Raw genomic sequence first — 72,089 nt, forward strand, 5'->3', positions numbered from 1 at the left:
AGACCCAGTCACGTTGAAACACTTTGAAACCTCTAGCCCGGGTGCCCTTCCTATAACTAATTAGTGTCGATTTGATGAGGTAATGAATAGTTTAAGCATTGAATTGTCAAGCTTAAAATGTGAAATTGACTTTCCAACCTACTTATTTTCCCCATTCATGATGATTCTGCAGAACGGTTTTTCTTTTATTACATAGATGTTTCGATTCTTACATAGTTTACTGGTCAGAAACTGATGTTAGAGAATTAAATAACATCATATGTATGTTTGAAAGCCAGCCTGAAGGAAGCGGACTCCATGTGAAAGTAGAATTGTTAACATAATATTGAGAGTGCAACAATATTGTCTAAGGGTCATTGTATTTTTGTGAGAAGATGAGGAGTGATCCTCTTCCCAGGAGAGCATCGAATGATAATTGCCGACGGGAGATGAGTAGAGAAGCATGTTGAAAAGTCATGAAATGTGAAGTCTATAACAGTGCGTGTTCCTAGGGTAAGTTTCTTCATTCACTTTTACCCACTGCCAATCCACTCTCTTTCCCACCCAGACCCAGATCTTTTTGCATTATGGAGTTTCTTGAACTACTCTTTTTTTTTATTTCTTTTTATTGAACAATCCAAAAGTGGTCATTGCATTCAAATAGCAGTACGAATATCTGTGCTACATTGTCGTCGTCAGGCAAGAGTACAATACATTATGATCTTGAACAATCCTGGGGTTAATACCTTTCTAATCACATACATGTATCATGGTGTTGGTGGTTCGTCAAGGGAGGGGACAAATGGGGGTTCACACACATTCCGTCAATATTCATTCCATTTGGTCCAGAGGGCTATCCATTTTTGGGGACCGCCTCGAGCTACATACACTGTTTTCTCGTGTATCATGCACCAATCCATGTCATCTTTCAAGGCGCTGAAAGTTGGTGGCATTACCGCTCCCCAGAGGCGAGCGATGTTTCGCTTGGCAGCCATCTGTCCCAGTGTTACCCAAGTTTTCCCCTTCCCATTTAAGTCTGTGGGCTCCCATATATTCAGGAGACATCTTTTTATCTCAAGTCGAAGTTCCACCCCCATACCGCTCATACATCAATGGACGTCTGTCCAGTAATGTTGGATTAGTGGACATTCCCAGATTATGTGTAAGAAAGTCCCCTCAAGGCCACAGTGTCTCCTACACATCCCATCTGTGCTCCTACCCATAAACACCAATCTGCGCCCATAAAGGTACTCCCGATGTAGGATCTTTAACTGGATCAGCCGTAGCTTCGGGAGATGGCTACTTGATTTTAAATAATCTATTGATTTTCAGTCCACAACTATTGAGCAAAACAATACAAAGACAAAGAAAAGAAAATGGACCATGGCAGGTGGAAATGGTAAATTGATGAGGAAGTTGCAGTAAGGTAGTGTCTCCAACTTAGTTGTCCTCAGTTTGCTGTATGGATGGAAAATCGTTATTGCAAGCATGAACAAGGCCAGTCATATAAAATCGGTATAGATAAGCCATTTAAAAAAGGTATTCTGAAATGAAAATTGGAAGAGGATGGATATGTAGATGAGGTTCGAAAATGGGATGGTCAGATATCTTGCTCCTATTTTGATATATCCATCACTAAGATTAGATTAGAGATCTACACATACAAGATGCATGGGTACAGGCCAGAGGGGAGCAGCATTCAGGTGGGTTTGGTGTTATTAAAGTAAGCATCTAAAGACTTCCAATTAAGTCTGTGATGGGTTTCTTTCCATGGAGAATGCTTAAGAGCAATGCTGACTGCACCCCTGATATGTAACTCCTAGTTTAGCAAGGCTGTAAATGATGTTTTGTGCGTCTTTCCAGTTGAAGGTGATTGTTTTAAATGCAGTTATTAGTAAGAAATTGAGTAAAACATGATCTTAAGGATTTTGAATATCTGGATCAAGGAAGCCATTGGTGAGATATGCAATTTCCCTCTATGGGTGTATGTTAACAAGTTTGGAAATGGACAGGTGGGTGGGAACAGGGTCAAGAACAATGGGTGTTGACGCACAATGGTTTATACAGTTGTATTGTTGTTCTTTTTGGTTTCTCCAGATGTATAGCAACCATATCCGGTGAGAATGCTGGAACTGTTATTGTCCTTCATATTAGAAATGTATATATTCATATCTCCAGAGTATGACTGTTTATATGCTATCAAAACTCAATAAAATCTGTTTTGGAAAAAAAAAGTTTGGAAATGACGGAGAAGACATTGACCCAAAATGTTCCTACCAATTTGCAGTAGAGGCGTAGGCGAGCAACGTCTCAGAGTTCTTTCTTACAGTTCTAGCATGTGAGGCTATCTAAGATGTTCATATTACGTGGGCAAGATGGATACTAATAGGCTTTGTGGTATAGCCAGAAATGAGTTTGGGATAATACTTGTAAGATTTTATGTGATGTTACTGACTTCCATATGTTTTTCTACTCGGTGTCAGTTGTGGGGTGAGAACAATGAGAGTTCTTGTCTTCCATTATTTTTCTGTTTATTCTCGATATTTTAGGTTGCAATTCTTTATAGAATTTGGAGACATGATGGCCAATTTTGTGTAGATTACTGATAAGTAATGGAAGGGACGGGTTCTTGGTGTTTAATTTTGATTTGGTGATGGATGTTTTTAAGTTTAAGGAAGTTATAGAATTAAGTGATATTGTGTTTGCAGGTTGGAAAAGATATTGGAGAGTCAGTAGAGCCTAGTTGTTTATGAAAATAGATGCCTTTGGATACTCAGGTGTCCCAACATAGTGTTTGACCTTCATCTGTGATTTTCGAGTTTTGCTACAGAAAGTCTAGATTAGAAAAAGTAATCTCAAAATGTACTTTTTTTGTCAACAGTTAGTAGGGCGATCCTGGTGTTTTTGCACAGATATTTAAAAGTAGTGAAATGTGTACTGTTGACAGTGAGGAGCCTTACAACATTTAGCTTGTTTAAGATGCCTTTTTCAACTTGTAGCCTTGTGCCTCAGAGGAGGAACTCAACATCATTATGAAATCCGAGAATTAAGATAGCCAGCGACTTTTGTCCTCAAGCCTAGAACCTGAGTTAGGCTCATTCTCTGGCTTAGAGCTCTGTCTATTTTATTTTTGGGAGATGGACTATTCTTTCCCCTTTTATATAGACTGGTTCCCTTTATGCTTCCTGACATGTTTTAATGATTTGCCCAATCATCTCCAATTGAGCATTTCCCCCCTGAATTTGAATAAACACTACATTTTCATTCCTTTTGGGCCCCTACCAATGACAGTATTTCTTTACCCCACTGTGAGAAAGATGGTTGGTGGTTGAAGGCATGAAACCTTACTTCAGCAGCAAACACAATCCTTGACACGGTGTGACACAAGCAAACCCCAAATTAAGCTGTGCTCAACCCTCTGGTAGTGTGGCACAGAGAGGTCAGGCTTAACTTAGATGCAATGCGTAAAGTATGCCGCTCGGAGTCGCTTGGCAGAGGATACTGAGGACTGCTGTCTCCCAGCACGGGAACTGAAAACCTTCACCGAACGGAGTAGCTGGGGCTAAACTGACATCGGGCGTGTTGATACAGAGTGGGACTGCGAGTCCCAGGAGCCTGCGGCGTTCTTGGAGCCACACCTGGGGCTCTTCCCGCTGACCACGCCTCCCGCCCCCTGGGTGCTACATCACGACTCGCGGCCCCCGCTTCGCGGGAGCCGCTCGGAGTCGCTTGGCAGAGGATACTGAGGACTGCTGTCTCCCAGCACGGGAACTGAAAACCTTCACCGAACGGAGTAGCTGGGGCTAAACTGACATCGGGGGTGTTGATACATAGTGGCACTGGGAGACCCAGGAGCCTGCGGAGTTCTTGGAGCCGCACCTGGGGCTCTTCCCGCTGACCACACCTCCCGCCCCCTGGGTGTCACGCCCCCTTTCCATTAATAACAGAGGGGCATTGGAAGCGCATCGCGGGACGCGCGCGGGGCAAAGCGCGGGGCGAAGACCGGGCAAAGAGCGGGCCGTTTGAGGCCGTTCGACGACTGCAGAGACCGGACCGGGCCCCCCGCTTTACGCCCATTCTCTTTGCCCACGTACTGGCACCAGGATTTACCCAAGTTGTGTTATAGCCGCTCCATAATGAGCAATATGGAGACCAGGAGCAAAACAACTTTGGCCGCGGTTGAACCCGTCGCGGCTGGATCCGCCCAAGGTAAAATTGACAATTATTTTCTTAAGGCAGGATCTCTCTTGATTGATGACATCACAGTCCTAGAAAGACGCATCTCCCAGGAAATTGAGTGGGTCAGGAGATCATTCATGGGCATATTAGCGTTAGCTAAGACCCCTGAGGGAAGGTTGCATGCAAAAGGATCACTGGCCGGGGCTAGTGGGGGTGACCAGCCACTCGCCAACTTGGACCTCTCTGAGGAAACCTTAAGTGACCTGGAAGACATGAGCCTACTGAACCTCCCACTGACCCAAACAGCACAACCCTCAAACTCAATCACGGAGGAAGCCCCCCACAACCCCTAAACTTACCCAGGGAGGAAGCCCCGGTGGCATTGCATATCCTCGACACAGCAGATTCACTAAGCAGAGCTAGGGGAGCAAGGGAAGGGGCTATACAAAAAAGGAAGATGGGGGGACCATGCAACAAAGAGAGGAAGGCCAAAACACCGAGACTAGGCACCACACAAGATAAGGGCAGCCCCGATAACACTAGAGTGGAGACCTCTATATTAGACAAAACAGAGCCTCCTCCATCTGTTAACGCTTCCACTGAACCTCCACCTCTCATAACGGATGACACCTTGGAGGCAGTTGGAGAGGATATCACACTCGCAGATATAGGTAACCTGTTCAGGTCCCTGCTTAGCCCCATAGAAGCTCGCCTGATCAGGATAGAAGCAAGGCTGACCAACCTTGAGAAATCCACCACCCAGTTTGTGGATAGTTGGAAAGCCGAGAAGAACGGCCCCACAGTAAGCATAGATCCAAAGACTAAGAAGGGTTCGGAGCCTCAGAACCTGATCAAGAAAAAGGGGACAGAAACCTCCAAATTCCTGAACCCAAATTCCAAGCAAAAATCCACTACCCAGCAGGCGGCTAGTGCAAAAACTAGTAACCCTCCCCCATGCCCAGAGGCATTAGTAACATCCACCGATGCAGTACACTCACAGTCAATAGCCACTCCACCTCCTAACCTTTCACAAACTAATTCCCAACACCCAAATATCACATTACAGAAGACACAAAAAACTGTAACAGTGAATCTTCTGTAGTAATCAGGGTTCCCAAGGCCTACATGCTCCGAAGATAACCCACTTACACTCAAGAACTGTTGGCACGGAAACTGTAAAAGGCAAAGAACAAGTTTATTAAGACCCCATGGGGTGGTGGTACACTCATACAGCACCCTTCGGTAATGCAAGAGGTATCACACCGAACATCGGTGTGACCCCGATTTATAATTATATACAGTTTTGGGGCAATAAAAGATAGGCGGCACAAGTTAGAACACATTCATGTACATATATGGTCATGTTTTGGAACACAGCCAGCTCATTGGAGGGGGCACAACTCCGCTGGTCAGTTTGGTGCACATTCCTGAGGAGTAACTGGTCAGTTGGGACTGCGCATGTGCAAGCTTGACCAGTACTAAAAATAGCCTGTTGCTGGGCAGACTGAAGTGGTCAGTGGTACGGACAATGGACTAAAGGGCACGCCAGCCACGAGGCCGCTTATGGCCTAAGATGGCCGCCGCAACATTCAAAATGGCGTTTTCATATATAGCCAAGTTAAGGAGGAAAACGTGTAGTTTCAGCTAATCGCTAACGCGGTCATGCCAATTACGACAGACGACCCTTTTAGCGTTTAGCTGAATCTACCTCATAGTGAACATAATCAGGATGTTCGTCCTCGATGTCTATTAACATTATTTGTGTTACTTCTTTATGAAGCATCATTTTGTCATGGGCAAGTGCTCGTCTTGATGGTATGCAAGCTGATAGGCACATGGAACATAAGGCAGGGCCACATTGGATACATAGGCAAACAAAAAACAGTGCCCCCACAATTATACATAGAATCGTTAACAGTTTCCAGCCCCAAGTAGTAAGCATTGACCAGAACCATCCTGAAAGTGTCCAAGTTCCATTGTCCGGATGTATCTCAGCTGCGATTTTATGGAGCTTTGATATGGCATCATAAACAGATGGAGAATTGTCCGGTATGTACACACAGCAGCTACTTCCGATAATTCTGCATGCCCCCCCACGGTCAGCCAAAACTACATCCAGCACCATCCTATTTTGGAGCGTAACTATTCTAGAAATCTGTAGTTCCTCAGTGATGTTTCCTAGAGCAATGACAGTGTCATTCGCTACGGCCTCGACAACACGTGTCAATCGTCTTATTTTCCGGCTGTTCAAAGCGGCCCCCACGAAGGAAAATAATCCCAAATTAAAGTCCACATACTGTTGCAAGGCAGTATCAGTCTGGTCTATGTCATCCAAAACAACAGTTCGTTTGACCCTATTCAGGACAAAATCGTGGTACAGGATATAGTCATTGTGATACATTGGTGGGGCAATAAATACAGGAGGTAGCACAAACGATACATAACACGTGCCCAACAATCCCAATGGAAGCTGATGATAACCCTTCGTTCCACAGATAAAATACGTGTTTCGAGATGCTACAAATGAGATGCCATTCGGACTATCAAAAGTAAGTGTGGTGTTGCATTCACTCTTCCCTACCGCAATCGAACCTTTATTTCTAATACACAAATCGGCTTTAGTAGCAATGACATTAATGACATGTGAGCTAGATACATTGATATTTCTTTGATTGCTGTACACACGCGGGGCAGATACGTTGTCGGGCCTGTACTCTTCCCATTCGAATCGAGTACCCTCAGCCCGCGGAAACCTATCCTTGTCATGGGAGCATACTTTATTCAAATGGAAAAGCACCCCCCCTTTTGTTGGCCATCTCAAAGTAAAGAGGAGGGTGTACCAGGCATTGCAGGATCCATTATGAGAGAACGGGAGTGGAATGAGTGGGGTGCCCACTCTCTTCTGGTGCCCCGGTAACATCCCACACACCCAGCAATTAGAAGTATTGGTCATATTATGCGTGTGATGAAGAATCTGAATAAAACTGTTGTTCAGATAAGTTTGCCGATGTCGTTCTTCATGGTAGGGTAAGGTAAAATGAAAATGTTCAGATGGAGCCGGGGTAGTCGGCAGCAAATGTTCACGTGCAGGTACCACGAGTTCAACTACCCAGGCTATTACAGCTATCACCACAATAGTCAAGACAAAGAGAATGGCACCTAATATTCGTTTATCTCGTAATGCTGTTGATGCCATAGTTCAGAAGAGTTCTTGCAAAGTCTCAAATAGTTCAAATTGTTCACAAAGTCCCAAATACACATGTGTGTATACCTAAAAAAAAAAGAAAAATACGGTGCTGAACTCCGAGGTAGCCGTTGTTTTCTTCTCCGGGCCAAGACGGGTGTCGCTACACTGGCAGAACTGATCCCCCCCCTTGGAATTCCCGGTTTCCGTTTCACAAACCTGGAGCGGTAACCAACCAGTCATATACAAAAAACCAAAAAATCTTCTTATCGGGGACGCAAGTTGTAGTGCTCTCATCCGGCAACAGTGTGGTCCGGGAAGGCTCCCTCGACTTCAGCCGACGTCACAGCTGGGCTCTTTTCTTTCTCCAGAATATCTTTGTAGTCGGTCAACACAGCGGGAGTCACCAGATCCGGAGAGACACGGCGGCAGTGTGTCGAGTGCACCCACCGCTTTCTGTTGGTCACTCGTACAGCAGTCCGGGTCGCAAGGAGGACCTGTTCGGGGCCCTTCCACCTTGGCTCCAAACTGCTCGCTCTCTCAAACGATCGGATCATCACATGATCGCCAGGGCGAAGATCATGGCCCTCTCCAGTAGAGTTGTCAGGGAGTGCTTCTCGAACCTGTTGATGAATAGAAAGCAAATCATTTGTTAATCGTGCCAAATAGTCGTTCATCATAACACAAGGGACATCATGTATTAATCGCGGCTTGGGCACCCCCCAGATATTCATGGGGCGCCCAAACACCACCTCATATGGTGTAAGGCTAGTTCGTGAATGGGGTACTGACCTAAGAGAGAGCAGTGCTAGCGGCAAAGCATCTGGCCACTTCAACGACGTGGATGCCACAATTTTGGCCAGTTTAAGTTTCAACGTAGCATTGTACCGCTCAACCAGACCTGCCGACTGAGGGTGGAACACAGCGTGGAACTTCTGCTGAATCCCTAACCCCTTCAGTACATACTCCACAATCTTCCCAACAAAATGAGGCCCATTATCGCTCCACAGAAATTTGCAAACTCCAAAGCGAGGAAAGAATTCCTTAAGCAACACCTTAGCCGTTGTCAGAGCTGTATTGTCTTTCGTGGGGAAGGCCTCAACCCATTTGCTAAAGGCACATACCACCACTAGGACGTACTTCAGGTTGTTGCAGCGCTCGAGTTGGATATAATCCATTTGGAGTACCTCAAATGGTGCAGAAGGTGGAACGAACCCTCCTTTCGGAGTATGGGTCCCCTTTCCAGGATTGTGTTGTAAACAAATCAGGCAGGTCTGTACTACTCTCTTAGCTGTATTCGCAATCTTGGGATGCTCCCAGACTCGTGTTAACAGTCGAGTGATTGCAAGAGCTCCGACATGCGCCAGTCCATGGGTCATCTGAACCATCGCCTGCAAGTAAGCCGCAGGCAATTTCCATTTCTCCATGTCTTTGCTTCTCCAACAACCCTCATCATCTAGTACCCCATCTGCTGCCCATGCCGCAAGTTCTGATTCAGTAGCCGATTTTTGAATATCCAATATTTCTGCTCTAGCATCACTCCATCGCTCAGCCTGCGATTGTGTCACATACATAGGGGAGCTAGTCCGGGACATAGCCGTTTGTCTCGCTATGCTGTCTGCGAAGGCATTTCCTTAGCCCACTTTATCCGTGATCTTTTTGTGGGCACTGTATTTTACTATTGCTACTTTCTTTGGACCAAGCAACGCGTTTAGGAGATCACGCACTAGCTCTCCGTGCATAATGTGTTCTCCGTGAGATGTCAGAAACCCACGCTCTCTCCAGAGTAGCCCGAAGTCATGTGCTACTCCGAAGGCGTACTGGCTGTCTGTGTATATGTTCACACATAGGCCAGCACTCAATTCGCAGGCTCTTGTTAAGGCTATCAGCTCTGCTGCCTGAGCCGATTTCTGCGGTATCCTAGCTGTTTCTACCACTGTCTTAAGTGTCGTGATCGCATAGGCTGCGGAAGTCGTACCATCTGGCAGCCTTAAACACGATCCATCAACCCACAGTTCCCCATCCACATCTGGAAGTGGCACATCCTGTAAGTCGACACGACCCTTTGTCTGTTCCTCGGTGAGGAAAACACAATCGTAATGTTTTTCTTCCTGACCCTCCTCGACCGGATAGGGCAATAAAGTGGCGGGGTTCAGGGTAGCGCATCTTTTCAGTGTAATATGTGGTGCCAAAAGTGTCAGCTCATATCCCGTTAGCCGCGCACTCGTAAGATATTGGGTCTTTGTTTGGTTTAGCAGAGCATCTACTGCGTGAGGAACTAACACCAACAGTTTATGTGATAACACTATTCCCTCACTCTGCCGTATGGCTACTGCTGTTGCTGCTACCGCTCGAAAACACCCAGGCAACCCTCGTGCTACAGGATCAAGAATGGCAGAGAAGTATGCACATGGTCTCTGCTTGTCCCCATGTACTTGTACTAACACTGACAACGCGCACCCATCATTCTCGTGCACGTACAATGTGAAAAGTTTCGTGTAGTCTGGTGTGCCTAACACGGGTGCAGAACAAAGGGCCTGTCTCAACCGTTCAAAAGCCTTCTGACATTCATCTGTCCACTCAAGGGGCATTGGCGTAGCTTTGGACAGTAACGCTAGCAAAGGCTTTATGATGTGTGAAAACCCCATGATCCACTGTCTACAAAAGGACGTCAATCCTATGAAGGCACGTACATCTCTCTGCGTGCGGGGGACAGGTGTGTCTAAAATTGCTTGAATTCGATCAGATGTTAATGCATGCCCCTCCTTAGACAACAGATGACCGAGGTAGGTCACCTGGGGTCTACAGTATTGGAGCTTCTTCTTCGAAACCTTACGATTGTTCTGTGCCAAAAAGGAAAGCAACGCAATTGTACTGTCTTCACATTGTGCATAAGAGTCTGCAGCAAGCAGAAGGTCATCCACGTACTGGATGAGAACAACGCCAGTCTGCAACTCAAAGGAATCTAGCTGTCTTTTCAAAGCCTGGCTGTAGATGCTAGGGCTTTCAGTATAACCTTGGGGAACACAACAAAATCTATACGATTTATTATTTAACGTGAAGCCAAACAAATATCTGCTATCAGGATGGACAGGGATGGAAAAGAACGCGTTTTTCAAATCAATAACACTAAATGTTGTGGCCGTTGGTGGCACCAATGTAAGCAAGGTCGTAATATCGGACACCACCGGGTATTGGGGGATGACAATTTTGTTGATCTCTCGCAAGTCAATAATAAAGCGATAGACTTTGTCGTCAGTATCTCTCTTAAGGATCGGAAGAATAGGACTGTTGCAAACATTATAAGGGACCTCCTCCACTACACCTGCAGAGATCAAATCCTGAACAATATGTGTCAATGCAATTTCACCTTCTCTCGAAATCTTATACTGCGGCACTCGTGGTAGAGGGGCCCCCTCCTTAACAGTAATGTGTATTGGTGGAATACGCATCTCTCCCACATCCGTATCTGAGGTCGCCCATAACGTGTGCGGTAGAGAGGCCAAAGCTGGAATGTCTAAGATAGTGTTAAACCTATCTGGGTCAGGATAATTGTCATTCAGGATAACCCGCACTCCCTCAGGAGCGCACCGTATCGTTGCTCTAAAATATTTAAGCAAATCAATGCCCAGGATATTATCTGGTGTATGGGGCGATAACAAAAATTGACCAAAACTGAAAAATTTGTCAAGACATAGTGCAAGGGGCTTTGACAATGGGCTAGGGGAGGGTGTGCCATCAAACCCTACACATGTGATCATTTCGCCAGACAGGGGAGCCCTCGGAACCAAGTTTTTCGACAACGCGCTACGAGTAGCTCCTGTGTCGACTAGAAATTGATCAGTAGAACCCAGAATACCCGCTGTTACATATGGACCCTGCTGATCTACCGGCACTTCAATTGATTCCTTACCCCATCCTACGCAATCCTATGCATGCACATAATCCTGGTGCTCCACATTCTCACCCTCCGATATCTGATATTGATTTCGTCTATCAAACGTGTTTCGTTCATCCTGGCCACGGCCCCTTTCCTCAACCCTTCCACGATCACTTCCGCCACCTCTCGCTCCCGTATAACCTCCTCTCGACCTACCACCTCCTCGACCACGTTGGCTACGCTGCTCACGAAGTACCGGACAATCATCAGCCCAATGCCCAAACTCCTTACAGTAGGCACATTGATCCTCCGCTATATCCGTACGACCATACGACGTATTCCCTCCACCTCGTCTACCTCTATCATTCCCTCTACCCTGTGTTCCCCGAACCTGCGCCAACATCACCTTCGTTTTCAATTCTTTCGCCTTTTTATCAACACTTTCTTTAGCCTCCAATTCCTGCCGCTCATAATACTGAGCCATAGTTAACAAAGACGCAGGGGTCGCCGTGGCCCAGGAACTTTCACTCGATTTCAATCATTTTGCAATCTCCGGTAGGAGATTAGCCACATACTTATCTACGAACAAATGCCGGCCCGTATCGTCTGTTAAAGATTGACCACTGTAATCATGGAATGCCTCCTCGAAGCGTGTAAAGAAATCTGAAACTGTTTCATCGGGCTTTTGTTTGCACGAAGTTAACATAGTCCAATCAATCTTTTTAGAAGGAACAAGCGTTTTTAATTTAATCAAGATAGCCGCCGGAAGGTCTAAAATCAACTGACAAGGCTTACATGCCGGTTCCCTATCTAAATCGGCAGCATTTATTTCTTTCCATGTCCCCCCCAGTATTGTTTCATCATTATTTTTACGAATTTGCCTCCACATATCAGGTGGAAGAATTAGCCCAAAAAACAAATCTATGTCAACAAGAGTCATCACACAAGACGAGATAGCCCCTTCCACCCCTTCATAAAAAGCCGCTGGATTTTTCCGAAGGTCAGGTAGAGAATTTTTCAATGCCATAACATCTGCTCTATTCCAAGGCGTATACACCCAATTGTATATAAAATACCCCTTCGCATCCTTCGACAATTTATCCTCATCTGTACCTTGCCCTTTAGGAGGGACATACAAAGGTGCGGCTTCACGCATAGGCATAACATGCAGTGCAGAACTCTTATCTGAACCCCGGAGAGAACACTGTTTAATCTGCTCGTCAGGCTCCGGCTCGGCCTCCTTTTGCCTCCTTTTCCGCTCCTCCCGCAATCTGGTCGTGTCATCCCGCAGCTGGATCAGTTGCTTGAAAAGGCCGTCAACATCTGCAAGATCAAATAAACCTTTATCCAAATTCTCACGATGTACTGACACAGATTTAGGTTCTAACGTGTCTGAAAGGTCACGATACGCGGCAACAACTTCATCCGCCAAACTAGACAAAAAATACATTAATTCAAGATCCGACCACCTACTCCTCTCCGCAATCACCTCATCCTGAGAAACACATTTCCTATTCACTTTACGAGCCCAACTACGTAAATGTGCGGACCTCTCCGTAGTAAACCTGAGAGCGGATATACCCTTCTTTTCCGACTTATCCTGCCCATCATCTCCCGAATCTTCAGCTGGAGCCGTTGGCGAAACGTACGGAGGCGGTGACCGATCTAGCAATGAAAAATCATCAATTTCATTATTAAGGACAGGATAAAGCGGTCGGCGAATAGGAAATTGACCAGTCGTTTGCAATTTACGTTCCCGTTCCTCCCTCTCTCTTTTCTCCTGAGCCTCTTTTTCCTCAAGCTGTAAAGCCTTATCCCGAGCAGCCTTGCGCTGCTCTTTGTCCGCCAAGGCAACTTCACGTTTCATTCGCTCGCGCACCGCTTTCTCCCACATTCGCACACAATCAAACATGTTTTGTCTAGACCTGCGTTGAAACAAACATTGTTCCACAAACTGTACTTTACGTAAATCGAACGACCCATGTAGAGGCCATTGCAATTCAGGATCGGATTTCGTATATTTATTCCATAATTTGCTGTACATAATAGGGGGAAGGCCAAATTTAATGTACATCTCACGGTTTGGTGTTCCTTCTGGGGGAGCCGGCTGTGCTTCTGCTAACCTAATTGTGGTACCATTTCCAAGACAGCACATCCCTCGGAGTGTGCTGAAAACAGGCATGTTCAAAAAGTATCACGAAAGCGTGACACCGTAAAAAATGGCACTTACAGTACTTCACACAAATGTGCCGCTCAGAGGAAAAAAAAAAGTTAGAGAAACATCTCTACATGCCTGCCTATGTGGAGTGCACTACACATATAAGTTCAAAGATCACAAATTCACAAACGTTAGCTAACTCAAATCAAATCATAGATCGTAGGGCTTCGGCAAGCGTCCGAGGACTACCTTACCGATCACAAATCATAGAACTTCAGTAAACGTCCGAAGACTACCTTACCGAACACAAATCTTACCCAAATTCTCAAATGTCCAGATTCCAACTGCCAAGGTCTTGTGATCAAATCAGCCAAACGGCACTTTCCCAGCAACGCAGACACTCGAAAACTCAGTCGGAGACTGGCGCCACCTGGAAGGTCAGATCGGAAGGAAAGGAAGAAACACCGTGGGAGCCAAGACTCGGGTCACTCAGTGGCAGCGCGCGTCCATGGCGAGTTTACAAGCCTTCGTCACGACCTCTCCTTCGGGCATCCGAGTCGCCGATGAGTCCCTGGTCGTGGTCGCCAATTTGTAGTAATCAGGGTTCCCAAGGCCTACATGCTCCGAAGATAACCCACTTACACTCAAGAACTGTTGGCACGGAAACTGTAAAAGGCAAAGAACAAGTTTATTAAGACCCCATGGGGTGGTGGTACACTCATACAGCACCCTTCGGTAATGCAAGAGGTATCACACCGAACATCGGTGTGACCCCGATTTATATACAGTTTTGGGGCAATAAAAGATAGGCGGCACAAGTTAGAACACATTCATGTACATATATGGTCATGTTTTGGAACACAGCCAGCTCATTGGAGGGGGCACAACTCCGCTGGTCAGTTTGGTGCACATTCCTGAGGAGTAACTGGTCAGTTGGGACTGCGCATGTGCAAGCTTGACCAGTACTAAAAATAGCCTGTTGCTGGGCAGACTGAAGTGGTCAGTGGTACGGACAACGGACTAAAGGGCACGCCAGCCACGAGGCCGCTTATGGCCTAAGATGGCCGCCGCAACATTCAAAATGGCGTTTTCATATATAGCCAAGTTAAGGAGGAAAACGTGTAGTTTCAGCTAATCGCTAACGCGGTCATGCCAATTACGACACTTCCACCAGAGGTAGCTACATACACTGTAATTCTGGCTGGGGTACCTGAACTAAAACCAGCAGTCATTGAAACAGGGGCCTCGCTAAAACATAAGGTCATAAACTGGCTATCTACATTCAGGCCGCTCCCTAGAGGCATGACTAGCGACATTCGTATGGTGAGAAGAGTCTCCTGGGTGGGGAAGAGGCCCAAAACAATCAGCGGCGACTGCATACTGGTCAGTTTTAAAGAACCAGGAACAGTCTCCTATATTTGTGGTTGCTTTCCAGACGATGAGGGGAATAATATCCAGTCACACCCTCTCTCATTCTTTTATCCATCAAATACCCATATAGCTAATGAACAGAGATGGGGATGCCCCCAGGATTCATTGGGGAATTGGGAGTACAATCAAGGAGGGAGGAGGGACCCATACCATCATAGGCGAATGGCTTCGGGGTATGCTATGATACATGACGAGGTTGAGGGCTGGGAAACTGTCACCAGGAGAGGGATGGGAAGGGGTGGACGAGAGCGAGGAGCACCCTGGCCCCCTAGATAATACCAGCTCCCTTATCTCCCAATTTTCAATCGGTATGATTGCCTTGAAATGGTGGACTGACAGTTCGAGTCCAAAGGGAGGGCACATTCCTATGGGCAAGCTACACCAAATACTACAGAGGGCGGCGGGGACAAGCTGCCTGCTATATTATGTAACATTAACCAAGGGGAAGAGCATGCCGCCCGCACAAAGCTAGGAGATCCCCAACATAGAGTAGAAATGGCACCCGAATCACTTGATGACCATAGGGGACAAGGGCCCACACGTGGGGTATCCCCAAAATACCATAATAACTTAATGATAAACCCAGGTACACTGGAGAGCAGCCAGCATGCCACCCAAAGAAGAGAGTACTACACTCTAAAGCTGCTGTCATGGAATGCAGCCGGACTGGCTAATAAAATAGACTCCCAATCGTGGGCTGCCCTAATTGATTCCAAAAGTGTATGCCTGTTTCAAGAGACTTGGGCAAGGGAGGAGCACACTTTTCGGGGCTTTGAGATATTTGCAATACCGGCAAAATGGGGAGGGAGGGGTCGTCCATCGGGAGGACTTGCAATCTGGGTGGCATCCCATTTGGGTTGTCTAGCCACACGCCAAGATGTGGACTCAGAAGACATACTGGCCGTCCTTTTGGAATGGCCCAGATCGCTCAAACTACTTATAATAAATGTTTATTCCAGACCACTCCCTATATCTAGCGTCTCAAAAACCATAGAAGAACTGTCGTCTTTCCTGGAGGCCATTCCTGGAGGTACGCCCTACGTAGTGGGGGGGATTTTAATTCGCATTTCGAGCCACTACCTGGCCTACTTGATGGACCCTCCCTAGAGGAAGATTCAAGTTGGCAGGTTCCTCCCTCAAAGGCCCCCCCACCGAGAGCATGGACACCATTAGCCGTGCAGATAAATACACTTACCCTCACCCATGGCCTCAGGGCTTGTAATGGCCGCGTCAAATCTGACATCCCGAGTAAATGTACATATAATAAAACAGGGAGAGAATCAAGATTAGACTATCTCCTTGTACAGCTATATGCTTGGAAACGGGTTATAGACTTTAGAGTGATACCCAGAGAAGACAGCGACCATAACGCCCTGGAACTGGAATATGTCATCCCTCGCATTGAGGACAGGGTACAGGACGACCAAAGGGCCAGGGCAGGACATCTCCTAGAAAATAATAGAAAGAGAATAAGATGGGAGAAGCTGTCCACCAGGTACGATAAGATAGCGATCCTCTATGACAGGATCACACCGATTCTAGAAGAGGCATTTGCCTCGCGGGCGCCACTGAGTACTCAGGAAAATAGAGAGCACCTCCGGAGTATACACAAACATTTAATTAAAACCCTAGAGGTGGATCTGTTTAGTAATGGACCCTCCAGGACCAGGGGAACACAAAAAGACACCTGGTTTAACATCATATGCCGAAACTCCAAACCTGACTTTGTGCTTACAATTAAAGTGGGAGGATCGCGGAGGAGATTCGTGCCAGAAGGCGGCGTATAAGACACTCGTGGCAAATGCCAAGGTGGAATGGGATCTCCAACACTGGGAGAAGCTTTCTGAGTCACTAGCAATCAGGGACTCCCGTAAATTTTGGCGTGTGGTTAACCACGGTTCTGAAAACCTCCCATCGGCAATCGAACCAAACATTGCCCCGAGCGTGTGGCAAAACCACTACCAGTCCTTATACGCCCCGGAGGCTGAATCCTTGGAATCCCCAGCCCAAATCCCACAAAGTAATCAGGCCCCGGAGCCTTTCACTGAAAAAGAGGTAAGGGCAGCGATTGCAGGGTTATCCTCTGGTAAGGACCCGGGGCTGGATGGGGTGCCGGGAGATTTATTTAAACAGGAACCAGGTATCTGGGCCCCCTACCTTCTGTTGATATTCAATACAGTCCTTGAGGGGAGGGAACTACCTGATACTTGGCTGGGGGCGGAGGTGGTCCCGATATTTAAAAAGGGATCTCCCTTGCTTCCAGCCAACTATCGCCCAATAAGCCTCATTGATGTATCGCAGAAGTTATTTGGTAGGCTAATACTCAATAGGCTACAGACCTGGTTGGATGAGACAGACACCCTCAGTCCACTTCAAGCAGGATTTAGAAGAGGAGTCTCCACAGTCAATCAACTATTTCGACTAAACATCATCTACTGGAAGACAGCATTGATCGAGGGCGGCACTCTGTACGCGGTCTTTGTGGACCTACGTGCCGCATTCGATCTGGTTCCAAGGGCAAAATTGTGGGAGGTAATGGCCGAGCTGGGCGTCCCGGGAGACATCCTTGAAATCCTAATCAGACTCCACAAAGATAATTATGCACGAGTTAGGTGCAGGAAAGGTGGCAAGCTGACTGACAGGTTCCCCGTTCGCAGAGGGGTGAGGCAGGGTTGTGTGCTAGCCCCGACCCTGTTTTGCCTCTTCGTGAACGAGGTGATAGAATACCTGAGGAGGATTAGTAACATTGATGCACCAAAATTGAACGCAGCAGGGTGCCCGCAATCATGTTTGAGGATGACACCCTGCTGCTGTCCAAATCACCTATGGGGCTACAGAGGGCCTGGACGGATTTCTAGGTTTTTGCAACGAAAGGGGGCTTGAAATCAACCCTGCAAAGACTAAATTCATGATTCTTAACCCAAAGGCCAATAATCGCCCAAATCCCCGCCTGGGCACAGCATGTCTGGAAAGGGTACATACAATAGAATATCTTGGGATAACCCTAAACCAGAATTTAACATGGTCGGCCCACATAACAAAAGCTAGTATGAAACTATCGCAGAGGGCGGGAGGTATCACGAGAATCGCTAGGAAATCCCCACTTCGCACGCTGGCACCTGCCATTCAGATTTATAAAGCCCAGGCTTGGGGGGGAATCATCTATGGAGGTGAGCTGTGGGGCCACACCTCGACACACACCATTCAAACCATAGAAAATAAATTTATCAGACAGCTGGTTGCCCTCCCCCAAGTACTCCACTTCTCCCATTGAGACTAGACTTGGCTCTGAGACCTATTACGGAAGAACTGGGCCTCAAACCTCTGATCTACTGGCATCGCCTTTGGAGCAGCCAGGATCTTGCCAACTACAGAGCGGAGCTGCAGGAATTCCTCATGTTACCTAATGCCACCAAAATTCCTTGGCTAAAGTATATAAGGAGAATGTGTGTGACTCTTGGAGTGCCTGACATATGGTCGGACCCGGAAAGTGCGTGCACGAGGATGTCCAGAAAAGCATTGTCTACTTTGTTCTACAACCACATGCTTCAAAAAACACTGGATACCACTCGGGAGGGGTCCTTAACAGATCTCTTCACTAAAATCAAAGACTCGTACAGCCACAAATGTGTTTTGGATGGCATGACACGGGTGCTTACAAGGAAGATCTTCCTGCAATGGAGGTATGGGTCTCTCCCCCTAAGGTCCTTTACAAAGGCTTGGGCAGGTGGATCGGAGACAGGGGCGTGCCCGGCATGTGCTTACAAATCGGAGAATGACTTGCATGTGGTCCTGTTCTGTGGAGCCTATACTAGAATTAGGAGACATTGGCTGGTTCCTCATTTAAAAAACTTGGGCTTCAGAACATATGCTCCGGCCTATAGAGTACTAAAGTCGGATCTATCTCCGCCAACAGTGTTTGCTATGGCAACATTTTTGACTGCAAAGTGGCAGGAACGCGCTCGAATAATTAAGGACACCACAACACTGTGAACACCTTTTCTACTTCCTTTGTATTTGGGCTAACCCATTTTTCAGAACTGAACTGTTTTAAGTATATTCGTATACTGTTCCTATTGGGTTTCATATGCATTTTAATGACTAGTCTATTTTGTGTATATCTTTCATGATCTTTTATGATCGAAATAAAGATTTGAAATTGATTGTAAAGTATATGCATCACTACAAACAGTAATAAATTGGAAACACAACAGAAGAAAAATCCCTCACCAATTTAGAAAAACAGAGTAAAACAACCAAAATCATTCAGTGGAACTGGAGATATGTAATTTTAAAGATTTAAGTGAAAATAGCTCTAAAAAGCCCAAAGCGCCACTCACCAGTTCAGACTGACCTGGACTGAGCGTGGGTGGGATACAGGGTCGAGGTTAGTCCCACAGAAAAGTTACTCTCCAAGTCCAGCACAAAGAGTACTGTTTGCGGGGTAGGGGGCCGCGATGAGCAGAGAAACATCGCAAACCGTTGTCAATGTAGCGCGAAGAGCAGGCCTGGCGTCTTGGATGGCTGTCACTGTAGTGCAAATATCCTTTTGTTGTCATTAAGAGGCATGTTGTGGCGCTCCCAGTGAGTGGTCAATGCTGTTGTTCGAAGGGTCAGGCTTCCGGAACTTTGGCGGGATGTGCGAATTACAAGGTTCTCGGCAACAACAGAATTATTTGCAGGATCAAAGAGCCCACAAAACTCAGCCTCCAGGCCCACACCAAGGGTCCAGGACCTGGGTGCACCACTTGGGATTTAGAGGTGGCTCCAGCTGTATCTGGTTGTTGGTTTAGGTGGTTGTGAGGCTGTTAGGTCTCTGTGTCTCTAAACAGGAGGCCTGCAGGCTAACCCTTGGAGTGACTCTGGGAGTCCTGGGTTCAGGTCCAAATCCTTCTGACTCGGGGAGCAATCCAGTAGTTCAGAAAGGCATTAGTCCAGCAGTCCAGCAGAGCGGCAGTCCTTTCAGCAGCACAGCAGTCCTTCTTTCTGAAAGAGACTCCATGAGTTCAGAAGTGTACTGAAAAGTTGGTCTGAGGTCCAACATTTATACCAGCTTTGTCCTTTGAAGTGGCAGAAGCTTCTAGAGGTTTTCATTTGAAGTGCACATGTTTCCGTCCTTCCCTGCCCTGGCGCCAGAGTAACTGCAGAGGGTATTCAGCCCTTTGTGTGGAGGCAGGACACAGTCTATTCAATCCTGCTTGTGATAGCCCATCATGGCACACCCAAGCTCTCTATTGCGTGTGGTTGTCTAGGAGGAATACACAAAGCCCAACTGTCAGCTACACCCAGTCATGTGACCCAGAGACAGGCTGCAAGCACTAAATGGCTAAGGCAGGAAAATCCCATTATTCTAAAAGTGACACGCTCAAGATTGTAATTTTAAATCCGGCTTTACCGTAAGAGAGGATTTTTCATTACAGTGCCAAATACACCAAACATAAAAAGTGTACCTGTTCCCATTTTGAAGTTGCAGCTTATTAAATTCAATAAGGTAACTCCAATGTTATCATATGGGAGAGGTGGGTCTTCAGGCTTCGAAAATCTACTTTCCCACTCCCAATTGCGAGCATAATTTTATCAGGTCAACCTATTTTTAGCTCCTACTAGTCCCAGCTGGAGAGTGAATTTAGGCTAGAAAGGAGAAAGTGTTCTGTTGATTATTCAGAAAGTAGAGCAAAATAGATACCAATAAATCTTGTTTTTATTTTGACATATTTGCTTTCTGTTCAAGGAAAGAGGTCAAATGCCAGTTTGTCATTGACTAACTGCTGCTTGAAAAATAGAGTTTATTTTTCTCTCTCTTACCAGAGTTAAAGGTTTTAGTCAAGTGAGCTGTCTGAAGATGTCAGTTATTTTTCTCTAACACATAACATTTAAATAAATAGCCTGTTAATTATTACAAATATTTCAAAATATATCAGGAATTATGAAAGCACTTTATTTGTAATTACGAAGTGTGATGCAAACAGAAAGTTAAATAGTAGCAAAACAAACCAGAAACCTTTACTTGGTGATATGCAAATGACCAGTGGGAAAGTTTGTGGCCATTTCAATGTAAAATCTGCTGAATACAAATGACAGTTTGCTACCACTTCATGCCTTAATTATGTATTTATTAAAAGTGATAGTTTTTAAACATGATTTGAGAAACATTCCTGCCCCTACCCTGATGGCAATGCTGTTAATGAACTAAGACGCCAGTCAGGGGTCATGTGCATTCTATGGCTAGATTTTTATTATATATGGAAAAAAAGTTTAGTTCATTAAAGCAAAAAAAAGAGTTTTTTGGACAGTAGACATGCTGAACTCGCACATTTGAAGGTGCTCTCATATGTGATCATGAAGAAAATGGCAGCTCAATGAATTAAAATAGTTGCCCATGTTCACATAATTTAAAACCAGTTTATGGGTCAAGAGCATTACAAATAGGTCAAGTAGATTATTTAAGTCACTAGACCTGCAGGTCTAGTAACATTTTATGATTTTTCAAGGCCTCTTCTTGCAGTAGTGAAAACATAATTAAGAGTTTTTCACTAACGGGACATGTAAAACTAAAAATTACATGTTCAGCTTTTTTTTAATACAATGCACCCTTCTCTCTGGAATGTCCAGGGCCTACCCTAGGAGTGACACGTTAGAACTCGGGGTCTCTAGTTGGCAATGGTATACACCTCTGTCCAAAGGTGTATACAGGCAATACTTCAGGATGGTAGAAGTAATTCAAAAATAGGATGTTCAAGTCAATAGTCTCTAGCAACAGATAATCCCAATGGGAGTTATCACAACAACAAAGCAAAAGTGTTCTCAAGGAATGATACCGACTGCGAGGTGCGCAGCATCAGGCACGGAGTCAAAACTAGACCCCCGCTGAACAGTACCTGAAGAAAGTAAACAAAGGCCGTTCACAGTGTCGGGGAGAGGCAATGTCGTTGGTGCGTGTCAGCATCATTTACTTGCTTCGGAGGAAAGCGATGCGTTGTTGTCCTGAATGCTTGTGCAGGCTAGGGTGGCGTCGGTCCTGACCGAAGATGAGGGGACGTTACGGCAGCGCCGGCACCACGGTTCCTTACTATGTTGCTAGGTCGATGAATTCTCGGTCACCTTTGTTGATGATTGGCTCGTACAGATGTTGGTCTCGGAGTCGATATGGCACAGCAGTAGGTGTCGGTCTACGGTTCAAGTCGGAGCAGCGCTCACAACTTTGATGCAGAGGGCGGCGACATTCGCTGGCTTTTGGAATTGCAGAGTTTTCCATAGCAACTGAAACAGCAAGTTCCAGGAGCACACAAACAGAAGGGGTGAAGTCTTTTGTAGCCCTGAGACTTCGTACAGGAGACCAGCTTGATTCAAGCCCCTGGAGTAATATTCTACAAGATGATGAAGTTCCTTTTAAATGGTTCCTTCTCCTCGGCAATGAAGACACCACTGCAGGCCAACCCACTACAGCACAGTGGCAGAGGGGCAGTACAACTCCTGCAGCTTCCTTTAGTGCTTGTCCTTGACAGATGTTCCCAAAAGTGATCTAAAGTCCTGGGGTCTGGGCCCCAGTATTTATACTGCAAAATCCTTTGTCCTCTGGCGGCAGTGGGTCCGGTACCTAGTCCAAACCAGTTCTGTGCAGTCCTGGAGCACCTTGTTTACATGACTCCTTCTTCCCTTTGGCAGGTTGGGCCAGGGTCATCAGATACACCACAGGAGGTGGAGCCAGTATTGTGGAAGGTAGGCACAGTCCTATTCAGGCCCAGGTGCTACTCCTCCCACCACTCTACATGCAGATAGATCTACTCAGCCCTGTGCTGACTCACCCTGTCTCCTGGAGCCACCCCAGCCCTTGTCACTCACAAAACCAGACACACAATACACAACCTAGCAGAGGCACGCTGGATAGTTAGGCAAGAAAATACCTACTTTCTAAAAGTGGTATTTTCAAACACAGAATGTTAAAACCAACTTTACTAAAAGATGCATTTTATCATTCTGAGTTCAGGCATACTAAACTCATGTTATAATCAAACCGTCCATTCTGGCCTATGGAGACAGATAGCCTTGCAATAGTGAAAAACGTAATAGGTTGTAATTCATTATCAGGTCATGCCACACACATCAAGGCATGTCCTACCGTTTACATACAACGCATCCTGCCCGTAGGCCATCGGTAGGAGTGACTGATATGCAGAAAAGTTAAGGTTTAAGGACTAGCGAGTGTGCACTTGCCTAGTCGACACGGCAGTACGAGGCTGCACACGGGCTCTCCAGTGGCAGGCTAGAGTTACACTTTGCGGGCTGCTTCGTGGGTAGCACAATCAGTGCTGCAAGCCCACCAGCAGCATTTAAGTTACAAGCCCCGAGCACACGCGGTGCACGATACAAGGGTCTGACAGTAAGCCAAATAAGTCAATCATGGAGTCTGTTAGAACTGGGGGTCTCTACTTGGCAATGGTATTCAACTTCACCAAATAGGGACCCTTTCTTCTAAGTCAGGGAAATGGGATTACACTACTGGATAACCCCTGCTCACCCCCTTGGTAGCTTGGCACGAGCAGACCGGCTTATCTCAGATGCAGTGTGTTAAGCATTTGTAAACACAAACAGTAATACAGTGAAAACACTACAGATAGACACCACACAGGTTTTATAAAAATAAGTCTTCTTTATATAGACTTATCACAAGACCATAAACGACAAAAATCCACAATACTGTACTCAATAATAATTCTTCAAGATGGTAGAAATAGTTCAAAAATAGCTTATTGACTTAAAAATTGTCTTTAGCAACAGAAAACCCCTACTGGAGTTATCACGATGTCAAGGCCAAAGAAATACCAAAGTAAGGCGCCGACAGCGAGGTGCGCTGTGTTGGGCCCGGAGTCAAAACAGACCCACAAAGAACAGTACCTTGGAAAAGTGCAAACAAAGACAGCTCACGGCGTCGGGGAGGTGCGGTGTCGTTGGCGCGTTGCAGCGTTGATTCCTTACTTCGGGGGAGATGATGCGTCGGTGTCCTGGATACTTGCTCAGGCAGGGAAGGACTTGGTTCCCGACCGGAGAGGAGGTGACGTCACAAGGGAGCCGAAACCACGGTTCCCAACAATGTCGATGGATTCTGGACCAACCACATCGACAATCAGCTCCGTGATGATGTCGGCTTCGGAGTCAATGCAGCACAGCAACAGGCGTCGGGCCGGCGTCGTAAATCGATGCAGCGCTCACAGCTATGGCAGACTTATGATGTTGTTCGCTGGCGTCGATGTGGTACACTGGCCGGCATCAGGTCTGCGTTTCAAGTCAGAGCAGTGCTCACTGCTTCGATGCAGATGATGGTGACGCTCGCTGGCATCGGTGTTGCAGAATTCCTTCTGTTGCAGCTAGAACAACAAGTTCCAGATGCAGGCAATCATAAGGGGTAAAGGCTGGTATACCTGAGCCTTCAGTCAGGAGACAAGCTCAAATCAAGCTCTTGGAGTAATAGTCTGCAAGATGATGAAAGTTCCTTCTCTTGTTTCCTTGGCAATAAAGAAACCACTGCAGGCCAACACAGCAAACAGCACACTGGCAGAGGGGCAGTCCAAACTCCAGCTTCCTTGGTTCTCCTTGGCAACAGGTTCGTCTTGTTCCCAGAAGTGATCTAAGGTCTTGGGGTCTGGCTCCCCATAGTTATACTGCAAAATCCTTTTTCCTCTGAAGGCAGAGAGGCCTTTGCCTAGTCCAAAACAGTTCTGGCCAGTGGAGCATTTTGTTGACAAGACTTCCTTTCACAGTGTAGTCCAGGGACATCAGACGCACCACACGAGGTGGAACAAGCATTGTGGAGGGAAGGCACAGCCCTATTCAGGTCCCAGGTGCAACTCCTCCCAGCCATCTATATGCAGATCTCTCTATTCAGCCCTGTACTGACTCACCCTATCTCCTGGAACCCCCCAGCCCCTGTCACTCAAACTCCAGACAAGTAATACACAACCTAGCAAAGGCAGGCTTGTATAGTAGGCAAGAAAATACCTACTTTCTAAAAGTGGTATTTTCAAACACAGAATGCTATAACCAATTTTACTAAAAGATGTATTTTATCATACTGAGTTCAGTCATACTAAATTTGAATGTCTACTGTGTTCAGTTAGGATTATAAGAAGTTATAATCAAACTGCCCATTCTGGCCTATGGGGAACAGGTAGCCTTGCAATAGTGAAAAACGAAAATGGCTTTAATTCACTATTAGGACATGCCACACAGACCAGGGCATGTCCTACCTTATACTTAAAATGCACCCTACCCACTTCAGTTCATGAAGCTTTATTCGGTTCACAGTAAAAATGACCATAAAAGCACAGCAAACAGGCAACAGAATTAAACAAGCATTTACAATGCAACGGTTTCGCCTTTGCAAAAGTTAGAGCTATTGGCATTGTAAATGACAACATTTTTATTTACGTGTTGGTTTTGAAAACAGATAAATAAATGACATTGTCATTTACAATGGCAATAGCGTAATCATGGTCCCAGAACGTGAACATCTGTAATATAATAATAAAAAGCACTGAACAGTTCTCATAATAGTGCAGTAAAAAGTCACATACAGATTTGAAGATTGACTGCTACATTAAACAAGGATTTACAAAACCAGACTAGGTGCTCGGGAGGCTGAGGACCAGAGCAGCTGTACACTTGTTGGAGGTCAGCTGGTGTAGGGCTGACGCGATGTGGCGTTTTCCAGCAGAGAGGACATTACAATGCAAAAGCACACACGACTGGAAACTGTCGCCTCGCATGGGCACAGAAGGGAAAGAAACCCAGACACCAGAGCTGGGCATTTCACTGAGAAGGGCACGTTTGTGTTCAGCGAGTCAAGTACTCAGAGGTGCGACAAAAGGGATCCAATCCGAGACGATTCGTGGCAAGACCGAGGGCAGGATGGATGTTGGGGGTCCCCTCACCTGCAAGGGACGAGATGGCGGTGTCGAGGGACGGATCTAGGATGGTCATACATGACACGGGCAGTTACAGAGGGCCATCCAGTGAAAGTCACGCCGTGTACCAGGCAGACATCCCGAGGCTCATTAGAGACAACCTGCCTCAATAGGAATGACAGCAGTCTCAGTCTCCCCAATGCTTTAAATGGACAGGTGCTGTACTGTCTGGTACTCAGTCTCAGCACTGAATAGAATGGGGGGGGGGGGAGTACGGGCACTTCACAAGTACTCAAAACAGTGAGTACTTGCTCTTCTGTATTTCCGTTTAAAGCAGTCTCTCCTGCCCGCTGGCGGGTCAGAAGAAGAAAGTGATGGAAGGATGCCCACATTTAATATCTTGATAAAAAGCAGCGGTGTCTCCGTTTTTATTTTTCCATGGTGGTGTTCATCGTCCTACCTAAATTTGAAGTAGAGATACTTTGTATCTTATTGATCAACAATGACAGTGTGGTTTTACAACACCATCATATCCCAATGCCTTTCGGGCCTGTGTAGTCCTTGGTCGGTGGATAGCAATTCCACAAAAAAAAGTACATGTACACATGAGGAAATAACAAATCTCAGCCACCCGGCTGTGCCATCAAGAATAAAACAAATGGGGTAACATACTCGTGTACGTTATCAACATCATAACATGTACATAGCTATCATCTGTGACCTATCCTCACCACAATCAACTGAAATAGTGCCTAAAGGTTTCGTGACATGCACAAAATTAATAGCCACCAATTGCAAACGTTTCCGACCACCAACATTTGAAATAGTACCTATACATATAGTAACACGTGACATCAAATAAACACGGCGACCACTAGGGACCGGTCACGAGGGGCACCGCCTGCCAGCATAGGGCAAGTTCACATGACGAGCTTTGTACAGCAGACAATCTGCCGCCCCCCCCCCCCCGCAACCATCTGGTGCCATGGCAGGACTGGGACAGGAAGCAACCTGGTGCACCCCTGCAAAGGGTAAACAAAGGGCCTGCTGGGGAGTAGTGTGAAGGCAGGAGGAGGAAGCAGGCCGGTAGGAAGGGGTGGGGGTGCCAAAATGCAACCCCCATGACATGCATCGGGGACTGTGAGAGTTACCGAGTGATCAAAAAAAGGTGTCGAGGTCCTGCTGGGTTGCCATTTCTAAAGCACTTCAGACATCATAGTTGTAGAGTCAGGGAATGGGGACAGGTGCACTGTATGTATATATATATATATATATATATATATATATATATATATATATATATATATTTTTTTTATTTTAAATACGCACAAACACCAAATGTGCGAGCATCAGAATGTGTATATATATCTCGCTCTGGAACAAACCTAGGACACTGAAAAATAACTAATAATAGCTGCACACGCCCCCGCCAAATAATGTTAGCTTCCACTTCTTGGCATTGTATAGCGCATAATGTGGCAGTTTTGTCCCTAGAGGGTGCGCTTTGTTAACACTGAGCCCCACCAAATATAATCTTTACTTTGTTACATTAAAAGCAAACCTATGTAGCAATTAAAAAGGGCAGACATTTCATGATCAGGCTCTGTAGGACTCCCTCGGCACCCACTAATCAAGCGCCAAGAGGCATTCCCGTCTGCTACGCAGAGACATACTTAACTAGCAACAAAGCGAACGTGCAAGAACATAAAGAGCATGAAATAAGTTGGCAAAGTGTGTGGAAAGGGTGCAATGTATATTTTTGGATCCATAACTACCGATAATCACTTTTCTGGAGGTGCACGAGTGCGCTGAAGGGGTGGGGGGTTTGGGATAGGCAGGGGACAACTGCGCCGGATGCTTAGAATGCGCCTCGAAGACTCAAGCGCGTGACTGGGCGCAGCGCCTCGTGACCACCGAGCGGCTCAAGCGCTACATCAGAGGGCGGGGCTGCTTCACGACTCCCAGTCCCCCGACCCAACTACCCTCCCACCCTCAAACCAGTAAAACGGAAAGGTCCAGGAAGAGCGCTCACACCCCCGAGCCCCCCACCCGGCTGCCGACCCTCACTCACCCTCTCTGACGTTACTACGGCCTACCCGCACCCGCCGCTGGACCCAGCGCTGACGTCACTGTCCGCTCCCCTCCGAACTCCTGGAGTTTTTGAAATTCCTCGTGCTGCTAACGGCCCGAGCTGCCAGTTCTGTACACAGCGGAGAAAGGCGAAGGGGCGGGAACTGGGCGCTCATTGACTGGAGGGCGCGCGCTCCGCCACTAGCTACAGATAATTTGGTGGTTTTGCGCGTGCGAATTCGGGCAGTCCCAAGAAGCATCTTAAACCTTGTGGAACACGAATCACAGGTCTCGCCCGTCTAGTCGGCGTCTAGGCAGTCCCGCCTTCTTTAGGGCGTGTCCATCCCTTATGGTCGTCGCACTGACACTACTGTTTTAAGCGTATGCTCGTGAATTTACGTATTTTGTTAGCCGACTGAACCGACTTATCGAAAAGTGTACTTCTCATGAATAAAGACGAACCTCTGGCAAGGTGCCTGATTTACTTGGCGTCACACCAGTACAATAATGGCGAATACGCGTATAACTCATTTTTATTAATATTCATTTCTATCCCTCATCGCCAGTAAAACAAGTCAGGTCCTGGGCCGGCAGCCAATCACAGCGCGGCCCGGGAATGACGTCACGGGGGTGTCCCGGCCGGCAGATTCGGGGCGTGTTTTTCGCGCTCTCCCCTTCCCATTGGCTGGAAGGTAAAATTCCAGCTAATGGGAAGAGGAGAGGGCGGTACTTAAAAAAAGACACAGAAACGCCCCCGAATCGCGTTTTCCCGAGAAAGCGTGATTGACAGCCTCTGTCTCCCAATGGCTAGTCTCCATTTATGGAGCTAGCCAATTGGAAACAGAGGCGGTCCAAACATCCCTACTGAACACAAAAGTTTTCGATCTGGGAGGGGCACTGCGTGCCCCTCGCCAGGTCGAAACCTAAAAAGTGCAAACATGATTAAAAACTCATACTTTTTCTAAAAGCCATAGATTTACATATAAAACTGGCAGTATAAAAACATATATCGGGGTGGTCCAAATTATACAACAAACACATAGCATCCTCCACATTTAAAGCTCCATACTTAAGAAATATTGGTTTTAAAAAGGAGATCCTAACGTTCTGAAATAGGGAGCAGATGAGCATAAAGTGCATTGTGCTTTGCTTAGAATGTCCATCACAGGGACAAGGGCCCACAGGGGGCTTTTTAGGATGTGGGAAGGCCACTAATACATGAGCAATGCCAACTCTTAGTCTAGTCAATACAAACCTATGTGTTGGCCTGGTTACTACGTTCAGATAGTGCTGAAATCCCTCGACAGCAATATATTTATTGTAAGCTTTAACAGTAGCGAGGGAATTGGTTATTACTGAACGTTTATGAGCTTTATGTGACATAAAGGTGTTTTTTAGGTCCTGTTTAGCAAGACCTCTAGGGGGACAGTTTTCTAACAACAAATTAATATCAAGGATACTGTTATAACAATCTACCACATATTTAAGCCACGGTATCTGCATACAATTGTCTAATCCAAGGCAGTCCCTAATTACACGTTGATTGAACTCAGTCTCTTCCTTAAGCCAAATTGCTCGGTAAAGCAATAGAGGCCTAAGTAAGGCGAGCTCGGTCAGGTGAAAAACCCCAGCCTCTCTATGGATCAACTCTGTTGGGGCAGATTTAAGGAGGCACAATAATTTCTTAAGAAAGTTGTTTTCTTCTATCTGTAAACAATCAGTATTACAGTAACCCCAAAGCCCCGCCCCACAAAGGGCAATGGATACACTACGTGCCTTGTAGATTTCCAGCACATCCTTGATTCGCCTATCCCCCAACTTAGACGCAAATTTAAAAATGCCATAAGAGCTTTTGCTCATTTTAGTTCTAACATTCGTTAGTTCATGCCCCCACCTATCATCGTTAGTAAAAGTTACCCCCAGGTAGCAAAAACTATTCACATGCTGCACTTTAACCCCTTCAATAAAAAAGGAGTGGTTTCTGCCCGATTTAGTCCCACAGGCCATCGTATGGGTTTTATTCTTATTGATCAACAGTCTCCGGCTCCCAATAAATTCAGTGAACTTGTCCATCAGACGCTGTAGACCAACGGGTGTCCGTGACAGGAGCACCGCGTCGTCTGCATACAACAGAACTGGGACACTATCCCCTGCAACCTGTGGGGCATCAGCCTGGATGGTTTTCAAGGCGACTTCAACCCCATTAACAAAAAGGGTAAATGAAAGGGGCGTAAGGACACAACCCTGCCTAATTCCCCGTTTCACATTAAAATTACTAGTACATTCCCCACTAACACCATACCGAACACATGTTTGCAGCTTGCTGTATAGTCTGGCGAGAAAAAAGATAATTTCTTTCGGGGCACCCATGTCAAGCAAAACTGACCCAAGAAGTGAGTGATTAACCAAATCAAAAGCACTGCTAAGGTCACCAAAGCAAAGATAGATGTTACCGGGTTTGGCTCTGGTGCACTTGCCTATCAACAATTCTAAATTCAGGCACTGATCTAGGGTCCCTCTTCCCTTCCTGAATCCATATTGTGAGTTTGCATGGATCCCATTCGCCCACTCCTCTAATCTGAAAAGCAGAATTCTGCTCATAATTTTTACAGATGAGTCGAGCAGGCTGATGGGCCGGTAGTTACTTGCCAGCGCTTTTTCCCCCTTTTTATAGATCGGGACTATAATGGAGTCACCCCATGTTGGTGGAATCATGGTAGTTACTGCAGCGTTGAGTACCAAGGTAAGTATTGGTCCCCAAAGCTGTGGTTGAGCCCTATAAACATCTATCGGGACTCCATCTGGCCCCTGGGCCTTACCCCCCTTACTATTTTTAATGCCATTCTCCACCTCTCCCAACAAAATATCTAGAGGCACACAGGCCAAGTCCTATGTTCAATGGGCATCATAGTATTATCTTGGAAAATCGCGGAGAAATGGTTCACCCAGTCCTCGCTGCCCACATTAGAGGAAAGATGAGGGATTTTGTCATCTTGGAGGAATGGGGAGTTAACAGTGGACCAAAACAGGCGACTATCGGCAGTTTCTGCTGCCTGGGTAAGGTGATCCCAGGCTTCCTGCTGTAACTCCTTTCTTTTGGATAGCGCCTTTTTATAATCGAATCTTAGAAGTTTGACTCTGTCCTTGTCCCTTGGGGTAACGGCCAGAGCTGGTTTGAGTTGTGAGAGCAGTGACGTACAGGCATGGTCAAACCATCCAATCCCTTTCCCTCCTCTGCCTACTTTTTTCCCCGTAAAGATATTATTAATGACTGTATTGATGTTAAGAAAATGAGTCATAATCTGTGCAGACGGGCATCCTAGAGATAAGATAATGTCAATGTCCATCATGCATTTATTTATGATTAAGGGTTCCAATATGGCCGAATTTTCCCCTTTCCATCTCAGCCTAACCCCATTAGGCCTATGTGGCTCTATATTTGCCAATACTCTAGTGGGCGGTTCAGTTCTAACCATCCATGTAGTTATTTGCAGGCTAACACAGTTATGGTCGCTCAAGGAGGATGTGTCCCTTACTTTAATTATGCAATGGGGTACCAAACTAGATGAGACCATGATATGATCGATAATGGAGCTCACATTCCTTCCAGTAAAGGTGGGAATTGGACACTCACTTCCCTCCTGTACAGTACTCAATAGCTCTAGATCATACGAAACCATGGTGCTATTGATTGACTCTCCATAAACATTATATGGAAAGTGGGACATACTCTCCCCGCTGTTAGTTAGGATCCCACAAACCCTGGAGGAGGATAAACTACAGACTTGCAAATTAAAATCCCCCACCCAAACAAAAGTAAAAGTGCATGTTGCTTCGCTTACCAGCTTCATTAGGGCACAGGATAACTCATCTATCACTTTGTACCGGGAGTTGTTAAAAATGTTATTGTAAAAATTAAAAGCACATCGGTGCCATCCAGTAGACGTACCCACAGGATTTGTGAATGTGGTTCGATTAACAAATGTTTAATAATAGTCAACTTTACATCTACTGAGATAAGGATAAGGAGACCTCCCTTTGCCCTGCCATGGCTAGATTCAGAAGCATCTAAGCTGTAGCATGTAAACCCTTCAAGGCTAGGTTTCTCAACACACCAGTTCTCTTGCAGGCATAAAATATCATAGGACCTTACAATGTCCTCCCATTCCAATTTGAATGCCTTAGATGCCCATCCGGCAATATTCCAGCTGGCCATAGAAATCCCCACAGAATGACAATTATTGGCAATACCAAGAGTGTTATTGGTACAATTACCCCTATTACTTTGGTCAGACGCCGGCCCGCCTATTCCATTACCTATAGCATTCCCTGAATCCTCAACAATCTCATTCGCACAGTGAACTACTGTCCCCCTTTCCGAATTGCCCGTAATGGCAGAATGTAAATCCTCTCTCACCTCACTTATGTTATTCTTGTTGGTACTCAGGATAACATCCCTCCCAGTACCAGGTCCCCTCTGATGTCAATCGTTTTGGTCCAAGAAACTCAAGGACTGGTACCTGTTCTGGACCGGGACTTGATAAACCATCCCATTAACAGGCGAGAAAATGTTATCGCAGTTGGGTGCGAAATTAGGAGTATGTGTTACAAATCTGTTACCACTAGAAACAGGATTCAACAAGGGCGTGGGCAGGATAGATCTGCACCATTAAATCCAGGGTTAAAAGTAGGTAGCAAAGATCTGTCACCATTAGGTATAAAGTTGGGGGTGAAAGCCCTATCTCTACAATTGACGGGAGGCAACCTATTAAGATGATTATAAATATAGCCCAAAGGTCGTGCGGCTACATCAGTCTCAGTCTGTGTTAAAGCTGCTGCTCTAAGTAAGACCGTCGCAACATGTTGGGGGTGTTTAAAACTGATGATCACACAGTCGCCCCCACAGGTCTTCCTAGTGTTACCGATCCAGTTAACCCTTCTGGTAGATATAATTTGGTCAGAGTAGTTAACTGGGTAACCACAGTGACGATTTAACCATGAGACCGTTTTATTTTTTAAAGAATCTCGGGACTCCTGAGGAGGTGGGGCCTGGATTAGGGACGGGACATTAGTTAGAACCACGACATAAGGTACACACTCCGGAGGGAGATCTACTGAACGATTATTTATACCCAAAGACACCTCAGCAGAACCAGCTACAACAGCTGGCACAACTGGCGGCTGCATGGCCCTGTCTCTATTTGGTGCTGGTAAAGTACTTGCACCAGCAATTGCCCCTACAAGCCCTGTAGTATATGAGGAGGGGTCCCAGTTGATACAATATCAAAAGCACCAACTCATAATTCATAGACTAAACAATAAGAAACGTCATGGGAATGATTTAGAGAGATGCTATTTATTATACATCCTCATTTGAAAATTAATTACCATGTCTTCACAACAATACACTTTAAGACATTTACTAACATGCCCAAGACAGGGGGGAGTGGGAAAGAAAGAAGAGTGAGAAGGGGTAAAATGTGCAGGATAGTGCAAAAGTCAAATGATTCATAGAATAAGTACATAGTACGTGGTCTCATCCACATTTAACATTGACTGCCACATTGGACATGTATACATTGTCATACACGTATTCATGTACTCGAAAAATCCTATCCCATTTTCAGCTTGCACAGTCACAAATGATCCGTTGCTAACAGGTAGGAACAGACAAGGGTGTCGACGTTTCGACCCCAGATGAGTAGGCGACGCTATTGCCCTACGGCGGGGTCTTCCTCAGGACAGGCAGTGGTGGGGTGTTGGGGTAGTGTAGAAGGGCACCTATGGGGGAGAGACTATTTAGTATTTGCCTATTGTATTAGAAAGGGGATACGGGGGCTATACAAGCCACACCAAGTTACCTACAAGAAGCACGGTGGTTCACGTGGCTCCGTCTGATGCAGATGATGGGCCGAGGGCTCCTGATACCAAGAGAGCGTGAACCTAAAAAGAAATTAGGCTACTGTAAGGTTGTGGGCAGCAGTTGGCTAAGTTCCACAACGAAACATTAATTGCTACTATTTACAAATGTACACAGGTGCTTGAATTAATAAGCATCAAACACAACTCAGCCGGGTTAAAACTTAAAACAATATCACACGGTGGAGGACGAACCACACCAACAAACATCAGGACTGGTCCTGATCATTATGTTACTCAAGAAATTCCTTGGTGGAAAACAACTACTCTTCATCAAACAACTAGAAACCGACCTACATGGTATGGCGGTGAACAAGAATAACATCATGTTAGCCAAAGGCTCACCTATTCACGCTATTGCTTCATTGGATTCCTTTTCCAAATATACTGCCTTTCAAAAAGCGATGAACGCTTCCATTACTACACAGGGTTTTGTTCCACTTTCGGTCCCTGCAGTAAACAAGAAATTGAGATCGTTTGCAATCTATATCTCTCATGTTCTAAAGGGATATACGGTAATTAGCCGGCGAATTTATTTTCTCACCGAACTAAGCCTTGGACAGCGGAATGAATCCGTGCTGGTGAAACTGAACGGCAAGTCTGTGCAAACACGCGGGCGTCTCAGCGCGAGGCACGGAACGCCGAAGAAATGGGATGCGGGCAGGCAGCAGCTAAATGTCAGCGCATTTGTTACAGCCAATGAGAATGTAGTAGAAAGGGGAGATAGACTTAGCTCCGGCTGAAGTTAAGCTAGAGATCAAAAGCTCCCATTTATTAGCGGGCTTCCGTGTGTCAATGGCATTAATACCAGTAAGGTTTAAAACGCAAAGATAATTATTCGCAAACATAACTGTTACAATTATTATACATTTGATGTAATTCTAATATGCATGCAATAAATCGAAACCAAAAATAGTGGGCATGCCTACAGTCAAGTAGGGGTACGATCTTGTCATTTGAAAGTGACAAATGGCCTCACATTAGGATTCCTATATTTACAGATAGTTGGGTTAATTTTTCATGTGTCACATGGTGAAGGACATCCAGAGACACATTATGGAGCCTTACATCCTAGTTCCTAGGTAGACATACATGTGAATTTGGACAAAAAACTACGTCTGCAAGAAAAGAAACATAAAACATTTCATTTCAATACATAAATTGGATATGTGACAAAAACATGCGAGTTATATCAAGGTTAGAACTGTTGTTAAACACTGCATATAAACATATTGCTACAGGTATGCTTGTTGGGCATAACTATTATCTTGCTCATTTAATCCATGAACTACAGTGTCCAAACGACTCATCCACTTGCTTTCTCTCATATTGAGGATGGATGCAATACTGCCTCCTCGTGGTCCCAAAGAAACTTTTTCCAGTACCACCCATTCAAGTTCATCCACTGTGTGCCCCAACCTTCTATAGTGGTCTACTAGGGGAGCCCCAATCACCTCACATCTAATCCTGCTTTGATGCTGAAGGATGCGGGCCTTTATTTTCTGCTGTGTTTGGCCAATATAGGCCAGGCCACAGGGGCATGTAATGCAATAAATCACACAGTTCGTGTTGCACTTGGTGAATGTTTTTAAATCTACACTGTGGTGTTTATACTTGAACTGCTTTGTTTGTACACACATTGGGCAAGCTTTACAGTGTCCACACCTATAGTTGCCATTCAAAGATGGTAGATTCCACAAAGATCGCAAGGAAGGCGGTTCAGGCGTAGACAGGTATGAGCTAACCACCTGATCCTTAATATTCCGTGATTTTTTGAAGGAGTGCATGGGTAAATGTGGTTGTCCAATCTCCTCAGATACCAAAGGCCAATACTTATTGACAATTTTCTTAATGTTGTTACTTTGTGTGTTGTAAGTGGTAACACAAATCATCCGCTCATTACTGTTGTCTGTCTTAACTTGTGGAATTAGTAATTCGTCACATGGGCTATACCATGCCCGTTTGCGGGCTCTCATGACGAGTCTCTTAGGATACCCCCTTTCCAACAATTTAACAGTTAGAGCTTCTGATTCCAAGAAATAATCATCTTTTTTGGAACAATTACACCTTATGCGAAAAAATTGGCCCACCGGTAGGTTGTCTCTCAAGCCTCTGGGGAATTGGCTATTGTATAGCAACAGTGAATTGCGTTCTGAAGGCTTCCGGTATAAAGTCGTCGACAACTTGCCATCCTCATGGAAGATGGTTATATCCAAAAAATCGACTCTTTCCTGGTGTGACTGCATGGTAAATTGAATATCTACACATTGCTGGTTCAGCCAGAGATGGAACAAATTCAAAGCCTCTTCTGAGCCCGTCCATATCATCAGGACGTCATCTATGTATCGACGCCACATTGTGACTTGTGCTTGATATGGGTTGTCAGAATTCAAAACAAATTTCTGCTCAAAATCCGCCATATATATAATGGCCAGGTCCGGCGCAAAAGCTGGCCCCATTGCGACTCCTTAAGATTGAAGGTAAAACTCGCCTTGGAACATGAAGAAATTCTTCCTCATTGCGATGGTTAGTAGTTGAATAATGAACTCAGTTGGCACTGGCACAGGTGCTATCTGACCATCCAGTGCTACACGTATGACCTCCAGAGCATCTAGTTGTGGGATGCTCGTGTAGAGCGATACTATGTCGCATGTCACCAACCTTTGTTCACCGCTACTGAATCTAATGCCATCCACCAAATTAATGGTTTGCATTGTGTCTCTCAAATAGGTGAAAGTTCCTTCGGCAATCGGTTTTAAGAAAAAGTAAATATATTTACATAGGGGCTCAAGAATTGACCCACATCCGGACACAATAGGACGTCCTGGGGGTTCCTGCATGTTCTTATGGATTTTGGGGAGGGTGTAGATAGTTGGTAGTCTGGGGTCGCTCTGGTTAAGGTACTTAAATTCCAACTCACTCAAAAAACTTTGATCTTTCCCTTCTTTTGTCACTGCCAGGATTTCCAAAGCTAGATCTTTAGTTGGATCAGTTCGTAGTAGCAGATAACTTACGCCGTCGCCCAGTTGTCGTAAAATCTCATTCTTGTATTTCTCTACATCTTGGATGACGATTGCTCCCCCTTTATCCGCAGATTTGATTACGATATTTCTGTTGTCTCTCAGGGTGGTCAGCGCTCTCCTTTCATCTTGGTTGATATTGAATTTGGTATATTTGTATACCGACAAAGCTTTGTCAACCTCCTTCAGTACCATGTCTTCGTAAGCCAGAATTTGATTAGTCATTGCACTCCTGGGCGGTACAAAGGTTGATGGTATTCTGAGTCCTGTATCGGAAGTACTGATGTAGTTAGAGCTGTTCCTAAAGAAGTATCGTAACCTTACTTTTCTGAAGAATTTCATCAGTTCTGTTTTTATTGAAAAACAGTTAGGGAGAGACGTAGGTACAAAAGACAGACCCTTTGCAAGGATCTTGTGTTCGTTATCGTTAAGTTCATATGATGATAGATTTACAACCGGGCTCGGTTTCCTGATTACCACCGGTACACCTTCCGGCGGGTTGCAATCTCTCCATGGCTCTCCTGTGGGAAGTGAACTTGCTTCTGAGTTTGGCCACGACCCTTGTCCCAGTTGGTGTTCTGGCCCCTCGTTGCCCCTCTCTGCCAGTTCCCTCTGCCGCGTGGCGGCCGCCATTGGCCCTCTCCTAAAAAAGGCTGGGGTTGATGGAAGGGTCCCTGTGGCTGGTTCCACTGGTTCTGATAGCTGTATCCCGAGGTAGTGGCTGACTGATCGTTGTCACTGTCGCCACTGTAGGATGAATCAGAGAATGTGGTGAAGTTTCTGCGTCCTCGGAAGCCTCCTCTGCCTCTTCCAGAAAAACGACCATGTGAATCTTGTTTATAGTAGTCCTCGTTAAGGTAGGGGTACGTGTTCTTTTTCTCGTAGTATTTAATATCTTTAGCCAATTTTTCTAATTTCCTCTGTTGTGTATTGGTTTCAAAATCCTTTAGGGTTTTTGCGACCTTCTCTAGACCTTCCTTAGCATTGGTCAAAGTTTCATCACCAGCAATCTCAGATTTCAAATCCGCAATTTCACGAGTGAGTATTTGAATTTGTTGAGCAGCAGTCTCTACTCCCAGCACCATCCAGTGCCGGGAGCAATTGTTGACTACAAAACTGAAGCCTTCCTTGAATTTAGGCACATCCACAAATATAGCTGGCTCGTTTTTAACCTGCAGACCCACTGGAATAATATTAGATTGCAAATATTTGGTCAACAAATGGCCATGCAAACGTGTTCTAATTAGTTTCTTTTCTAATCTCTCCAAGCGTGCTAACTTGTCATTCAATGTGTAGTCAACGTTAGGTGTATCTGATGACAAAAATTGATTAGACCTGTCCCTAATCAGCTGGTTGATATAGTCCTCCGTGTATGATAGTATCTCGCTCTCTACCATTGTGTGAAAAGGGTGAAAATATATTTACAGTGACAGTTGTTATATAAATAACCTCGCAGGCATGCACCTGCACAAATAATGTTATAATATACGGGTTAACCCAACAGTATTGGGACCTGGGTAGTCAGTAGTATATGAGGAGGGGTCCCAGTTGATACAATATCAAAAGCACAAACTCATAATTCATAGACTAAACAATAAGAAACTTCATGGGAATGATTTAGAGAGATGCTATTTAATATACATCCTCATTTGAAAATTAATTACCATGTCTTCACAACAATACACTTTAAGACATTTACTAACAAGCCCTGTAGCCGCAGATGTAGCCACCGGTACCTGCACTGGTCGACCCATATTGCGGGCTAGTAGTGATTTCGGACAAGTCAAAACAGGTGTCGCCTGTGGTGATTGTCTTCCTATATTTGGGCCAGGGGAGGCAGTATTCATGCGGCAAGGCCTCCCCTTATCTAGCTTAGGAGCAGGTTGAGGACATGTAGCAACTCTAATGGGTAGTGTGGATTTATCCAATTCGGCTACGTGCTGATCCACCACAGCCCCCAATCTCAATACTTTAGCTGACAATGCATCAATTTTAACTAATAAAGGCTCCACAACTGACTTCAGTTTATCATCGATACAACTCACTAACAAGTCAAATTGGTTAATATTAATGGTAACACAATTGTCCTTTGTAGGAGTCCCTTTATCACCAATGTTCTCCTTGGGAGTGGGGTCCTTTTTTTTCCTGGCCGAGTGACTTCCCCGTTTAATAGTGGGTTTCCTACATGCTCTCATGAAACGTGTGGCCCTAGTGGATTGTTGCGGGGTGCCATCTGGAATCTCAGATAAGTCTGGTAGGTCTTCCACTGCAGTAGGATCATCTGGAACCTCTGCAGCAATGGTTCCAACATTAATACTGATGTTATTAATCTCGGCTGCCAAATTAGTGTCGTTACTGCCCTCATTGGTGGGGTCCAGTGATAGGTCAGGTGGAAGGTCAGGTAAGTTGCCTTTCTCTAGCGATTTTCTTCTATCGCTGTTAATTCTGCTGACAACTTTCAGCAGATAGTTGTCCGTTAGGGTGGTTTGGATAGACATGGTTGGTAGCGGGTCAAAGTTAAAAGGCAGCACACAAGGGATCAGGAATGCACGAACCACACAATCCTTGCTAGCTGCTTGGGGACAATTACCAGTCCTATGAGTGTGGAATGGCAATTATTCACAATTACAGCCAAGAGGGGTGGCCTGTCCCATCCTCCGTTGTCCCGGGACGGCCACAGACGGCCCGCCCTCTGCCCGGGCTCAGCCCAGCGCCGCCCGCGCGCGTTCCCGCGGAACGGGAGGCGTGCCCTTCTCTTAAAGCACCGCCGGGCGCGTTGTCCACGTTGCTCCCGCCGCGCCTGCCGCGGTGCTGCTGGGAGATGTAGTTCCCGGTGCCGGTGGTGGTGACTGCGCCATTGCCCTCACGGCAGGGAAGACAAATAGAGTGCAGGTAAGGCTGGTAGGGCTGCCGTTCCCCTCACGGCGTGGCGTACTGTTCTGCAAAGTGCCCCAGGAGCGCTCGGCGCGCCCTTCTCTTAAAGCGCCGCCGGGCGCGTTGTCCACGTTGCTCCCACCGCGCCTGCCACGGTGCTGCTGGGAGTTGTAGTTCCCCGTGCCGGTGGTGGTGACTGCGCCGTTGCCCTCACGGCAGGGGAGACAAATAGAGTGCAGGTAAGGCTGGTAGGGCTGCCGTTCCCCTCACGGCGTGGTGTACTGTTCTGCAAAGTGCTGAGTTCAGGCATACTAAATTTGAATGTCTACTGTGTTCAGTTAGGATTATAAGATGTTATAATCAAACTGCCCATTCTGGCCTATGGGGAACAGGTAGCCTTGCAATAGTGAAAAACGAAAATGGCTTTAATTCACTATTAGGACATGCCACACCGACCAGGGCATGTCCTACCTTATACTTAAAATGCACCCTACCCATGGCCCTACCTTAGTGGTGTCTGATATGAAGAAAAGGGACGGTTTAGGGATTAGCAAGTGGGTGCACTTCCAAAGTCGACATGGCAGTACTAGATTGCACACAGGCTCTGCAATGGCAGGCCTGGGACACACTTTACAAGCTGCTTCTGTGGCTGGCAAAACCAGTGCTACAAGCCCACCAGCAGCATTTGATTTACAAGCCCTGGGAACACATGGTGCACTGTACTAGGGTCTGACAAGTAAATCAAATAACCCAATCGTGGAGTCACTAATCAATACATCAATTTAACACGCCAATCAATCAATCAATCAATCAATCAAGAGTATTTGTAAAGCGCGCTACTCACCCGCTAGGGTCTCAAGGCGCTGTGTGGGGGGAGGCTGCTACTGCTCGAAAAGCCAGGTCTTGAGTTGCTTCCTGAAGGAGAGATGGTCCTGGGTGAGTCGTAGGTGGGTGGGGAGGATGTTTCAGGTCTTGGCCGCCAGGTAGGTGAAGGATCTTCCTCCGGTGGTGGTTCTGCGGATCCGTGGGACGGTGGCGAGGGCGAGGCTGGCGAGCGGAGCTGGCGGGTTGGCGTGTAGAACGTGAGGCGGTTGTTGAGGTATTCGGGGCCCAAGTCGTGGAGAGCCTTGTGTGCGTGGGTGAGGAGTCTGAACGTGATCCTTTTGCTGACGGGGAGCCAGTGCAGGTCCCTCAGGTGGGCGGAGATATGGCTGTGTCGGGGTATGTCCAAGACGGGTCGTGCTGAGGCGTTCTGGATGCGCTGGAGTCTTTTCTGTAGTTTGGCGGTGGTCCCAGCGTAGAGGGCATTCCCATAGTCCAGACAGCTGGTGACGAGGGCCTGGGTGACCGTTTTCCTGGTTCCAGTGGGGATCCAGCGGAAGATCTTACGGAGCCAATGATACCAGGTCTAACAGAGTCACTAATCAAAACATCAATTTAACATAGGGAGCACTTGCACAGTGGCACTGAATAGCAGTGGCACAGTGCCCAAAGCATCTAACCAGCAAAACAGATCAAAAACAGAGGAGGCAATCAGTAAAAAATGGAAGGGAGACTCCCGCCAATGGTACCAGGTCTAACACATATACATATTAAAAACTGAAGGTCTTTGCATGGTAAAAGGTTTATTTTGCCAGGTCGACCTGGTAGTTTTAAAACTGCGCACACACAGGCTGCACTGGCAGACCTGAAACATGTTTAAAGGGCTATTTAAGTGAATGGCACAATCATTGCTGCAGGCCCACTAATAGCAATTTGTGAAAGGGGATAGGAGCACACTACTGACAAGTCTCAGCGTCATTACCTCTTTGCATCCTGGTCGATGTAGTACGATGTTTTGCGCTCAGTACAAAGTAAAAAAATTTCTTAGCTAATACCAAATTTTTAAAGCGTATCCCTTGACACGTGTTTCTGGATTCCTCCGTCATCAGTAGGGAAAATAGTAGTAGGTTGCTGGACATGCTGCCACTCAATTTTTTCAGGCATAATTCCACTCCGGGCACGCAGGCACTCCCGAGCTCGTCAGCTCAAGCAGCTCAAGGGAGCCATTTTATATAGTGAAAGGGGATAGGAGCACACTGCTGACACGTCTCAGCGTCATTACCTCTTTGCATCTTGGTCGATGTAGTACGATGTTTTGCGCTCAGTACAAAGTAAAAAAAATTCTTAGCTAATGACTAATTTTTAAAGCGTATCCCTAGACACGTGTTTTCTGGATTCCTCCGTCATCAGTAGGGAAAATAGTAGTAGGTTGCTGAACATGCTGCCACTCAATTTTTTCAGGCATAATTCCACTCTGGGCACGCAGGCCATCCCGAGCTCGTCAGCTCAAGCGGCTCAAGGGAGCCATTTTATATAGTGAAAGGGGATAGGAGCACACTGCTGACACGTCTCAGCGTCATTACCTCTTTGCATCTTGGTCGATGTAGTACGATGTTTTGCGCTCAGTACAAAGTTCGGAAATGTCTTAGCTAATGCCAAATTTTTAAAGCGTATCCCTAGACACGTGTTTCGGGATTCCTACGTCACCAGTGGGGAAAATAGTAATAGGTTGCTGGACATGCTGCCACTCACTTTTTTCAGGCATAATTCCACTCCCTTCGGCTCGAGATTCTGCCGCGAGGTACCGACGGACAGAGCGGTGCCTCATTCGTCCGAGCAGTTGCCGGGTGAGGTGAGGTTTACTTCCCACAAACTGATGGGAAAGACCTATTGCATCAACTGAGCAATACTAAGAAGATGTGGTAGGAGGGTGTTGAATGATCACTCTTATTATTTTTTCTGTTTTCATGATTCTAGCACACATGATAGTGCCTTTGCAGTAGCAGATAAGAGCTTGGCCCTGACGAATGCCAGTGATTCTTTCACAGTAAGGCAGAAACATGTTGGCCCTATATATACCTTTTTGGATTTATACCAAGCAAGTTAGACAGTGATTTTTTCACACTGTCATGTCACTATTTTTAATCTGACGTCCAAGCAAACACTATTAAAGGTCTTTGTTTGCTTTGATAGCCATTTTAGACACTTCACCTTATTCTATTTTCGCACTGCACATATCAGCCTCACCTTCTGTATGAACGATTGTGGTGACCGTACCTTGGTCCTGTGATGCGTCGCTAAAATACAACTGGGCGATCGCACACAGACCTCAGTTCGGAAGTCCTACATGATGAGGCTCCGCCATCAGGTGGGCTGATAGGACTCAATCAGCAACTGTTGATAGCCTTTTTTGATTTATCATAGTACTTTTTGTGCAACTTCACCAGTGTTAATTTTTGTATCTCAGCACCACTTGACCTACAGGCTTTGTTGTTATTGAAATAATTCCACTCCGGGCACACAGGCACTCCCGAGCTCGTCAGCTCAAGCGGCTCAAGGGAGCCATTTTATAATAGTGAAAGTACATTTCATTTACAGGCCCTGGGCACAGGTATTGCCATGTTACTAGGTACTTACAAGTAAACTGAATATGCCAATTGGGTATAAGCTAATTCTACCATAGTTGTAGGCCAGAGCACAAGCACTTTAGCTATTCTTAGCAGTGGTAAAGTGCACTGAGTACTAAGGCCAGCAAAAAATAAGCTAGGAGGGTTGAATGCATAACATTGTGGGGGGGTGGGGGGGTCACACCAGGAATGCCAGGTCACAATATATATATTTCTGCTAGATTCTTTTTGAATTTATAACTCCTTTAACCTCGAACAAATCTCTGTCTTGCATTTACAATTCATACTGTATGGTGCATTGTAAGTCAGGCAAAGGCAATGTTTAGCCATTTAGAAGATGCGGTCTATATTTAATTTAATGCATTACAGTATGAAAATGAATAAAACATACATACCCCTATCTTATGTGGTAAATGCAAAAGTAAAAAAATACAACACAGATAAAAAGTGGACATAGGTTTTGGGTGTAAAAAGATTACATATTTGTGTTCAGCAAAAAATGGTGCTAGTAATTGTGTACAAGAAAGTAAGTGAACACACTTATTAGGAATGTTTTCACCAGAAAGAAGAGGGATGGCCCCTGGGAGGCTGTGATGTGGAGGTTCATAAAAGGGATATCTACTGCACACCAGTGGAGTGATTGTCTTGAGATGAGTGAGAGAAGAACGGAGACCTGTGATGCGTGAGCAGTGTTGAGGTGAATACTGCGTAGGCAGATGTATCATCCATGAAGGCATGGCTAATGCCTGGGAACCGGACATCTGAATCTCTTATCGAAATCCCTGCCGTCCTGGTTCAGCATCATCATCCAACTTCCAATGTTCTTAGTGCCTGGAGGAAAAGGATTTCAATAGATAAAGTACACCGCATCTAGTTTTTTGTCAAGACATTGCTTTATTACATATTGTTCTATAAATAAAGAATAAAGGTAGTACCATGTGAGCCTAAAGCAGCGTAGGTCATTAAGTGATGATCCTTGGATGAGCTTATTATATATCAACAATATAAACTCTCCAGCCACAGATATAGCCGTTTTGGAGAGCCCCCTGAGGTCAGCTGCTGAAACTGGGTGTTTGTAGAGGGTTTTTTCAAAGTATGTTCATATCCAGTAGCTATAGCAGTAAATGATATGTTCAGTTGGTATAGGCAATTGGGTTGTTGGTTGAATGGGGTGACCCCATGTTTAAGCAGCAGCCATAATCCCCTTCAAGGTGAACCACGAAAGTCACTATATTAGCCTGTGTCTAACCCTCTGGTAGCTTGGCACAAAAGCAGTCTGGCTTAACTTAGAAACAATGTGTAAAGTATTTAAGGAGCACACAGTTGAATTTGAATTTGAAAGCGCGTTAAGCCACACAGTGTCTAAGCGCTAGCACTGGAAAGAGCTGCTCAGATTAAAAAGAGAAAAGAACCATGCACACCATTATGGATGAGAAAAGAGCCGGGTTTTTTGTTGCTTACGAACAGCTGCATGAGAATTTGAACTTGCAGTATTGGTAGGCAGTCAATTTAAGAGTTTAGCTGCTGCCACGCAAAAAGTGTAACCATCCCATCTCGCCTTTTGAAAAGTGGGAATATTCACCTTCCTCATAGATGAAGATCTCAGCAGTCTCTTGGGGATGTACCAATTAAACACGGTTCTCAGGAGCATAGGTCACTAATGCCTGAGTGCCACATAAACCATGCAAAAAGCTTTAAAAGTCACAAGCTTCCTGATAGGTAGCCAGTGAAGGGATCACAGGAGATCCAGAGCCATATCCTTCAGCCCTGCTTGATGAGGTCTTTTTACCAAGTGGGATGAAGATATTGTATCAAAAGCCGCAGACAGATCCAACAATTACCAGGATGGCTGCACCTACCTTACCCCCTGGCAACTGATGGAATCTGTTGCGACAACTAATGACGATTCTGGGCTGTGGCTGCTTCGGAACCCATTCTGCGATTGGTCCAGAAGATCTTGGGTGAATATATACTTTGCTAATTCTTGATTAATGTATTTTTCACAGCAATAACATGAAAACACAACACAATAAAAATCCCACACCTATTAAGAAAAGTAGAGTACATTTTAATAAATTGATAGACACCAAAATGGCAAAAATCCAATCAGTCGACCTAGTTTTTTACATTTTACGGTAAAATCTAGAACATATTTGATCAGAGCGCCAACCGAGGACATTTAGTCTGGCGAGATAAGGCCAAATTTGAAAACTATGGTCGACTGCAATGGAGTGCAAGTCCGAAACAAGAAGTGGATTGCGCCCAGTCAGCGCCTACCTTCAGACTTAAAAGAAATTTTTTAAAAAATGGTCTGAGAAGGTAAAGTTCACCTGGGTAAAGCTGCAGGCGGTATCTGAGAAGTGAGCATCGTCATCAGGGTGCCGCTACACGAAGTTGCGGTGAACATTTCTATGGTGATGGTCACTCGTGGCGATCGATCACCCCCATTGAAAGGTTGGTAAAAAAAAAAAATCTCCATCCCTCACCGGTTGGTACACAATGCCTCTACATAGTGCAGTTGACTTGACCCTATGATCCTTGAATGTAAACGGAATGGCCCACTTAGAAAACTCTGACTTTCTACGTTCCAAAATACCTGAAATCTTTCTGTTTTATATTAATTTTATTTTGTAGAGTTTTATATAGCACAAACTTGACCGGAAGATATCGATTATCAGAGCGCTTTACATGAGCACCAGTTTAGTTACAGATGGACACATTCATTTTTACAAGAAACACATCTCACAGCAGAAGAATCGGCTAAACTTAAACGTGATTGGGTAGGTTAAGTCCTTTTTTTCATAGGATTTGATGTGGACCTATCTGACACCCAGTCCGTCATGTCTTCACCTATGAAGGAGTAGCCATTTTGTTCCATAAGTGGCTTCTGATTCAGATTATGAAATCCTTGATAGATTTATATGGCCACTACGTTTTTTCACGGATCAGAGGATCAGAGTCTCTGACCAAATCCTGGTATTTGGCTAAGTATATGCCCCTGTGGAATTCAAACACTGATCTTTTGCATAAATCAGGCAGGCCAGATATGAGCCAGAAAAATATTGAAAAAGTCAATGTCAATATAAATAACGTTACATTCATGTATAAAAATGAAATCGCTTCTTTATTGACAAATTCACCTGTTGCGAACTCCACGTCAACACAGACTCAGAAATACATAATTAGGCATGCTCTGAGACCCAGGCCCGAGAATTCAAGTTAGCCTGGCTGATAAGGAGTGTTACCCCGAAACCAGTCCCAGGATGCTTGCTTCTGGTCCAGGGAAGACCTGGCTTAGCAGTTCGGGCTGGACTGTTCCCATGAGGCACAAGCTCAAGACTGATTTACATATGGCTGCGTCCGAACTGGGGTAATGAAGTGAGCCAAAGAACGATGATAGATTCATCCCAGATCTGTGACTGAGGGGTGAGTGCCTGAAAAGTTTCAGAGCTCCGTCCATCATCTCCTTGTATTTGCTTTGTACGGTCTGGCCTGCGACATACTACACATTCTGTGGTCCTGGCTTGCGCTCAAGAATTTTGGGGATGAGGTTGATCGACTTATACAAGACACTATTAGCTACATTGCTTCTCTTCATGCTCTGCTGGCGATCCTGCAAGACACCGAGGATTCCTGACTCTTACTTTGCACAAATTCCTCTGGTGTGCCTCCATTTTGTTGGCAACCAAACTATGCATACTTATGCCCAATGTCCTGACTCAGAAAGACTGGCTGGAGTGTGGTGCTCGCTACTGCACATGAACGTCTGATCTGTTGACTGAACGATCGGGAACACATATATACTGACATATAGGGTTTCCTTATTCATAAAAGAGCATTGCAGACCTATTTTCAGACTTCCGAATTTTTCTTGGTTTCAGGCTGCTATTGCTTTGGCTTGGTTCCCCTGCTGCTATCGAAACACCATTCAATCTCTCAGACTTGTTAATGAGATGTCTGTAGACTTAGGGGCATATTATTAAGAACGGCAATAAAATTATTGCTGCTTTAGCAGCCCAGGTTAACACCAGAATCTGGGCTGCTATGGGAACTCATAAGGACATATTATCAAGCCCATTATCGCCGTTCTTAATAATATGCCCCCTAGTTTTGTATTGAAGAAGGGGACTCGATTGGTTTGTCATTTACCCATACAAAAGGCGACATCCTTCTACGCATTTTTGCATATTGGCCTTAGACCTACGGTGTTGCATTATGTCAGGTATACTCTGGATCCTAATGACTTTGTTCCGATTGCCTCTTCTGTACTCATTCCTTCTGATATGATTCATTACAGATCTTTCATGCTCTCTCTCATAAGATAATTTCTATCATTAATTCGGCGATATCTACAGGCAACCTCTATAATCTTTTTATTTATTCTGTCATAGTTGCAATTAAGGGATGAAAACTGTGTATGCATTGGTCGTCATATAATGACGTACCTATATAGGATTTGTTCATTGCTTTCCTTTAAACTGACATCTATACATTTATGATGTATACTAAATGCATAATTTATTTGAAATGTCAATAAAAACATTTGAACCCAAGCGTGAGGTTGCCATGGATACATGATTGCATTCTTGTGATCATGTGGAACAGAAGACACACAACCTCCAAGGAACAGTTCAAAGTCTTGTAAGTGGTGCTGCCACAATAAGCCCAGAATACACTGTACATAGTTGAATGAGTGCCTGCACCCATTTCTATGCCCATCCGTTTATGAGAGACAGACCCACTGAAATTAGTTCAGTCTCTTAGAGCTTGTGATAGAGAAATTCACAATAGTAACCACACTGTAAGTGCCCCAAAACAATCCTCCTACAGCATAGGCACGACACACACATTACCAAACGGGGTGCAGATGGCCTACTATTTGCCTTGTATCCATAAATTCACTAATTTATCTAAATTGACATAACTGCTTTGTTATACTCATGTTCAGTTGTCAAACGTTATACATTAAAATGTGACTCATGGATGACTGGACAAAGTAGGATGGCGGCCGCTTGAGGCTTGTGGAACTGAAAATTCTGGACCCTGCTATTGTATGGTATCGAAGCTCTACACTCGTGTCAGAAAATATCATCGTACTATGACAAATTTGGTATCGGCAGACCGGTAATGATTGGGACATTGTGCCTGTGCATTTGCGTCGTGATTGAGTGATGCAAACACCCTTAAATCGTAGTTTCTGTCTTGAACCCTCGGGTTCCATTTCGTGAGCGGCATCCATCTTGTGGTTGCCCTTACATAGTCAATTGACCAAGGCCGAATTTGAGCTGAAAGGACACGTACACCTTTGCGGACTCCTCTGTGACCTGGGCGAGCTGCCTCCACTGCCTCCAGCCAAACCTGTTTGGGCAGTCCCCAACCCAATGGCCGAGCAAGATTAGCATCAAGGCACAACATGTCATAAATCGTTTACCGCATACAAACCACGCTTTATCATACACACACCTGTCCCTGTTTCTTCTTTATGACTAGTTTTACAAGGAGGAGGTGCCCGATTTTATTGGGGTTTCATCGATATCTGATGGAAGTTCCGGGCCTTGCTGGGTAATCCATCACAAACTGGACATACGAAAATATGGGCTGGCCATCATGACTTTGCTTTTTCTTTGTTGTAAAAATATGTATATGGTTGTATCGTAAAACGAACAATTCTTGCCTGAAGCTGATATTTTTGTATAAAAAGAGAAGGCTGGCTCTGTAAAAACGAACAGTCTCCTGAGAACATACACACCGTGCTGTTGTACTTCTAGGACGCTTGTTACTTGGTTGCAGCCAATAAAACTCGATCTTTGACATCACCTAGAAGACTCTGTGTTTCTGTGGTCCAGAACAGGAAGAACTCAAGAGGTCTCTGGGTGTTCCCCCTGGCACCGCCGAGTCCCTAAAAACCCGGTACCTCAGTTTGGCGCCCAACGTGGGGCGGTATCAAGCGGTGTCGGTCCAAGCCAGATGTTCCTGAGGAGCTTCGTGTGAAAATTCCAGAGGACGGCCAGCCACATCAGCGACCCCTGTATGTCGACGTGGTTCCGAAGGTCTTTGCTGCGAGGTTCCCCGCGTCCCACGGCTACGAAGGACTGCTGCCCTGACTATCGCCCTGTTTTGGACCCATTGATGCTTGGTAGAGCGAAACGATAGACAAGTCTTCTAGTGACGTCATCGATCATCGATACTTCAGTTAAGTATAAGTGGAGTGTCTCCCAGTCCTTAGTTTGATTCTTAGTTTTGGTATCCTTGAGATACGCTTTGATTTGGAACTTGCAAGCGCCAAAGCCGAGGGACTCGTGTATTCACGGGAATATCGTAATCGATAATCCTTTGAAGTTTGAAGCTAGACTAGAGAGCGAAGATGCCTTGTCTTAGCAGACTTGGAAACTTGTTTTGTCTTGGTTGTAGTAGGGACTCCCGATTGGAGGACTCGTGTCCGGTTCCTCCGATTGGAACTCCAACATATGAGCTCTATGTGAAGCACGGCGTAGGCCCCATCACGTATAATGAAGTGTGGATAAAATACACCAGGAAAAATGGTGTTTTGATATGGCCCCAATATGGTAGCTTTGACACAAAGATTTTAGATAATCTAGAGGTGAAACTGTTCAAGAAGAAAGCCCGGCCGGCAATGTTTGACTCCTTTCGCCTACGGCGCAAAGAAGCCAAACAGAAAGAAATGAAATTAGCAAAGAAGAATAAAGGAGGTATGTCAATGGTACAAGCTGCCATTGCATTCAGGGATAATGAGGAAGAGCAAGAGAGTGAACAAATGCTTAGAAGTAGGAAGTTAGCAGTAGATAAATGCTACCCAGTGCTGCCACGTAAAGGACAAGGATCAACGGAGAAACTTGATAGCGATCCTCTAATGTCCCACTTATTGAGTTCACCACCCCCCTATGCACAAGATGCTACTGCACCCCGCAACGCTTTGTTATACCACGCCCCGCTGCACGAACTCCAGTTCTTCCACAAGCACCAGCTCCTCTTCAGCTGGTTTCTACTCCTCCGGCGCAGCCCTCTCAAGGGCCGCCGCCTTTGCTACATACTCCATCTACTTTTTCTACGACTTCGCCTACTGCTCCAACTGCTTATCCTAATACTCTTTCTGCTACTGCCTCGACTTCTGCTTTACATCAGCCTGTCTTTTCTGGCGTTTCTGCCGTTCCATCAGCTTCTCCTTCTGTTCGACAGAGAGTAGCAAACACTGTCACTGGCCTTTTCTCACCTTTCTTTGGGTCGCCTAATACGACCCCTAAAACAGAACGTAGACAGTTGCGGAGTCGACTGCCTGACTATCAAGAGAGAGAAGTACTGAATGAGTTAGCGCGTAACTGGGTTACCAATACTGTAAAGTATGACGTTCAGTCCGTTATGGAAGTCTTCAGTCAGTGGGAAGCATCTACACAGAGATATGTATTTGAACAGATGTGTGTATACCTCTGTGAAGATTTGAAGGGAAATGATCCAGAGTACAATATGCAAGAATTATTCTGTGTGCGATTCAAGTTTGGAGAAGGCATGATTGTGGGTGCCGATGTTGAACCAGCAATTGAGATGTTATTGTCTTATAGGAGTAAGGGAAGCAATTCCAGATTACTGTCTGAGTATGACATGCCAGATAGGAAAAAGGCGCGACAGTATCCCATGAGAGAGGTTCCTCCAGTTTGGAGGGAAGGTGATCCAAATTCGAATCCAGCAATTCCTCCGCATTTCCAGCATGCATGGGTACATGTCCCTTGAAAAAGATCTGAGGTTTTAGCTCTAAAGCAGACATTGCCTGATCCCCGCAAAAATCCTGCAGGGTATCATAAGGAGTTATCACAGACTGCCAGCTCCTGTATCATGAATTTAGCCGATGTAGACATGTTGTTTGGAAATGTTGTTCCACAGCCTTTATGGGGAAAGATTCGTCATGCAGATCATGACCAAGAGTTAGGTGATACATGGGTTAATATTGCTGCTGCTGATGCTAGACAAGTTGGTGGCTCAAAGCCCGAGCCTTTGGTTGCAGAACTTCCTGGTAGAATTATAACGTATATGAAGACTTTAATGCCCGAATTGCGTGTGAATTGGGACAAGTTGTCTGCATGTAAGCAGAAGAAAGATGAGAATGTGTCTGACTTTTTCACGAGGTTTGAAGAGACCTTCGTCGATCAAAGTGGTCAGGATATGGCTACTGAGGGTGGCCAAAGATTGTTTGTAGATAAATTTGTGCATAATTTACTTCCTGAGCTATGTAATAAGTTGAAGGATTCAGAGAGTGCTTGGGCTGTTTCCACGTCAGCGCAGATTCTAGCTACAGCCCAGTACTATGAGAATAGGCGCAAAGACGAGGTAGAGAAGGCAGATAAGAAGACGAAAGAATTGAAAACTAAAGTCCTTCTCCAGCAAGCTTATCCACCTCGTACTGCTAGTCAGCACGATTATCAGCAACCACAGCAGTATTTGAGAAACTCGCAAAGAAATGAGTCTTCTCAACAGCGTTTATCGTATGGTCCGAATCAGTGTGCGTATTGCAAGGAAGAAGGTCATTTCAAGAATAATTGTCCGGCTTTTTTACGACGTTTGAATGGTGTTTCTGGTGCAAGAGGTAGAGGTGTTCAACAGGCTCCTAGAGGTAGGGGCCGTGGAAATTTCCCCCAGAACGCTCGTCCTTTTCCTCCTCAGAATTCCATGAACAGCTTTGACCAACAGAATAATGCGTCTTCAAGGACAGCTCAGTACTGTGCTGATGACTACTATGCAGAGAACGAGAATGAGGGTAATGATTGCTACGACAGCCATGGACAAAGAGAGGGAGTTGTTTCAGTTCCAGTAGATCAGAATGGACCTTATGTTGAGGTGATTACATCAGGTGTGTCAGAGCCTTTTCTGCTGGATACTGGTGCTACGAAGATTTCTATTATGCACTCAAAACTTCCTGGCGCACCTTTGTCTGGCGAAATGAATGTTTCAGTAGGTTTTTCTGGCGCCCCGGTTAGGAACCCGATTTCTAGTCCTATGCCCCTTTTTGTTGGGCCATGTGAATTAGAAGCACCCCTCATTCTTACGAAAGGTTGTGGTGAAAACGTGTTGGGATTAGATCTGTTAAAGAGACTATATGCAACTTTGTACTGTTCTCCTTCGGGAGTACAACTTACCCTAGGTAAGAAAGTGGTTTCTCCAATGTATTTGTTAAGGGAAAATATTCCAACAGAATTGTCTTCTCTTCCAGATATACTTTGGGGTACTGGATCCAATGATGTGGGTCTTTGGGAAATAGCGCCCTATGTTATAACATTGAAAGCCAATGTAAGGTTGCCACGTATTCCCCAATACAAGATCTCTAGCGAAGGTGAAAAAGCGTTGTTAGCAATCATTTACGATCTGATTGAGAAAGATGTCATTGAAGAGACAACAGGCAACATCTGTAATAGTCCTGTTCTGCCAGTTTTGAAGCGTACTGATCCTTCTCAGCCACCTGTGTATAGATTTGTGATTGATCTTAGAGAAGTGAACAAGATTGTTGTGCCACAGTTTCCAGTCGTTCCTGATATCACTGCCTTATTGACTATGGTTCCAGCGTCAGCCACTTGGTTCTCGGTGATTGACTTGAAGAATGCTTTCTTCAGCATCCCTATTGCCGAGGAGAGCAGGGATATTTTTGGCTTCAATTTAGGAGGACGAAGCTTCCGCTTCAAACGCGCTCCTCAGGGCTTCTGTGAAAGTCCATCGATATTCAGTCAGGCCCTGAAATCACAGCTTGACACGATTGTTCTACCTGATGGTGCAACGCTTATTCAGTATGTCGATGATTTGCTGGTCGCTGCAGATACTGAGGAGATTTGCAAGCAAGCCACTGTGTCATTGTTGCGTCATTTATGTGATATGAAGCACAAAGTCTCTCTTTCGAAATTACAAATTTGTCGGCAAGAAGTGGCCTACTTAGGTCACATCTTATCGAAGGAGGGAAGGAAGTTGACCCCAGAGAGAATACAGGCAATTGCAAAATTGAGTGTCCCAAGGACACAGAGAGAAGTGCGTGCTTTCTTGGGTATCACATCGTACTGTAGACAGTGGATTCCAAATTTCTCTTTACTGGCCAAACCTTTGGTGGCATTAACATGCAAGGATACACCAAAACCCATTCCGTGGTCTGAAGAGTGTCAGAAAAGTTTTCACGAATTGCGTGATGCATTGTGTTCGGCTCCTGTGTTGGGTACCCCCGACTACAGTAAGCCTTTTACATTATATGTCCACGAGAAAGAAGGTTGTGCATTATCAGTCCTGACACAGTCCCATGGGGACAAACAGCGTCCATGCGCGTACTTTTCAGTGACTCTAGACCCGGTAGCTAAGGCATTGCCAAGTTGCTTGAGGGCCACTGCGGCAGCAGCTGTCTGTATTCGACAGTCTGCTGGGGTAGTAATGAATAATACACTAGTCGTTATGGCCCCACATGCAGTAGACATTTTGATAAACAGAACAAGGACACAGCACTTAACTAGTGCTCGACTGTCAAGTTATGAGCTGACACTGTTAGCGAGTCACATACACATAAAGAGGTGCGATACACTCAACCCAGCCACGTTATTGCCCATTCCAGTAGAGACAGATGAGGTCGAACAACATGACTGTTGTTTTAGGACAGAAGAAGAGACAAAAGGGAGAGTAGACTTGCAGGACACTCCTCTTCCTGAATGTAATGATGCCTTATGGGTTGATGGTTCGTGTTTCAAGTTGCCGAATGGTGATACGACTGCAGCATATGCTGTGACAACATTGCACACGATTGTTGAAGCTGCACGTATCCCACACAATTCTGCGCAAGCAGCAGAGTTGATTGCACTTACAAGAGCGTGTGTGTTGGCAAAAGGAAAGCGAGTGAATGTGTACACGGACAGCCAATACGCCTTTGGCGTGGCTCACAGTTTTGGACGATTGTGGCGTGAACGTGGGTTCCTGACTTCGCATGGCACGAAAATACAACATGGTCAGTTAGTAAATGAGCTTCTCGAGTCACTGACCTTGCCACTACAAGTTGCGATTGTGAAATGCAGTGCACACAGAAAGGTGACAGATGATGTTGGTCGTGGGAATGCATTTGCAGATGAAGTTGCAAAAGAAACTGCAAGGAACGTGATGAGTCGAATGTATGTTGCAGGCCCTGCGAGATGGATTGGTGATGTTGGCATGTGTGAAGACACGATTGAGAGTGTGAAGTCTATACAGTCTGAAGCCACAGAGAAAGAGGTGAATGAATGGAGAGAAAGCAAGGGTAAATTGGATGTGAATGGTTGTTGGGTCGAATTATCAGAGCATCAAAGATGGTTGTTACCCGATGCGTACGTGCTTGCAGTGGTGACAATGGCTCATGGAATGGCTCACATCAGTGTGAAAGGAATCTGTAAGTTGTTAGCTCCAGTATGGCAGAATAGCGGAATCCCTAAATGTGCAGAGAATGTGGTCAAGAACTGTATGATGTGTTTGAAGTACAATCCTGGTAAGGGAACTCCAACTCCAGCTGGTCATTTTGCGCCTCCAACGTATCCGTTCGAGGTTTTGAAGCTAGATTTCATCCACATGGAAAGGTGCAACAATCTGAAATACGTACTCGTTGTTGTTCGTGACTTTTCCAGGTGGGTGGAAGCGTATCCCCTTAAGGACAATACTGCCTTGTCCACAGCCAAAGCCCTTGTCAAAGAATTCTTCCCTAGGTTCGGAATGCCTAGAATGGTCTGGAGTGATAATGGGAGTGAATTCGTGGGACGAGTGATGAAGAGAGTGTGTGAGAGTCTAGGCATACACCAGAAGTTCCACGCTACAAATCACCCCCAATCAGCTGGACTAGTAGAGTGCTACAACGGCACGTTAAAGTTGAAACTGGCCAAAATTCAAGCAAGCACAGGTCTTAAATGGCCTGACGCTCTGCCTTTGCCACTCCTATCGACAAGAATGACTGTCCACTCTAGAGTGGGACTCAGTCCGCACGAGATCGTGTTCGGCCGCCCAGCTAACATATGGGGAGTACCAAGGCCTAGAAAGCTCAGTGAGATAGAGCAGACTGTACTGCTTGACTATTTGCACGAATTGACGACTAAATTGCATGTTTTACACCAACAGGTCCACAGTTCCTCCCCACCAGCGTCTGATGATCCAGGCCACTCCATTGAACCTGGCACCTGGGTCCTGGTGCGAAACTTTCAGCGAACAAAGAACGAACAGCCCAGGTGGACCGGCCCACACCTCGTCCTTCTTTGCACAAGGTCAGCCGTTCATGTGGAGGGAAAGAAGAACTGAATCCACGGGGTCCATTGTAAATGGATCCCCCTGCCTCTGCCCTATGACCGGTGGGTCCAGGAGGGTGTCGCCGACTCAGAGACTGAATTTGTGCCACGATTTGTACCTTTCAGTGATGCACGTTTGAAAGGAACTACTACAGACAAGGAGAGCGATAGCTTTCTGCAAGGATCTGTGCCACCGTCAATGCAATTGGACACTACTGAGCCTGAACTCCTATTTCGAGACCACACAGCACCTGGCCGAAACCGCTATAACTTGAGGCCAAGAACTATGACTAAGGACAAATAAAAACGTTTTTTCTTTTTGATTGTGCAGCTCTCTCATCCAGGAAACGTGCTCATTATTTGTTTTTCGAACTGCCATCCGGTTCTGCTGCTAGGGTCGCGGTTTCCACAGTCTTTGGAGTGCAGCTGGAGACGGTTAGGTCGACAGTTCAGTTGGTCCAAGGGAGTTACCCTGGATTGACAGACGCACTACTTAGCAGAATCAATCTCCCCCTGCGGGCAGCAACTTAGAGGATGGAGTTTCCCGGGATGGAGAGACCTGCCAGATCAGCGAACTTTGAAATGAGAGTATGCGCTGTAATGGCAAAGACACGATTTTTAATAATATGCATTTTCATGTTGTGTAGCATAATGATGTTTTTGATAGGTTATGCTTTATTCACTTTTCGAGTTTCATTTGCATACACTACGCAGCCCACACCTCCTCCTACTGTTTCCCCCCACTCTTTTCACCCTCTGCCTGAACACGAGTCTGCCAGAAGATTAGAATTTGTAAATAACTCATTCGTCCAGCTCCTACACCAGCACCAGTCTGTAATGAACACAACAAATTGTTGGGTATGTGGACTCATGCCACACACGACAGATAAGGGTATCCCATATTTTGTCCTGCCATTTAGCTACCATGGTTCTCTGTGGGCATTTCGAGCAATGTTCCGGTTTCCCCTCGAACCGTATGTCCCAGGGAAAAACTCAAGCAACAAGGCACTAGTGGCGGGAATTAGAAATATGAGTAGGGATATCGACACATACAAAACGATTCCCAGAGATGAATTGACGCCTTACAGCAGATGGAATGTAACTCAATATGGAATTTCCTTGACTGAGAGTCAGAAATCAAAGAAATCCTCCCCAATCTGGATAGTACCCCACCAAGGTCACCTATGTCTGCAGGGAAATGGCAAAAACCCTAGAGCTCAGTTAGGGAAGAGTGTCTGTACCGAAACTTATGTCTTTTCGTCTCAGACATCTCCTTCATTCTTAGCAGCTAAGGGTACCTACTTCGTCTGCCATGATAGAACATATACATGGTTGCCCCCTGACTTTTCGGGCACATGTTTCATCTCGTTTCTGCTGCCACCCACCTACACGGCCGAGGCAGATTACCATCGGACAAGGACAGTTAGAGGTGTTGTGAGTAAAGACGACACTGCGGAACAGGAGTTTGGAGATTTCGTAAAAGGTTTTCTGCCGTTTTGGGGGCCTATGGTGAACAGCAGGAACATTCGCCAATTGACAAGGGTAGTTGAATCCGCCGTGATTGAAACGGCTGGTGACCTTAGTAACTTGACTGCGGAACTCCAGTTGGACCGCCTTATGACTCTTCAGAACAGGGTTGCCCTAGATGTCATACTTGCAGACCGTGGTGGGGTATGTAAAGTGATCCAATCCAGTTGCTGCATTTTCATCCCAGATTACGCTCCAACAGTATACCAGGCCATCTCCAAATTGCACAAGATTTCTGAATCCATTCACGTGGATAAAGGGGACTGGTCCTTGCTGGGGTGGTTCTGGGAACTGATATCTGCCTGGGGATGGAAAGTTCTGATAGTCATTGGAATGGTCTTAGCCGTTCTGTTCATGTGCTGCCTGTGTGTACAGTGCGCTCCTGCAATATGTGGCCTCTGTGCTACATCATGTGTAAGGAAGCCTGTGTCAAGGAACGAACTAAGCAACAGGATGATGCTACAGCAGCATCTCCATGACTTCATGAATACAGATTTGGACTCAGACTAGCATGAGTTATTGCCTATATAAGGGCAAAAGGAGGGTCTGTGGAACTGAAAATTCTGGACCCTGCTATTGTATGGTATCGAAGCTCTACACTCGTGTCAGAAAATATCATCGTACTATGACGAATTTGGTATCGGCAGACCGGTAATGATTGGGACATTGTGCCTGTGCATTTGCGTCGTGATTGATTGATGCAACCACACTTAAATCGTAGTTTCCGTCTTGAACCCTCGGGTTCCATTTTGTGAGCGGCATTCATCTTGTGGTTGCCCTTACATAGTCAATTGACCCAGGCCGAATTCGAGCTGAAAGGACACGTATACCTTTGCTGACTCCTCTGTGACCTGGGCGAGCTCCCTCCACTGCCTCCAGCCAAACCTGTTCGGGCAGTCCCCAACCCAATGGCCGAGCAAGATTAGCATCAAGGCACAACATGTCATAAATTGTTTACCGCATACAAACCACGCTTTATCATACACACACCTGTCCCTGTTTCTTCTTTATGGCTAGTTTTACAAGGAGGAGGTGCCCGATTTTATTGGGGTTTCATCGATATCTGATGGAAGTTCCGGGCCTTGCTGGGTAATCCATCACGAACTGGACAAACGAAAATATGGGCTGGCCATCATGACTTTGCTTTTTCTTTGTTGTAAACATATGTATATGGTTGTATCGTAAAACGAAGAATTCTTGCCTGAAGCTGATATTTTTGTATAAAAAGAGAAGGCTGGCTCTGTAAAAACGAACAGTCTCCTGAGAACATACACACCGTGCTGTTGTACTTCTAGGACGCTTGTTACTTGGTTGCAGCCAATAAAACTCGATCTTTGACATCACCTAGAAGACTCTGTGTTTCTGTGGTCTAGAATAGGAAGAACTCAAGAGGTCTCTGGGTGTTCCCCCTGGCACCGCCGGGTCCCTAAAAACCCGGTACCTCAGGCTGCTGGAGCGGACTTTGCCAAAGCACCGTGAACCGAAGATGAACTAAGTGGGGAAGCTACCTTCACGTGGTGCAGTACTCACCCGCCTAATTCTTGTGGACATAGGACATAGAGGGCTCCAACACGGTCGCGGATATCAACCTTGGATCCAGGGGCAGCTCTGGGGAAGAGCCGCCACTGGACTACGCTGCGGTGGTGAAGCTCTGGGCGCGAGTCCTTGCGTCTGTTGGCTGCCGGCGGTGTAGGCGGAAAAGGAGTATTCAAATGGCTCCTAAGGCACCCAGCTCTACCAAGGGAAAAACGGGAGCAGTGGTAGAACCTGCGGGCCCGAGAGCAAACGAGGCAGCCAGCGGGTGCCGTTGACGCTGAAGCCGGCTCCAGAGAAGGAGAGTGAGCCGGTTTCGGTCTCAGTCAGGGGATGAGGCGGCAATACAGCTGGACGACGTGTGGAGGGTGGCACAGTACTGAAAATGCTCCGCGATCCGAGAGACAAACGGGCGGAGAGTGCAGCCCAGGACACAAGCAATGCTGAGGCTGAAGGGGAGGACCTCCCTCATGAGCCAGAACATGCAAGTGACTCCACAATGCCTGTGGAGGACTATATGGCTAAGGCTAAGGACCTACCTGCTGGAAGCCTGAAAGTAAGTCCCGAGATAAGGCAGACTGCTAATGTATCAGAGGGCATTTTTGAAGATTCAAGGAGGCCTAGTGGGGGACTGCCAGAACAATGTGGGAATGATGAGGGCAAGGGGAGACTACTGAGGTTGTGGTGGGCACCTGGTCAGTTGCAATAGAGGGGGAGACAATGGTATCAACAATATCAGGGTATCAGGGACTCCCACCACCCAGCTAGATCTCCAAAGTCAGGGGCCAAGGGTGTTACAGGAAAACCCAGAAGGGGGTGTGGATATCGATCCCGATGGCTGCTTTTTTTCCCTGTCTGATGGCCCCGTGAGGTCGGGAGACGACTCTAGATCCTCAATAATCTCAAGTGAAGACGAAGACGTAAGTGAGCTGGATAAAGCATGCTCAGCGCAAAAGGACAGCAAGTTAGAAATGGCATTACTCCCTGACTGATTCAACCAACCTCAAGCAAAACGCAGTATCTCAGGATATCCCAGGCCCGCATGCCCCTACATTGGAAATGGTCTTCCAGACCATCATGCAACATCAGGCGTAGAGTGCTGCACGGAAAGTCCAGGGGGCAGTCAGGAAGCTAACGAAATCATGTAACATCATTGGCGAATGGCTTACAGAGCTTGAAACCCGAGTTAAAAATGTTGAGACTGAAGTAACTGACAAACTTTGCCAATTCAAGGCACAATAGGAACGACTTACGGACATCCTATGAAAGCTGGAAGAGAGTGAGAACCCCGAGCGACGTAATAACCTGGGGTTTTGGGGGTTCCTGAAGGGAAGGAGGGGTCAGATAATTGGACTTACTTACTAGATATTTTTCTACGAGCCTTCCCGGAACTCAAGCACTGGAATTGGCAACAAGAGGTCCAGCGAGTGCACAGGACACCCTTCACTCTGAGAAATCCAGTTAGGGAGGGATCTAAGGTCTATCTTGGTCTTTTTCAGCAATTTTCTTCTGAGACAGGCAGTGCTCGAAAAAGCTAGGCCAGAGGCCAAGAGAAATGTCGATGATGTCTCTTTTTCCGTAAAACCTGACTTCTGTCATGTTACCGTGGAGAGGAGATGGCGCCTGCGCCAAATGATAAAACCTTTTCAGGATAAAGGGGCAAACGCGTTTTTGAATAGTCCCGCCTCCTTAAAGGTAGTCTGGCAGAGGTCAACAACGTTTTTTACATCTGAGGTAAAGGCTCAAGAGTTCCTGGTAGGATTGAATAACTAAATACATTTAGGATTAGCAAACTGAATTTAGTGATGTAAGGGGGAGGGGGGCATCTTTGTTCCTGTTGTGTTAGATTCTTGAAGTCTATGTTTTCTTTCTCTCGACCTCTCTGCTTCTATTTTTTTTAATCCTTACGGATAGGGCTATCCCTCAAGAAGACAGCATGGTGTATATAAGGGGATCACGGTTTGGCAAATCGCTCTCCATCTCTGCGAACAGACCAATTGCTCTGAGCATTTTCCGAAGATGGGATAGAGGGAGGGGAGCGGGGACAGGGGTAGGGGTCCAGGGCAGGGACAAGATGGAGGGGGAGGGGGGGAATCGGGCAGTGGCTTCTAGGGATCCTGGGTGGGGGGCACATAACACAGTGAAAAAATTAATAGGGACAATGGGTCTAAAAAAACTGAATTCTAAAATATTACGAATGATGATTGAGAATAAACTACTGTTACTTAGGTTTGGCTTTTGGTTTAAGAAAGGAAATGGATGAAACAAAAGAAAGGGGACAACAAATTAATTGACATGGATAAGCTGACTATCTGTTCTGTTAATATAGGTGGCTTAGGGGACAGAAATAAGTGAAGATGGACTATGGATATGTTGAGATCTAATTACCCAGATATAATTGCACTACAAGAAACACACATACCATGGGAAAAGAGGGGGCTAATTATGATAAAGGGTTATTCTTTAATGGCCTGCTCTACGCAAACTTCTAACATTAGAGGGGTGGCAATTTTGGCTAAGAACCAGATAGGGCCCGCTAGGCGGACACTGGGGGATGCAGGAGGGAGGTGGGCTGTATTGGAGCTCGAATATGGGATAACAATAGTGACGGTGTATGGATCAAACCAGGATGAGCCCAACATATTTGAAGACCTGGAAATGGAGCTAGCGGCTTGGCCCACTCCTCGAAACATGTGTGGGGATTGTAATATACACTTAGAAGTAGGTAATGCGATTTCTAATAGATATCACGGACGGAAGCCCAAAGTTTATCGAGCACTGACATCACTGATTAAAAGCCATGTGCTAACAGACGTATGGGAATCCAAGCTTCCCTACGACCCAGGATATACATACTTCTGTTATCCCCACCAGAAATATGTCAGGCTGGATTATTTTTTTTATATATAAGCAGATTTTAGGAGGGGTAGAAATAGAACTATTGCCAAAATCAATGTCTGATCATAACCCTCTGACTCTTAGGCTAAGATTGCCGCAAATCCAAATGCGCCAAACACAATGGACATTTGATCGGAAATTGCTGGTTGACCAAGAATATGTTAATCATTTTAGAACTTGGATCAAAGAATACTTTAATATGACTGGATTTAGTGCTTCACGTAACATGGTTTGGGAAGCGTTTAGGGCTGGAGTAAGGGGGAGACAAAAAGCTTTATCTAACCAAAGACAAGAACAAGCAAAGAAGATTAGGCAAATACAGGCCCAGCTTCGGGACTTGGAGAGAGAACATCTGGGGAACATAGTGGGGGGGATAGACATAGCCACAACTCAATTAGATATCATCGTGGTTAAGGCTGAGATTGGGTTTTATTATTCTCAAAAGGCTGCAGCAATCTACCAGATTCATAGGAGAGAGAGCTATGAGTATGATGAAACTGTTGGGAAACTACTTGCTATAAAGACCAAACAGAAATTAGCAAAGAGCCAGATGTCCTTAATAACTAGTGGGGGCATTTCATACACAGACCCAGGGGATATAGTAGATGTGTTTTTCAAGTTTTATCAAGAGCTCTATACAGAGGAGAAGCAAGGCTCCCATGGGGATGACTTTGTGAGGGCTAGCAAAGAATATAGAACTTTGGGGGATGATGCAAGGGAGAAGACGGAGACGGAATTTATATTGGAGGAGACACAAAGAGCGGTACAGCAGTTGGCTTCGGGCAAGGCAGCTGACCCTAATAAAACTCTGTCTGAATTTTTTTTAATTTTCGAAGAAGAGCTAGCTCCCTTGCTCTGGGATCTGTTCCTCGGTGTACAATATTCTGGGAACCCACCGGACTCCTGGAGGGGTACTAACATTGTCATTTTCCCCCAAAAAGATAAGCCATTGGATAGGCTCACCTTATACGGGCCTATTTCCCTAATAAATATGGATGCCAAAATCTGTTCTAATATCTTGGCAAACCGTCTCCAGAGGGTCAAACCAGCCTTGTTTCACCCTGGCAACATGGTTTTGTGCCAGGACGGGAAACCACCGACCACGTAAGGGGAGCCGTGGCACTATTTGACATCATGGGGGGACTAATGGACATATGGCTATGATCCTCTTGGATGCGGAAAAGGCATTCGATCGTGTGGCATGGGAGTATCTGTGGGGTGTCCTAGCAGCTAAAGGGTTCAGCTCTCGGGCCGTCACTGCAATCAAAGCAATGTACAGGGCTCCCTACGAGAAACTACAGCTGATGGGTAGAGAATCTGACACACAATAAAGGTTTTACGAGGAACAAGGCAGGGATGCCCTTGCTCCCCAATCCTATTTGCCATATATATAGATCCCTTTATTCAATCGCTGATTGAGAACCAGGCAATTTCACCAGTGATGACCCAGAGATTTAGCACTAAAGTACTAGCATACGCAGACAACATTGCGGTAATGACATCTAATCCTGAGGAGGCAATGAGGGAGATAGTAGCTACTGCTATTATTTTTGGGAAAGAATCAGGGTATTTACTCAATAAAACCAAGACTCAAATTGTGTGCACTAAAAACGTTACTCTCCCGGATAGCTGACGAGTAAATATAGCTACTTATCTCGGAGTTCGAATCACCCCATATATTGGTCATATTGCCCAAATCAATCTAAACCCCGTGATCAGTAAGATCGCTAAAGAACTTAGGCGAATGAACTCACTTCATTTGATCATCCTCGGAGGAGTCAATGTCCTTAAAATGATTATGTTCCCTAAGGTCTTGTACCTCTTTAGGACACTTCTGGTCGAAATCGAAGTATCTTTAATTAGAGCTTTAGATTCTTTGTTTAGTAGGTTTATCTGGCAATATGGTAAGGTCAGGAGATCTCTAAAACTACTTACCTTGCCACAAGTTCGGGGAGGGATGGCCCTCCTAATCTAACTTTCTATTGGTGGGTAGTTTTGCTACACCAAATGAATATACTCTTTTTTGAACCCACAGGCAGAACCAATGTGATCCAGGGGAAGGATCTCCCAAAAATCTATGAGCTGGCCAATAGGTTAGAGAATTAAGATGTTGATGTAGATATGTCATTACGGTTAGTAAAGAAAACACTCCTATCCGCTAATTTAAAGTCACAACATTATAAAACGATCTATAATTTGTACTTTACTCCGATCAAATTATTTAAATGGGGGAAAGGGGGGATGACAAATGCCCCAGATTTGGGATAGGGCCAGCTGAAGAGATCCATATGTTTTTTGGGTGTCTACAGCTAGACTTGATAAAAACAGAACTGGTAAAATTGTGGGAGAAGATCCTTGGGAAAAACGGTGGTGCTAACCCCTTCACTCATGATGATTGGATATGACAGCAGTGTCGAGTTAGATCAACCCCAGATTAGTATTAGATTTATTTCAGTTGTGATACTAAGATTACTCATTGCTACCAGATGGAAAGATCCAATTCCCCCAAATTTCTACGAATTCTTAGCCCGTTTTATAGCTGTATATAAACTTGAACAGGCTCTATATACTTGTAAGGGGTACCAGGTCAAAAGATGGGCTATGAAATTATGGGCACCAGTTATGAAGTGGGTGAAAGGGTAGGATATTGTGGAATTGTTTTTCTGATGTATTGTATTTCCTCAACCCTTTCCCCTCTCTTTATTTGTATTAATTTAGGTTTGGATCAGTAGATAGCTACTGACAAATATATTATTTTGTTTGTAAATCTTTTTATTATTTTCAAAACAAGGAAAGAAATGGACATATCGGGTGCCATACATTCAGATACAATAATAAGGTAAACAGGCATAGAAACAGGATATATACGAGCAATGCAAGAATAGTCGGGACGCCTACGCTAACATTGGAGAAGTAGGATGTGCAACAGTACAGTATATAATCCACGTTAAGCGCCAGTCCTCAGAGCCTGTCCACCCAAAAATCAGAATAATTACAGAAGCATGATCACCAGATATTAGAAGACAATCGAAATCAGGATGTTCCACCAACTATATTTATAAAGGAAAGTGAAGAGAGAGTGAAGAAAAAGAAACCATAGAACAAAAGACAAAGCCAAAATAAAAAACCCATCCCCCCACCCTGCACCCCTGCATATGGCGGTTGCCTAACCCCAACTAGCAGTGTGCCTGTCACCCCAACTAACTAACTACTAAAAATAGAAAGTGGAGGAGGGCATATTCAGACATGCCCCCAGTCCCCCCTCCTCCCCGCCAGAACCAAGAATCCCCAGACTATAGTCAAGAAATCTATTAAGCCGCATGTACGTAGCACAACAGGGGAAACTTTAAACACCGCCCAACCTCCCGAATGCATCATGATAGCTAACCCCATGTCTAGCGAGACTCAATGTTAAACACAGTCACTCAGTCTCATCCTTGACCCGTCAGATCAGACGAGCGAACCCCTTCTGGACAAACTGTCGCCTTTGCAGGATAGTTAGAACACGGAAAAGATGTATCAAAGTTCAAATCGAGATGTAGCAGAGAGATAAAAACGCCGAGAACACCATCAAGTCCACGTCTCGGATTTCCAGCTCAGTTTTGTCCGCCATCTTAGTGGTGCCGATTTATGGGGGAAAGAAGCGGTTTCAAGCCAACAACAGTTCCCATCAAAAGACTCCAGAAAGGGAGCACCTAGCAGTCCTTCCTTGATCGGCAACAATCGTAGGCCAGACAATCCATTTACAGCATCGAGCTCGCTTCCATCAACCAAAACATCGGTCAGAGGCTCCGACACCTCCCACAGTATGGGGTCTGCTTCTTCCAACGACGTGGCCATCTTGGGGGTCTCGAGTCATTCCATTTCTTGTAGTGGAGTAGGGTCCGATCCACTCCGCCCGATTCCAGACAGACGCTCCATCATTTTGTGAATGCGGGCTTCAAGACGATCATGAAATGACCCAATGGCTGCCAGAACAGTTCGTAGTGACGGGTCACTCTCAGTCCATATCCACCACTCCTCGGTCAGTTTAGGTCATGTTCACGTCCCCAGAGAGCCTGGTCTCCCCGGGGGGAACAGATAAATGTGGAACGGACGACGGCAGATGGGGACTTATCGTTCGGTTAAATATCAATCCGTACTCCGCTACCGCAGGCGGAGATCCCAACCCAGCGAACACCGATGGTGGCCATACTGGGCCACCGGGCCAGGGAGCCCCGTCCACTGCTTCAGTCGTGCATCGTCACCCCTCCTTTGATGTTTACCAACTCAGCCAATCGCCGTCAACTTCGATAGACCCGATCCTGTCACACGACCACAGCTGATGTTGTTCAACTGAAACCCGGCTGGGCCAGTACTCGAGACCCCGGCTTCCAAGCTGGTCTAGGCCGCAAACTGCCACACGACGTAACTTCGTCTACCAAACCGGTAGAAATCTCAGGATTGCACCATTAAGCTGTAGTTCGGTTCATACACACGGAGGCAGGGCGCAAAATCAGGATAAATGACAGGATCTTCTGGCAGGAGTCGAAGGTCGGCGGAGCCGGGAGCTTACGCGGCCATCTTGTTTGCTAGCGTAGCTCCTCCCTCGACAAATATATTATTAATGAATTCACTTTCTTTTTTATAACATATATGAATGTATGTATAAAGTCTCTCTGAATATAAAAAATAAAATAATTTTAAAAAATGTGACTCATAAATTTGGTGAAAATATGAAAATGTCACACATCAGCAAACTGAAAACTTAACAGTTATGTTCTTTGTGTCTTTAAATATGGCCCAGTCCTTTTGCTTAGTTTGATCTGCACATTGCGGGTCATTAGTGTGCTGTTCTCTTATTGGCATGGGGTTGTGAAGCTGTCATTATGGAAGATCCTGAAGGAAAGTTGGTGCAGAGTTTAAGGCTTGAATGTATCTCTGTCAATAGTGTGATTCATGTTGGTAACTGGCGGTATCGCTGTATGAGTACATCAAAGGTTGAAAGGCTGCATTTTGCAGTTTACATCAGGGAGGAACTCATGGAGAATAGTTTTTATTAAACCGTCACTTTGGGTATGAAACAGTGTTCCTAAATCTGGCTGTTCTGGTGTGTGGTTACATATCATTGGACCAAAGGATCACAGAATGTTTTTCAACATTAGTATACTATTTTGGTTGATGGTGGTAAGCATGTTGCTAGCTTTGATATTCTCCCTATGGGCATCACAGGTTGGAAGGCTCACAAGATGCTTTTTAATGGTAAGTGCATGACGGTAGTTGCTAATTGATGCTATGGTTGAAGGGCCCACTTTCTGTGGAAGGAACTTTGGATACGGGTGTGTTTCGTGTTCGCTGTATGGCTGTACATCCTGGGTTGGAGGATTCAGGGAATGCTTTTCAAGCTCATGCAAACCGTTGCTCATTCATGTTATCTGACATTAGCGATTGTTCAAGACCATTGAAAGGTATAGAACTATTCCTTCTATGATGGGATAAAACTGCCTCAATATCAGAAGGCCTTAAACTCTTTGCAAGTGTGGAATCATGCAAAAAGACATATTATGTTTACAAACTCAGTGTACATGGAAGTGACTGTGGGATCTTGGCTATTGAGGTGGTCTCTGATAATGGACATTGTGCTTGGGCCTAAAGGTTCATTTATATTTACTTTTATTTCTCTGCATGGTGTAGAACATGCTATGAAGTCATGTAATTGAAGTACTTTCATTTTTATCAAGAAGTCAATGCTATTTATTAAAATTACAAAGCGCACTACATTAAATCAGGATCATTATTATCCCTAACAGGGTATATAAATTCATAAGGGCAAGGATATCATATATGATCTGTTAGATGTATCTTGCATACATTGTAGGAATCTATGGAACAAAATATGGTACATTATTATGCTCAGTAAATTAATGTTTTCACTTTTTGAAATGAATCATGGGGCACTTTCCAGGGGGTTCCAGGTCCCATAATCAGCCCTGCCAGGAGGTGCTGACTCGAAGTAGACAGGGGAGGGAGCCCATTACCCCCACAAGCGCTATTAGTGCCACCATCTCGCCCGCTTCGTGGGATAATTTCCAGCGGACTTCAGGCCCCAAACCAGCTGCACCGGGAGGCGTGACTCGTAGCAGACAGGGGGAGGAGCCCATTACTCCCACAAGTGCTATTAAGAACCAGGAATAGGCAGGGCGGGGCCAACCCCTTGCTTTTAAAATTGAGGCTTTGCTGAGTTTTGAGGATTTAAGGTACTGTGGTTTGTTATATATCTTCCCCTCCACTTGCCTTCACCTTCAACCTCCTTTTTCGCCATACTTACTATGTAGGAATGTAAAGCAGATTCTACTCATGTGACAGCAATTGATAGCCTTTGGCCTGGGCCGAGGGGGTTATTTTCCTTGGAGATCAAACTGGCGGAGTGGCAGCCTCCCTCTTTGCCGACAAATTAGACTCATCTCACCCCTGAGTTCCAGCCTCTTTCTCACAGGTACCCATTGCAAACAGAGACTATGCCCTGTCGGAGGAATTCCCTGGCGCGGTTGTCGCTGACATTAAAAAAATGGGAGAGGAAGAGTTTAACCCCACCAAGTCAAGTCTAAGATCCATTGGGGGTGTCCCTATGCCTAAATGGAGAAAGAAAACTCAATAGACTAAGAAAGGGGTTGCAAACAGTTTTGTGACTACTGATCAGTTTACTAGACCACTGCGTCTATTGTTCCTGAACCCTGTGATGCTCTTTGGTAGAGCTCTTTGGGATATCTTAAGGTAGGAGTTTTCTAATTTTGTTGATGCCATGTTGCAACCAATCCATGACTGAATCACCGCTACTGAGGAATCCCTGTGGATTAGGACTAAAGGGGGCACCGCAGGCCCCTCAGGACAGTTACCATGTAATGATGCAAACCCTGCCAATCATACTTTCTCCCCAACCTCACTAAACTATTTTTCAGGCACCCAATTGGGGGGGGGGTCATGTATAAATACACTTGAGCCATGGCCATATGTGCTACAGCCCAGTACGGACAGAGAGAGGGACTCTCGTAACGTGGTTTCCTACCATGCAAGTAGTGGCTACAACAGGCCCATATTAACCCTGTTCCCGTGATCCATCTCACCCCAGAATCATGCCCGGGTGTGGTTGTGCTAGTTTGTACCTGGTTTGGCCCCCGGAGCACTAAAGTCTATGTCTGATTTGAAACACCAGATGACCCACTTGCTTCATTTGAATGTAAAGTGTGGCACTAATTTGTTTAAGGTGACCTTGTGCGTAAGGAGGGTAGGTGGAGCGGGCCCATTAGCCTAAGATGTACCCCGGGGGTTGTATTATTGTAAACTTTTCTCACCCTAAAGTTGTGGGAGAAATCTTGGCTCAAGCAAGACAAGGTAACATGGCCTAGGCAAAAAGATATAACCTATGGGTTTCTTTTATAAGCATTTGGATCCAACCTATTTTGGCAGTGAAATCCTGAACACCTCTTTTTTGCCCTTGCTCTATACAGATCAATTCTTAGCTAAGAATAGATTCTCGACTTTGTCTGGCATCGAGGACAATGACTGACATAAGGATTCTTCTCCTTTTGAAACTCCTAATTTGTGATCTTCGAACCGCCCCAAAAAACAAGGTACTTTGACTAGGTAGTGCTGTACAGCCCAACAAGCCAACCTCCCTGTTGTCTCCCTGATAATGATAGATGGCTAATTAGCTCTGCTGAAGCGACTCATAAAGTGGACAACAGAGCTAAGCCATGTAGGCTTTCCCTGGGGTCTTTGAAACTGTTATGGCGGACCTTTGCAGGTTTACCCTTTACAGTGTTAATAGACGACTGGTGCAAGATTGTTAAAAATTAAGACATCATAATCCTGAAAGAGACTTGGGTCACAGGTGATGTCCCTTTTGATGTATATATTTGTTATAACTTTCATGCTTGTCCTTTGCCTTCTGGCTGAGCCAAGGGGGGACTGACTTCTTGGTTTAAGGTCGGCATTGGCAGTACCATTAAACAGTTGTCTCTGGTGGGGGGAAAATATACAGGCTTTTGCTTAGTGGGGCTCCAACTTTGGTGTGGTAATACTACATTTTTGTAATAATGACTTCTGAGCCAGAATAACGCGATTCTCTTCCATCTTTTTGATTTTGTGGACACAGGGGTAAATAGGAGCAAATGCTCAAGTTTACCTCCCAATTTGATTTTGGCTGGGTACTTTAATGCAAAGTTAGGGGCTGCCCCTTTCTTTTCTGCATCGACCTATTTACTTTACTCATCGGATGACATCTTGGTGATAAATTCAGATTCTAGAGGGGTTCTTTTACTCACTTTCTTGGCATCTCACACCTTGGACAATATGGTTACCAATTCCCCGCTAGGTCAGGTTCTGACATATTCTGGTACCGGGTGCCATTGATTATGTTTTTATTTCCAGAAACGTACAACCACTGGTTAATATAGGGGAGGTTTTGCCTGTCATATACTGTGACCATAATCCCATATCACTCCCACTGAAAATCCCGAGGATAGATATGAAGGGGAGTAGTGGATGGACACAGCCCATTATCACTAAGACTCCAGGCGTATATTGGTCTGGCGGACTGCCAATATTGAGGGTATTTTGTGGAAATCTATAGAGAGCTGTAGGGGCTGATTGACGCCTGTTTAGGTGAAAAAGTTGGCCCGAAGCCAGGATATCCAGCTTCACTGATTTAAATTCTTATATCAAGGAGCTGCTATTGATGCCTGTTCGAAATAAAATGAAGGGCATTAATTCCTGGTTTGATACGATTTGTAGGGAAGCCAAAAAAAGGCTCAGATGGGCATTTAAACGTCATCACTTTATAAAACATTTCGGACCATCACAAGAAGCGTTTTTAGGTCATACATTTTCAATCAAAACACTTGAGTGTAGTAATTGCGGCAATCATACACAGGAAACACTAGGTGACTCGGAATCGACGTCACGCATAAACCGGAAGTAATCGGCACACACACTTCACACTTAAACACCAACCCGGCAGCTGTATGCGCCATCTGTGCACCTACAACAGACGGAGAATGCTGAACGCACACCTACGGACCCGATTATATCCTGGAAGCTTCACAGGTACGCCAGTGTGAAGATTTGCACCTAACGATAAGGGGAGCACTTTTTTCGTTAACGCACAGCACATATGGGTATACGTCTTTTTAACCCCTTTGCTGCGGCGGGAATTCCGCCGCAGCGCTAAGGGGGCGGGGCGGCCGAGCGGCGCTCGCATGCTCGTGACGGAGCCGCTCCGTCACGAGCCGCGGTTGAGCTGTGCTCGTGACGGAGCGGTTCCGTCATGGCCCGCCCCGCTCAATGGAACGTCCAGCGCAGGCGCGAAAATCGCGCCGCGCAGGCGCGCCGAGCGGGCCATGACTGAACCGCTCCGTCATGAGCACAGCTCAACCGAGGCTCATGATGGAGCGGCTCCGTCATGAGCATAGAACGGGTTAAGAAGGACACATAAGAGTGCACCTTCGTATATTTCACAACATAACTGCAATGAGGAAGCATCAATATATGCATGATAAATTGAGGCAATACTACTACACATTATACACAGTAAGGACCTTTCAAGGAGGAAGCAAATCATCATGTTCAATACTCTGTGGGGGAACTCAAATGTCTCCACGATAGGAGTTCCACAGTGACCATACGCTCGGCCAATTTTTAAGGCAGCCTCGGGCCGTATACACCGTCTTTTCTCTGAACATACACCAGTCCATACTAGTCTCCCATGCCTCCAGAGTGGGGGGAGCTGCCGATCCCCAGGCCTGACCAATATTTATTTTGGCAAGCTTGAAACCCAAAGTGGCCCATTGTGTTTGGTGGGTGCTAAGATTGGTTGGCTCCCATATGTTTAGTAAGCATCTGCGTGCTGCAGGGTTAATGGTAACAGTAAGGACAGCCCTTATCAGAGCATGTATCTCCCTCCACGTTTGAATGAGTGTGCATTCCCATATAATGTGCATAAATGTGCCAACTTGGCCGCATCTTCTGCGACAGTCCCCTGTTTACGCTCTCCCTGTATGTACTAGCCGTGGGCCTGTCATATATATCCTGTGCAGGATTTTATGCTGAACTAGTCATAATCGAGCTGGAATGGCCACCACTCGGGGAGAACATATTGCCTCCGGCCACTCCTCATCATCCATTTCTATGCCAAGTGTCACCCATTTCTGTGCAATACTGAAACAGGATCTTCCATGTTATGTATTCATTTATTATAAATTAATGGTCTTATCCAGGATGTGGCCATCCAGTATTCTGTCCTCTAACGGGGATGATTCAGGAAGGGACATGCCCTTTGGGATGAGGGAATGTAGTGCATGGCTAACCTGTCTGTAACGAAAGAGTTCAGTGACTGCTAGCTTGTATTGGCTCTGGAGGGTGGCAAAGGGTTTCACCCCTCCCTTCTCCCATATATATTTAATGTGTGAGATGCCAATCAAATTCCACTTAGCAAACCCCTTCGATGTCCACAGATTAACCAGTTGCGCAGAGTCCCATAGGGGGGTAGTTAGCGTCAATTTACGCTCTCATCCGAGGGCTCTATTTGCAGCGTGCCATACACTGACTGAGTGTCCAGTGGGGCCTGTCAGTCTGAACCGGTTAGGTTTCGAATAAAGAGATCTATTATAATTTCCTCCTGGGAGAAGCCACTTATCCATCCGGTGGACAGGGTTGTCAAGGTCTCAGTATGTACCATGATTGATATCTGCTAGGTGTGCAGCCCAATAATATTTCTTTATGTCTGGTAGACTAATGCCACCATTGTACCATTTTAATGTAAGTTTACCCAAGGCTATG

This window comes from Lissotriton vulgaris, chromosome 3_1, assembly GCF_964263255.1.
Source record: "Lissotriton vulgaris chromosome 3_1, aLisVul1.2, whole genome shotgun sequence".
Lineage (NCBI taxonomy): Eukaryota > Metazoa > Chordata > Amphibia > Caudata > Salamandridae > Lissotriton > Lissotriton vulgaris.